We start from the raw sequence: 68,141 nt of genomic DNA on the forward strand, positions 1-68,141 counted from the left end.
AAATATTATAGTAATCTTATAGGAATACTATAGTAATTTGGGACATACTACATAAGTACGATAAGACTACTATAGCAGCTTAAAAATATTATAGAGAGGCTATACAGAACATCACAGAAGTATGTTATGTTCTGTAATACCTCTATAATATCCTAGAGCCGCTATAGTATTTCTATAGTAGTCTTATAGTACTTCTATAGTAATATTTTGTCCCAAAATACTATTTTCCTAACCAACACATATACGTATATTTTCTGTCATTTAACGTCATTTAACGTCGGTCATCCTCATTAATGTATTTTAAATTGTTTTCATATTTAGATATGACGGCCAGAAAAAATTAAGCTATGTTAAGTTTTTGTTATTTTAAGTTTTTCAGTGCCATTGACTCCCTTTATTTTTCGGCGTTTTCCTTCAGTTTTCAGTCCATAATGGCGGCCGCGCCGTCAAGTCATGGGGGCAACTGTTGCTATGGGGCGTTCTATTGAGTTTCGCCTCTTGGGCTTCTATACTCTTTGATGCGGATAAACCGCGGATCGGGCGGATGACGTGACGAAAAATAATATTTTAATTAAATTCAGGCGGGTGGCGGTTGAACCAATCAAATGAAAAAAGTTTGGCACTAAGCAAACCTGCAAGTTATGAGCTGGTTATTTTGTTTCGATATTTGCTATATTTTAAAACAGCCAGTCATTGGAGCCTAACGTTACCACTCGTGGAATAGGCAAAGAAAGAAAGGTAAGAAAAAAGTCGGAAACCTTTGCCCATTAATTAGATGTGCAAGGCAAGCAGGCTAGTTTTCGGGGTGTTAAGGACAATCAAAAATGTGAATATTCACGTTGCACTAGCGGTGGACTTTCAGCGAGTTTATTTAAACATTTATTTTTTAAAGAGCCGTTTGTGAGTCAAAAGAGCCGGCTCTTTTCAGTGAGCTGAGTGAAACGAGCCGGCTCACGAAAAAGACCCGAAATGCCCATAGTTATTAAGTGGCCAGTGTTTCACTTTCCCTCCAATAATATTTTGTTTTAATATCGCGGAGACGTATGTGTGATTACTGGGAACATAATAAAGACTCCTGGACTCGGTCGAGACCAAAAGCCATATTTGGCAAGACCAGTGGCCGAGACCGAGACAAGTCCGAGTCCGAATACCAGCGAGTCCGAGACAAGTCCGAGACCATAGAAAAACGGTCTCGAGTCCGGACTCGAGTCCAAGACCGGACTCGAGTACTACAGCCCTAGCGTCAGAACATATTCATCTGCTAATATAGCAGCAGCAGACACCTTAGTCACTTTTTGTTCATTCAAGTATGTTGCAATTTTGTCCGGTAGACAATTTTTAAATTCCTCCATAAGAACCAAATCGCGAAGCTGATCAAAATTGTTCACGTCTTGTGCAGAACACCAACGATCAAAAAGTGCAATTTTCTCTCGACCAAACTCAACATAACTCTGGCCCTCAATTTTCTTATAGCTACGGAATTTCTGCCTATAAGCCTCAGGAACCAGCTCATAAGACCTTAAACCTGCACCTTTCACCTGATCATAATTTAAACTTACTTCAGGTGAAAGAGAAGCATACGCCTCCTGGGCTTTACCCGTAAACACACACTGCAGCAGGAGAGGCCAAATTTCTTTTGTCCACTTTAAGGTCGTCGCTACTCTCTCAAATAACACAAAGTATTTATCAACATCTCTCTCAGAAAAGGGCGGAATTAAACGAATGCATTTATTAACATCATAATCCATCTCCGCCATGCCAACTTCACCGCCCACCGGTCTAGCTCCTCTGAGACGGACCGACTCACGTCTTCCTGTCTCCTCTATTTCCAATTTACGCAGCTCAAAATCATGCTTAAGCTCTTTTTCCCTGAGCTCTAAACGCCGAATTTCTACATGTAGCTCTAATTTACGCAGCTCAGGATCTGGATGCGCAACCGCACGGGAAAAGACAGAGTTCACGGGAGGGAGCAGATCTTTTTCAGCTAATTCAGTGTGCACTTGAGATTTGATATTTTGTTTCTTTTCTTGTTTTGAGATAGGTATTTTAAAATGAGTAGCAATAGAGAGCAAATTATTCTTAGTACATTGTTCAAATTTTGAGTAAATCAAAATCCATAATGAGACCGAAAAACACGCAGTCGAAACAAAAAAAAAAAAAAAAAAAAAAAAAAACGCGTCAAGCCTCAAGCCGCCAACAACAAAATACAAAGTAATCGCAAAAATGCAAATGCACTGTAGAGTGAAGTGATTACTCAAAATAGACCGTGTACAATATAAACCAAGAATCAGCCCTTGCTTCTCCCTAGCTATTCTCTCACCTCTCTAACTTAACCCTTACTCTTCACACAGTTCTGCAGCGGGATTTTATGCACCATAAACCAGTAAGTTTGTGAGGCAATCTGCAATAGACAACATCAAGTATTTTATAAATCTTACTTTATGATTATTAAAGAATGATACAATAATAAATATTGACCATTGACGTACTAGCTTGAGACATGGGGAATAAGCCTCTCTCGGACTGTGATGGCCTTCGAACTCCACGCTGAGGTGTGAGAGAACACCTAGATCCTGAAGAAAAATAACAAAAAAAAACAGCGTTGAAGCTCATTGAAATAGTTGTTAATTCTCCTACCTCACTTATTGACATTATTGCAGGAGCAGCTGTCTTTAAAAACTATGAAGAATGCAACTGATCATGGACTCACTGGATGAGGATGCCCGACCTTTTCTGCTCTCGGACTGTGATGGCCTTCGAACTCCACGCTGAGGTGTGCGGGAACGCCTAGATCCTGAAAAAAAAATAACAGCGTTGAAGCTCATTGAAATCATTTTTCAAGACCGCTGCTCCTGCAATAATGTCAATAATTGAGGTTGGAGAATTGACAACTATGGAGAATGCAACTGATCATGGACATGAAAAAATGTACTAGCCAATGGCGATTCTATTGCCAAGGTGTATGTAGAGGGTTGTAAAAAAATGTTTACTGACTTACTGGCTGACTCTGGACTGAATGCTTCTGATGATTCAGAGCTTGTGGGTGAACGGTGAAGCGTTGGACGAGAACATCCAGAAACTGAAAAAGGAACAGGAAGGTTGAAAGACTTTGTTTTGAGCCCAGACTTAAAAATACTTTATATTCCATTTGCATTGTGAGCAAGTAAAGTAGAATAAATAAAAACATGAAATTACTGTCTGAAGATGCAGGACTCTCTGGTTGTCTAATGGCGGTGTTAGCCAGTTCTGGGGGTGCAGGTAACTGGAGCAGCATTGCATTTTGTCCTGTGGTTGTTAAAAGAAATTCCAAAACCAGAAGCATCAGCAACTTAAATGACAGAAAAACTCATATTGCCAACCATTCCCTGAAGTTTGATGACTGAATTATACCACTGGACCAGCCCAGCCATTTTACTCACCCCTATGTGAGAGCTTAATCTTTGGCGGAGGAACCGGAAGCAACACTGTATCCTCTTGACAAGAACATGCACAAGATAACGATGAATACTAATGAACACAAATTTGAAAATCTCAATACAAATAATCCAGAATTGAAGACAAAAGATTATAATCCTCCTCTGCCTGTTAAACGTCTTCACACCTAAAACTGATCGAGTGAATCTCCTCAACTTCTCCAATCTAGTGAAGATCACGATGAAACCATTGATGTTGTAACATCTGCTCTAAGCTGGGGCGTTTAGTTGGATCCCGGGCTAGACACTGTCTAATCAGATCCATGCAGTCTGTACACATTTTAATAAGGAGAGAGCTGGTTAGTCATGACCATGTGACCTGGCATTTTCACTATACGTTGCTGAGCTATATATAAAAATTCTGACACACTTCAACCTTTAAACTTTCTGTACAAATCGTTTGCTTTATGTGTGTGTTTATCAATGCTACCATAATTATTCACTCACATTTGGATAAGTTGCGGTTCTGAAATATAACTTTGGCTTGTGTGATTTCCGTTCTATTAAGAAAAGGGAGACATGCGTTCGACAACTCGTACAGCAACACTCCTAGAGACCAGACATTTGCTGGGACGGCGTGGAATCGAGGTTCTGTAAAGACTTCAGGTGGGCAGTAATCCGGAACTCCTGTAAGAAAGACATTTGCACATTGTTGAGCTTTTTTTTTTTTAAAGCATCATCAAATAATTAGTAAGTCACTACCTTCAGGTTTCCACACTCCCAAAATGCTCACCCCTGTATATGTTGCTCTCGTAGCCTTCACTACTAAACAGCTGACCGCAGCCAAAGTCTATCAGCTTGAGGTCTGTCGTGTCTTTCTTCAACAGGAAATTCTGCGCATGAATGTCATTATGGAAAACACCACGATGGATGCAGTGTTGCACTGCCCGCACAGCCTGTATCATGACGACCCGTGAGAACAAGTCACTCCAAGGTTGACGAATGATTGAGTCCAGCAAGCTCTCGCAGGGTTCGGGATACTCCATAACCAGAGTGAATCCTCTAGGATCTTCAAACCACTCGTACAGTTGTATGACGAAGGGGCTTATGGATTCTCGCCTCATCAGCAGCAGCAGCGCTACTTCTGTAACGAGAGGTTCGGGATGCCCAGGCTAGAGAGAAGATGCAGACAGAAGGTTTGCTGGGTAAAAATCTGAAGAAAACATCATTTTGAAATGTGGATCTTGGATCTTTTTAGATGCGTTCAAAAGAGCCTTTTCAGCTCAAAGTTATTTGTTGATCACATTTATACCTAATGCTTCCTACGGGTGTATTAACTACAGTAATCTGCACTTAAACAACTCCATACACATTCAGGTTTTGGCCAACTTACAATATTAAGATAGCGATCGTTGTTAATCTTGCGCATCCGCTTGATGGCAACCTGCACACAAAAAAACCCAGTTTCAATGACAGTAACAGTATTCAAGCACCTGACCTTGTAGTAAGTATTAAACCATCTGTAAATTGTTTTAAATGTGTTTTTTTACGCATGCAAGAGCAAAATGTTTGTACAATTCAGTAAGATTTACCTTTTTGCCATCAAATTTGCGTGTTCCCAGGAACACTTTGCCAAATCCTCCGGATCCAATCATCTTTTCCACGTCATAGAGAGACTCAAAGGACTCTGAAAAACAAACAGAAAAATATGAGACAATTATTAGCTTGCTAGATCCATTGTTTTATTTAAAAAATATCAGTGCTGGTGGAAATCGGACATGTTAAAAACTTGACTCAGTTATGCATGAAATAGCAAAATCTCTCTCTGTAGACTTTACACTGCCCAGCCTTATTTCAGTCTCACCTGTTGAGCTCTTGTTCACTGGAGAAGCCTCCACGGCACCCTGAGCAGTTCGGCCAGTTGATGTCTCTGTTGGCTCGACAGGAACTTGACCCGGCAGCGGAGGACACAGAATCCTTTCGAGGCTGTCGGACCCCTGTGGGTTTGGGCTCTCCGATCCATCGCCACTCCAGCTCCACTCAGCGCAGTACGAGCCTCGGCTGCTCAGACTCAACGGCTCTCTACATATCCTCTCGACATGGGCCTCAGGGCTAGACCAAGGTGAGGATGACGCGATGCCCGGAGAAGAATCTCTGGAAGCAGTTCTCCAGGATCTGGAGCGGCCTGAGGATGGAACATTTCAGACATCAAAAACTGTTTTTGTTTTATTTATTTTTTTATAATATTAATTATCACTGTCACATCAAATTGTTACTTTGGTTTCACTTTATTTTGGTCCCTTTAAGACATTCTATAAGTAACATTGCACCTACATGTCCACTAACTCTCATTAGTAGACTCTACTAGAGTATTAGTAGACAGTAGACTTTCCCCCATTATAATAAATAATATTATAATGAGGGAAATAATTTTAATATTCTGTAAAAACAAGCCTTATTTTGAGTGGAAAACAAGGTAATACTGTATAAAATAATGTTGGAGAAATAATGATTTACCATTAATTGGCTTGACGCCGGAGTGATCTGGAGCAGGTGATGATGGTTCAGGAATAAAAGGCTCCACAACATTCACAGCACTACTGGAACAGCAGCAGAAAACAGCCTTCAAAGCCTTACAGATCCTGAGGAAACAACCAGGTATCTTCCTACGTTCTGGAGATATTTCTGAAATGAAGAAGAAACAAATGAAAACAACTATTAGACCCATCTGTAGTTGAAAAGGTACTTATAGTCGACAGAATGTTCAAAAGGAACCATCAAAATAAAGTGTTACCGTTACTTTAGTTGACAAATCAGCCATTGAAAATAGAAATAGAAACTAAGCCATTACTTCTTTATTAAAAGCCTATTCTGACCTCTGTGAGAGTGTTTAGACGAAGTGGACGGACGTCCATCATCTGGGTTCTGCTTCGCCCTCGTCCCGTGAGCCTGACCTGTGGACACAGAAACAGAAAACTCAGAAGACAGACAGAGATGTTAAATATCCAGGACGATCCTGGCTCTGGGTCTGGGTCGGGTCTGGCAGCGGCAGAGGTGGACAGTAACAAAGTACATTTATTTGAGCAGGGACGGACTGACAATCTGTGCGTTCTGGAAAAGTCCAGAACGGCCGTCCAACCGAGGGCCGTCGGCACAACAAAAAAGTCTAATAAAGCAATATGAACAGCCAACAGCAGGGACACTAATACGATCACTTATATGCTACGTGTAAAAAAAAGATTCGGCCTACTAGCCACTGACTTAATAGTTTTATAAGGCTTACCTAGCTATTGCACTTTTAAATTTGCTTACATTATTATTTGAATAGTTATAAGTTATAGTAGGCTATATAGCAGTTGCGTCTGATAAACATCAAATGGGAAACGCTCAAAAAGCGGAACGAAACTTGTTTGATCTGTGCGCGGCCAAAGCAAGCAGGGCTGATCTCGATAACGCCAACATTATTACACAGAGCTGCGCGATCCACTGAGAAGCATTTCAATTCAGCGCAGAATTCTCTTATAAACCCACAGATGACTATGTGATTTAAGTAAGTTAAAGACAGATGAAACAGCCCAAAAAACAGGCGAAACATTGTTCCAAGAACAAACCAGTTAGAAAACATTTCACTCCACAACTTTACTGTAGTAAAACTGTAGTAAAACAAACTTTTTTTGGCAGAAATGTGCCTGTATATATTCATATTAAAAATGCTTTTATATATAGTCATGTTATTAAAGTTATTAAGTTGTTATTAAACGTATTGTTATTAAATGTAATGCAGTAATGTTTTTGTTTAGAAGTTATGGCAGTTTATTTATTTTGCATTTATATTAATACTAAATATTTGTTTTTGATAACACATATATAGGTTTATAGAGAAAAAGAAAATCAATTTATATTGTCATAATTTTTCAGGAATTGTTTAAAACTGTCTGAACCAGAACCAGATCTCAAGATATTTTATTATTTCGCATATTATGGTGAAAAGTAAAAAACAAAGTTAAAGGTAAAGTTAAAAAGCACCATGTTATATGTATAATAAATATTTTTGAGTATAACAAACAAGTAGCCCTTCTAGATTATTGTATCCCTTGAGGTAGCCCACAAATAGGTTGGAGACCACTGGTAAATAGTAACTATATGTTTTATAATTACAAGTTTGTGTAATTTGGGGTTTCTGTGGTCAGTGACATTTCATTATTTGTATTTTATTTTCAGTGCAGATGTAATGGCATTGTACACATTTTTTGTTTTTATTTGAAGGCTGAGGCTTCATTAATAAACACAAGCCCAATTATCATGATTGGTTTTGAGATGTTACTTGCTTGTCTGATAGGCTACAGTATGTGGCACAGTATCAGGACATCCTGGCTAGTGTCTGTAGCGCACGGCAAGGGGCGAATGGCCGGATGATGGGCCTATTTGGGAGAAAGTCCAGGGCTGTTTTTTAGCCCCAGTCTGTCCCTGTATTTGAGTACTGTACTTAAGTACACTTTTTGAGCATCTGTACTTTACCTGAGTATTATTTTTTCTGGAAACATTTTACTTTAACTTCACTAACGTACATTTGAAAGACAAGCATCGTACTTTTTACTCCACCACATTTCTGTCAAGGTCCTTGAGTAGAAAGTAGTTGGATTCTGACATCAATCTGATTTTCATTTTCAACGTTGGGTTTGGTCTTCTTAATGCACATTTTGTCATTGTTTTGGAGCACACTAGCTTATAACAGTGGCTGACATAGTCATATACTAAAAGCCCCAAAACTTTAAATAGGGCACTATTTGAGGGAACAGGGTGTCCGAAACTATTGTGGACGTTATTGAGAGCACTTATTCAATCTCACATTCAATCCCACTACAGGAACTGTGTTTTAGAAATACATTTCATATTGATATGAGGGTAGGCAGGCATAGATTCAGAGGCATAAGGTACTGTAAGTATCACAAACAACAATAATAAAACATTAATTTACTTTTGATACTTAAGTACTTTTAAAAACAAGTACTTCTGTACTTTTACTTAAGAAAAAATCAGTCTTTTCAACTTTTACTTGTAACTGAGTAGCCTCATATTTGACCAGTAGTATCTGTAACTTACTTTCATTCAAGTAAGGAAATTGTGTAACTTACTTTGTCCATCTCTGGGCAGCGGATCCTGATCACGGTCATCACCGGGTCTCCAAACCTCCTGACCAGCCGTCTGAGAGAAATAAGCAGCTCTCCTGCAGTGATCTTAGGATGGAATATTTCACATATCACATCGTTAGTAATATTATAATAATCAATAATCAATGTCTATGGTCAATTACAAATTTTTACTTAAATGTTACTCAAATTCAAAACTTTATTTCGCATGCAAGGAATCAAATAAATGTGATCTGGGTTCTTCAAATTAATGTAATCAGGCCCCGTCCACACTACTGCGTTTTCGTTTAGAAACGGAGAATTAAACCGAATACGATCTCCGTCCACACCAGCGTTTTAGCTGCGTATTAGAATTGATCTCCGTCCACATTAAAACGACTGAAAACGCGGATCACGTGACAATTCACCAACACTGGCCATGCGCGAGCCGGTGTAAACACAACTTCATTGATAAAATTATCCCACCATGCGCTGGTTCTTCCCGGGTTAACCCAAAACCGACGCTCCATGTACACGGTGAGCCTCTACTACGTCATCGTTTCTAAAGTCCTCCGTTTTGACCCGTCCGGCGTCCACACTAAAACGCCCTCCGGAGATTCAAAACGAAAAACGGGTCGGCAGCCTTTCTAAACTTCTCCGTTTTTGGACGGGAGGTGCAAAGGAAGCAAAAGGTCTAACGAAAACGCAGTAGTGTGGACGGGGCCTCAGTCATTGTACAACATCATTACCATAAACCATAAAAGAAAAATGAAAGCACTCACCTCCTCTTTCGCCCATCATAAGATTGTGAGCCGACACCCTCCTCCAAACTACAATAAAATCAATACAACACAACACAACACAACACAACACAATACAATACAATACAATAGAAATCTCCTCAGAAATACTCCCCTGAAAAAATCAAACAAACAAATAAAAGTAACAAGATATTCTCAGAAATTATATGACGCTTTAAAAATGTAAAGGATATATTCTCCGATGTCTTTGTAGAATAAAAGTATAAAGAGCTTCAAAGTCTCAAATTTCGAAAAAGCCTCAGCAAAAGTCTGTTAATTCGCCTCGTCTCTCAACCAACAGACAGCGGTCGAGCGTGAAGTGTGCATACATGCAGATTTCAGAATTCAAAAAACGCGTCGCTATAGCAACTAAAATTCGAATCACTGCATGCACGCCCAGATTCAAGTGTAAATATAGGCAGAATTCATAACACGCGTTATCGGTTCGAGTGTAAATATAAATGCAGTCAGAATTCATAACCTTCATAGCAACTAAAATTCGATTTCACGCATGCACGCGCACATCGACTCTGATTTATTAAATAGTTACACATTTAATGTTGACGTTTTCTTTAATATGATATTCACTCTTTCAGACCAGTTTTATTATTAAAACCCGTGGAAAATGCGCGCATAAAGGCACTAGGGAGAATAAATCGGACATCATATAAATTAATTAAATTGGCCCTTTTCCGCATATATAACCATCAAGGCCAATCAGCTTTCAGTATCACTAGTGCGTCATCCAACCGGTTAGTAGTAGTGGTGAAGAAATCTAAATTATTGTTGAATTTTCTATTAAAATTGTTCACAATTGCTACCCAGTTAACTATAAACTTGCTAAATTTGCCCCCATTAAATATCAAACTAAAACGACAGATTGCATTGTGGGTTTAACCTGATGCAGCAAAAGATTTGTTGATTACAGTGAAACTTTTTTTTCTTTGCTTACAAAAAATAGTTATTTTTATTAAATAATAATAGTAATAATTATTAAAGCATTGCAGTATTTCTTGACCAAAGTGCTTCTGCAATATTTAGTGTATCTATAGTGTATTCCTGGAAATGGACCCTTCAACCTTTCCATTATGATCTCACCAGTTGAACTATAATGAATCAGTGGTGGTCAAAATTGATGGCACCCCTGATAAATATGATAAAAAATGGCTGTAAAAAATTAATCTGCATTGTTTATCCTTTTGATCTTTCATTCAAAAAATTCACAAAAATCTAACCTTTCATTGAAGTAAAAGAATTGAAAGTGGGGGGTAAATCACATTATAAAATAAATGTTTTTCTCCAAAACACGCTGGCCATAATTGTTGGCACCCTGTTATTAAATACTTTTTGCAACCTCCTTTTGCCAAGATAACTGCTCTGAGTTTTCTTCTATAATGCCTGATGAGTTTGGAGAACACCTGACAAGAGATCAGAGATCATTCCTCCATACAGAATCTCTCCAGATCCTTCAGATTCACAAGTTCATGTTGGTGCTTCTTCTCTTCAGTTCACTCCACTCATCAGGTCAGGGAACTGGGACGGTCATGGCAGAAGCTTCATTTTGTGCTCAGTTACCCATTTTTGTGTTGATTTTGATGTTTGTTTTGGACCGTTGTCCTGATGGAAGATCCAACCACGGCCCATTATAAGATTTCTAGCAGAGGCCGTCAGGTTTTGATTTTTTATCTGTTTGTATTTGCTAGAATCCATAATACCATGTATCTGAACAAGATGTCCAGGACCTCCAGCAAATAAATAGGCCAAAAATGTATTAAATTTAGGGTTTGCTGCCAAAAAGCCCTTTTTTTTGTTTCATCTGACCATAGAATCCGGTCCGTTTTGAAGATCCAGTCGTGTCTGACAACTGAATATGCTGGAGTTTATTTTTGGAGGAGCGAGGAGGATTTTTCTTGAAACCCACCCAAACAACATGTGGGGATGTAGGGGTTGTTTGATTTTGTTGTCTGACCCCCAAGACTCAACTAATCTCTGCAATTCTCCATCTGTGATCCTTGAAGAGTCTTTGGCCACTCAAACTTTCCTCCTCACCATCCATTAAGACAATATAGACACACGTCCTCTTCCAGGCAGATTCGTAACATCTTTAGTTGATTATAACTTCTTAATTATTGCCCTGATGGTCAAAATGGGGATTTTCAATTCTTTAGATATTTTCTTACAGCCACTTTCTATTTTGTGAAGCTCAACAATCTTTTGCTGCACATCAGAACTATATTCTTTGGTTTTACTCATTGTGATGGATGATTCAGGGAATTTGGCCTTTGTGTTTCCTCATATTTAAACTCCTGTGAAACAAGAAGTCATAGCTGGACAATTTCATGTTCCTAGTCCCCCTGGTGTGCTAAAAAAGGTCAATATTAATGGGAATATACTTCAGAGATATTTTTCTCATAAAAAATTCTAGGGGTGCCAACAATTATGGCCAGCGTGTTTTGGAGAAAAACATTTATTTCATAATGTGATTTACCCCCAATTTCAATTATTTTACTTCAATGAAAGGTGAGATTTTTGCAAATTTTTTGAAGGAAAGATCAAAAGGATAAACAATGCAGATTTATTTATTATTTATCAGGGGTGCCATCAATTTTGACCACCACTGTATACAGTACCAGTCAAAAGTTTGGAAACATTACTATTTTTAATGCTTTTGAAAGAAGTCTCTTATGCTCATCAAGCCTGCAGTTAAAAACAAAAAAAACTAAACAAAAAAACAGTAATATTATGAAATATTATTACAATTTAAAATAATGGTTCTCTTTTTTAATATACTTTAAAATGTAATTTATTTTTGTGATGCAAAGCTGAATTTTCATCAGCAAGTACTCCAGTCTTTGGTGTCTTATGATCCTTCAGAAATCATTCTAATATGCTGATTTATGATCAATGTTGGAAACAGTTGTGCTGCTTAATATTTTTTTATAACCTGAGATACTTTTTTCAGGATTATTTGATGAATAAAAAGTTTAAAAGAACTGTATTTATTTAGAATAGAAATCTTTTGTAACAATATACACCACCGATCAAAAGTTTGGGAACAATAATTTTTTTTTTTAAAGAAATTAGTACTTTAATTCAACAAGAATGTGTTAAATTGATAAAAGGTGATGGTAACGATTTATATTGTTAGAAATGTTTTTATTTTGAATAAATGCTGTTTTTATGAATAATTGCTGTTAACGTTTTACTCATCAATGAATCCTGAAAAAAGTATTCCAAAAAAATATATTAAACAGCACAACTGTTTCCATCATTGATAATAACTGAGTATCAAATTATCATATTAGAATGATTTAGGATCATAAGACACCAAAGACTGGAGTACTTGCTGATGAAAATTCAGCTTTGCATCACAAAAATAAATTACATTTTAAAGTATATTAAAAAAGAGAACCATTATTTTAAATTGTAATAATATTTCATAATATTACTGTTTTTTTTTTTTTACTGCAGGCTTGATGAGCATAAGAGACTTCTTTCAAAAACATTAAAAATAGTAGTGTTTCCAAACTTTTGACTGGTACTGTACATATATATATAAAATGAACATATATGAAAACTATAATAACATACAATGTTATAAGACTGCAAATAATATTTTTACAAAACAGTTATTTCCTCCCACAAATTTCTCTCATCTTAACTATACATTATAACTTTTTGTCACCCAACTGAATTTGATCAGAAGGGATGTGTAAGCACTATTATTTGAAAACCTTCTCTGTTTTGAATTATTAAAAGCATTGTTTGACTATACAAGGGTAAATTCTACTATGATAATTCTACTATGGTATTTACCAAATGTTCTTATGCATTAATGCAGCAGTGGTACTTCACTTTCTCTAGACTCAACTCACTGGGCCCATTTGGAGCAATCTGTGTCTATGTGCTAATATAACATACCTTGTACATCTAGCCTCTAGAGAGAATATGGTTGTTCATATCCATATATTTACTGAATAGACAAGTATATATTATACTGTACACATACAATGGGCTTACATTCAAAAATGACTATGAGCAAGACTACAAATGACTTCATATTTCCTGATTGATAGTTTCCCCAGTGTTGCTGTGGGTTTCACCAGTGTCCTCCACACATGCAGGTATAGTTAATCAGGAACTAGAGGCTATATTGTGTGTGTCATCTCTGTGACAGACTGGTCACCTGTTCAGGGTGATCTACCTTTGGCCTGTGGTAGCTGGGATTAGCTCCAGCTCCTGGATATTTCAGGCATAAAAATGTGGTGTTTTTTTAAAGGTCAAAAGATGTAAATGGACATAGTGAAAACACAAACCTTTATTTGTCCACTATAACAGAAACTGTGGTTCAAAAACAAACAAACAAACAAAAAAAAACTGTCTTCATGTACCGGTAATGTACTTAACATTGAGTGAGAGTAATTTGAACATGATCTTCAGGCTGCCCGGTGTGTGGCCATGTCTTCTTACTGGAAAAAGTAAAAACAACAATCAATAAATGAGAAATGTACAGAGGTGAATTAAGTTGCCATGTAGGTTTACTTATTCTTACCAGGATGGACAAGGCACCCAATGCACCAACACCTCTTTACATCCCTGTGAATTAGGTAAAAATAAAGAGCCAATTACAAAACAAATCATCATTATATTTCAATCTTTACATATCATTACATCACTTACTACATTTTTAAAGCATTTAAAGTAACTCATCAAAAACTTTTAACAAAGCACCACGGAAAGCCACCATCCTCATGTGCCATTACTGTGGTACAGCAACACCACCAGCACAGAGACAGAGACAGGGGTAGCTGCAGGTCGAGGGATGTACGTAACGAAAGGTGGTGTGCTGAAAGGTGAATGCTACTACAACAGAAACTAAGCCCTAATCTTAACAGACAGCTTTCACGACCACTAAAGACCTTTCTCCACAAGCAAAGCTCCAACATACCCACACTACAGCAGGTTTTGTCATCAAAGCATGAAATCTGAAATCTGAATTCCAATTCATTATTTAGGATTCTTATCATCTTACCAAATCTGACCCATAAATGCCACTCAGACTGAAGAGCAACTTCAACAACTGCTGTTAACATTCAGAAGCAATGGAAATATACACCTGAACTTTACATGTTATAGTTAGATTATATGTTATATTCATACTACACTGTAGAAGCCAACACTGTAGTACTGTACAGAATATTTGATATTTGTGTATTGGTTCTGTGATCTTCTAACCGTATGCTCTTTCGCACTGCATGTACTCCTACTGTAATCAGTAAGCAAATATGAATTCCATTCCAGATGTTTATTTTTTTGCAATAAAGTCCCCTATACATTAGCATACACTGAATGTGGAGTTCTTAACATTACAACAGAGCTAAATATTTTGGGATACTGTAAGAATTGAGTAATTAGAAAATGCCGGACAGTCTGGTTGAAGACAGGACCTTGCTGGAAATTACCATTTTAACTCACTTCAGAATACATCTCTTTCCCTCTTCCCCCCACCCTCTCTCTCTTATGCTAACATCACCTGAGATTTACACACAAACTATATGGTTTAAATGTTAACAATTATCATCCAGTTTTATAAATGTTTGGTATCATTTGAAATGTCTCAGTGCGACTGGTACAAAGGTCTCATTTCCAAATAGGTAAATCAAAAGGTAATAAGGTTTTTAAGAGTTTAGGGATAGCTGGCACACAAAGGAAGATGGTCTCTAGACAAATGGTCTCATACCCCCAAAAGGTGTCAACTCTGAATGTAAATTCCCATTGTTAGCAGATGTTTCCTTGTGAAAGAACTTTCTGTCTATATAAGGAAATGCAACGAGAAGATCGGGGCCTTTCTGTATTTCAGATTAGCCCGTGAGGCTGAGAGTAAGAAATCTCACTCTCCTCCAAGTACGCTTACACCATTGAATAAAAGCCTGTACGGATGGCACGGAAGTCTCAGACTCCTGGGATGTAAAAGTGGAGGTTGGTAACCGAGGCAGCTTTCAAATGGGGATAACCCAGTGGCGGACGAGGGTAGTGAATTATGGGCGTATTCGGCCCAGGATAACTGGTCCCCCCAAGATGCTGGGCTCTGTGAAGTCAAGCTGCGCAACATGCGTCCGAGAATCTGATTGGTCCGTTCGGCTTGCCCATTGGTCTGAGGATGGATTCCTGACGACAGACTGGGGGATGCCCCAATCAGTCGGCAGAATTCCCTCCAGAACTGAGAAGCGAATTGGGGCCCTCTGTCTGACACAATGTCCGAAGGAAGACCATGAATTTTAAATACGTGATCTACCATTATCTGGGCGGTCTCTCGGGCGGACGGTAGTTTAGGAAGCGGAATAAAATGAGCTGCTTTAGAAAAACGGTCGACCACACTAAGAATAACCGTGTTCCCGGCGGATGACAGAAGACCGGTAACGAAATCTAAAGCAATGTGCAACCACGGGCGTGACGGAATAGGAAGTGGTCTGAGAAGACCCGCAGGCGGGGTATTGCTTGACTTGGGCGCAGACAGGACAAGATGCTACGAACAGACGTATGTCACGTTCTCTAGTGGGCCACCAAAATCTCTGGCGAATAGCGGCCAAGGTACCCCTAACTCCGGGATGAGCGACTAACTTAGAGGCGTGACCCCACTGGAGAACAGATGAGCGAGCGGTCTCGGGAACAAACAACGTTCCTTTCGGGGCACGAGGAGGTCTGACAACGAGTGAAAGAGCTCTTTTTACGGTCTGTTCAACTCCCCAGACGGCAGCTCCGACCACGCAGTGCTGGGGTACAATAACCTCCTTAGTCGAAGCCTCCTCTGTGGAACCGAACTGCCGCGAGAGATCATCAGGCTTAAGGTTCTTGGAACCTGGCCTAAATGAGATCGAAAAGTCAAAACGACCAAAAAATAATGCCCAGCGGGCCTGTCGAGTGTTAAGTCTCTTAGAGGTGCGGATGTATTCAAGGTTCCGGTGATCAGTCCAAACAATAAATGGGACACTGGCTCCCTCCAACCAGTGCCGCCACTCCCCAGAGCTAACGAATCGCCAAAAGCTCCCGATTACCAACATCATAATTGCGCTCAGCCAGTGAAAGACGATGGGAAAAGGCGGCGCACGGATGAACCTTGTCATCTAGAGAAGAACGTTGCGACAAAATAGCCCCAACCCCTATGTCGGAAGCATCGACCTCGACTATAAATTGCCTCTCAGGATCCGGGGTGACTAAAATGGGCACGGAGATGAACAACCTCTGAGTCGATCGAATGCATCTTGCGCCATCTCTGACCAAACGAATTGAGACTTGGTCGAGGTGAGGGCAAACAGAGGAGCGGCAACCTGGCTAAAATTACGAATTAATCATCTGTAAAAGTTAGCGAAACCTAAAAACCGCTGGAGAGCAACTCGGAACTCCGGAACGGGCCAATCGAGGACCGCCCGCACCTTCTCGGGATCCATGCTGATACCCTCAGCAGAGACCACCGAACCAAGGAACGTAACCGATCGAGAATGAAATACACATTTAACGAAAAGGCGGCTCTCGAGTAACCGTTGTAAGACCCGGCGAACGTGTTGGACATGTACTTCGAGTGAGGGTGAGAAAATGAGGATGTCGTCCAGATAAATGAATACAAAGACATTTAACATGTCACGCAAGACATCATTGACCAACGTCTGGAATACTACGGGGGTGTTGACCAGCCCAAAAGGAAGAACGCGATATTCAAAATGACCGATAGGGGTGTTAAACGCAGTCTTCCATTCGTCCCCCTGCTTAATACGAACGAGATGGTATGCGTTACGCAAGTCCAACTTTGTGAAGACCTTTGCGCCCTGCAAGATTTCGAAAGCCGACGACATAAGGGGCCTGGGGTAGCGATTCTTGACCGTTATGTCGTTCAACCCTCGATAATCGATAATCGATGCAGGGATGCAACGAGCCATCCTTCTTCTTCACAAAGAAGAACCCCGCACCAGCAGGAGAGGAGGACGGGACAATAATCCCAGCATCAAGAGGCTCGGAGAGGTATTTCTCTAAAGCCTCCCGTTTGGGCGCAGAGAGAGAATATAATCTACCGCGGGGTGGCGTGGTGCCAGGATGGAGATCAATGCAACAATCGTAGGGACGGTGAGGCGGTAGAGAAACGGCCCGGGAACGACTGAAAACCGCCCGCAAATCGTGGTACTCCTCCGGGACTCCGGACAGATCTCCAGGCTCCTCCTGAAAAACAGAAACAGAAGAGACCACAGGAATCGCAGAAACGAAACAATTAACATGACACGAAAGACTCCAAGACAATATGGTACTCTTGACCAAGTCAATATGAGGGTTATGTTGGATTAGCCAGGGATGTCCTAACACAATGGGGGTATAGGGAGACTGCAAAATGAGAAAAGAAATAGTCTCTTGATGGTTCCCTGAGATAGTGAGACTCACCTGACTGGTAACACGGTGAACCTTAGACAGCATTCTACCATCCAGAGCAAAGACGGTGGTGCTACCATTCAAGTCCACCAGGGGGATGTTATGTTCCCGAGCCCATCTCTCATCAATGAAGTTCCCTTCAGCCCCCGAGTCGATTAGTGCAGGACATGAAACGGTAGAACCAGCCCAACGAAGAACCGTGGGCAGAGTGGTGCGGGATTTGGATGGAGAGGACGTCACAGCAGCGCTCGCCAGTACTCCTCTGTCTACTGGCGAGCTCTGGCTTTTAACGGACATGAAGCGGCAAAGTGGCCAGCCGCGCCGCAATAAAGACACAGTCTGTTGGAGATGCGACGTTGTCTCTCATCCGGCTGGAGGCGAATGCTACCCAACTGCATGGGGTCAGGATCTGGTCTAGAAGTAGCAGAAGAAGAAGGCTCGCAAAGTGTAGCGGTAGCTGCACGAGCACGTCGCCGTTGCTCAAAGTATCTGTCAAGACGAATCGCTAGCTCTATCAGTTGGTCGAGCTGGGCCGGTGAACCACAAGCATAAATCTCCTCCTTCAAATCCACATTCAGACCCTCCAGGAAACGAGCGACCAAGGCAGGCTCATTCCATTCGCATGTGGTGGAAAGGGTGCGAAATTCAGTGGCGAAATCGGCTACTGTTCTCTTCCCCTGACGAATCGTGGTCAGAAGACGCGAAGCCTCGCGTCCAAAAACCGACTGGTCGAAAACTTTAATCATCTCCTCCTTAAAGAGATCAAAATGGCTGCAGCAGGGAGTCCCTGCCTCCCAAGCAGAGGTTCCCCACTCACGAGCACGCCCAGTCAGTAACGAAATCACATAGGCGATGCGGGCGCGATCCGCCGCATAAGTCTGTGGTTGCAGGGAAAAAGCCATCTCACACTGAGTCAAAAAGGCTCTACACTCAGTCGGCTCACCTGCATAGCATGGGGGATTGTTCACACGAGGTTCTGGAAGAGAAGGATGACTCTGAACTACTGGTGACTCTTGGTGTGCACGAAGAAGGCGAGCAGATAGATCATTCACCTGTGCAGCCAAACTCTCCACCGCATGTCTGGCAGCAGATAATTCCTCTTCGTGTCGACCCAGCATGACTCCTTGAATCGCTACAGCAGAAAAAAACGATTCCTCCTTCGCTGGATCCATAGTGTTCGGATTATTCTGTCAGAGTGCAACAGAAAGATCCAAAAGCAAAGGTAACTCAATTCAAAGTCTTTAATGTTCAACAAAAATGCGGCTTGTAGTAAATAGCTCAGAACTGGAACTCAAAAGAAGCTCTCCAGGAAGACAGCTACACAGTGGATACTTTGTCAGGAGAGATAACGTTGAACAGAAAAATTCTCTCTCCCAGTAGGAACTTGTCCTTGTGGAAAGCAGCTCGAGCAGAGTAAACTTAGTTGAGACTCACCACAGCAGGTGACTGGAAACAGGGCATACTAAGACGAATGCTGCTACACAAGACAAGGTAAGAGTTTGCTGACAAGATGAGAGAGCGTAACTCACACAATAATCCAACACAGAACAGAGAGAACAAACACCAGAAGTAGACCGAGTAATCAGACAAGACAAGAAACAGGTGTCACCACAAAGCAGCACGAGCGCTGATTGTGATGATCAACAGGTGATGACAGAGTGCAAACATGAAAGTGTGTGTGTGCGCTGATGTGTGAGTGAGATGAGTGTGTCAATGAGTGTGTGTGGTAGTGTGAGAGTGAGAGAGAACAGAGAAGCAACCCAGATCCTGACAGAGAACTTTCCACATGGATGACTCAATGTGTAATAGACTAGCAATGCAAAGAGCTAACTGTATTGTATAACATTTTATACCTGTGTCTTTCTCTTTGCTGCCATGTTGACAGCTGACTTGCTGTGAAGTAAAACAAAACATTTTTTTTGCCTTAATTCAAGTTCACATTGTTCCTTGCTCATTGTACTGGCTTTAGCCAAAGTCATTTCACTCAGCGGCCATCTTTGAAATGCCTCTTGGGCATCCAAGTGCAGCTCCTATCTCTCTGAATGGGGAAACGTCAAAATTCTCCAAAACTGTTAAATTATTACATTTAAGATTAAATTTCAGATTTGAAATCACCAATAAAATCTGACAACAACAGTCTCATATACTGTATATATATATATATATATTTTTTTTTTTTTTTTCCTATGTTCCTAAAGTATTAAGAAAAACAAAAAACTTTTCAGACTGGAGCAGCCAATGGGCATGAGCAGTCATACACGCGAATCTCAGAATACTGTCTATTTCTAGAGCAACCGGAGCTTCTAACGGCAGTTGGGATGACGTGTTAACTTTTCTAATCAACACTTTGCTCTTTTATTTAGAAGGTTGGATTCATTTGCCATGTTGGCCATTATTAATGAGTAATAGGAGTGTAACGTTTTCATATATCTAGAGTCTTTGCTTCAGTCCATCTTCTTCTACTCACCATTCTGGTTTTAATACGACCAATCTCTCTTCTCTCTTCCATTTCATTCATCTTAAGTGCACTGATCATTCTTTTCTTTACCTGTTTCTTCATCTCCTCTGCCTGTTTAGTCTTTTCTTTCACCTTTATGTCTCCTTCCTCAACAGGTCTCTCTGGTTCTCCCCCTCCACTTTCTGTCAACTTCAATTTGCTGTTTATCCTCCGATCTTTCCTTCATCCTCACTTCTACATTTTTCTCTGATATAATGTCCTCTTCATCTTCTACAGCCTCTTTTAAGTCCTGACTCAAAGCGATTTGAGTACCTAGAAAAGCGCTATATAAATGTAATGAATTATTATTATTATTATTATTATCCTCTTGTTCTTTTTCTGGACTTTTGAATCTCTGTTCCTCAACAGGTCTCTCTGGTTCTTCCTCGCCACTTTCTATCTGTTGTTCTTCGATCTGCTCTTCATCCTCCAGTCTTTCCATTTCTACATTGTTTTCCAGTATAATGTCCTCTTCATCTTCTACAGTCTCTTTCAAGTCCTGCCTTTCTGCTTCATTACCTTCTGTGACCTCTTGTTCTTCTTCTGGACTCAAATCTTTTTAAAAAAAGTACCATTAAAGTCATATATAATTTTTTTTTAAATAAAGTGTAGTTTAACATAGAAACTTGTATAGCTACAGTATTTAGGTTTCAGTGCTTGCAAATACAATTTACCCTGTAAAATATGCTCAAAGAGGATGAGCATTTTGTCCATCACCATATGTCCCTCAGGTGGGAACTCAAAGGGACACTGGACCTCCGTTGTCCACTTATGGGCCTTCGAACATTTCCCTAGTAGAAGAAGAGGAACATATTCCAGAGCTTTCAGCTTCTCCATCTAAAATATAAGAACGTCAAACAGTACAGCTTTTAAAAATGGTTCATAATAATTCTGAAAGAAACTCAAAAATATGCTTAGCATCATGTGACTCCAAGCCAACATGTGTTTTTTCTTGCTTGAACACAAAAACAGGTTTTTTTTTTTGTTGTTGTTTTTTTATGTCCAGGCTTATTATTTATATTATACCATACAAAAAATTCTGAAAGGCTATTCAGACTGTTTAATTAAAAAAAAATCAAGGCTTCTGCTAAAGTTGAGTATGACAATAAATAATTACAAAAGCACAGACTACATTTTAACTGGTAAGATGAATCTGAGCTTAGTAATTGGCTATATTATCATAAAAATACATTTGTAGGTTTAAAATTCTAAATAAGGCACATCTAATGTCCAAATATTTTAGCATATATATATATATATATATATATTATGTACTTTATTATGTCTTTCAATTCAAACACATTTAACACAATTATATAATATTAATGTAGGCTAATATGTATTCCTTTATTTTATGGAATATTCTTTAATTTTAGAGTTGCACATATCTTTTCAAAATGTATACTTTTGCTCTTAATTTCACGTTATCCTCTCCATAATGTAAACTAAATCTAACCAAACATTCTTGCTTTCTCCAAAAAAACAAAACAAATGTTGCTTTAAAAGCTGTAATTCTCAGCATTCTAAATAAGCATAAGTCATCTTTCTTAAGTAGCTTAGGTCCTAAACCCAAAACTATATTTTGTATCTTTATTATATTTGGTTTCTTAAAAAATTATTCCCTGAATAAGTATAAAATATATGAGTGTAATGAGCTATAAGTTCACTGCAACTTATCCAACATCCTAAAGATAAATTATTATAATTAGAAGATATTTCTGGTGTTATAAAATATCGCATAGCCTATTAATTTTCCAAGCAAAATGTATATATTGGTCAGAATTATTGCGCTCCTATTTGGCGCGCATGCGCGCAGCAGTTTAGCAGCAAAATGGAAATATTTGCACGACTTTCTAAGATTTACAGATGGAGAATATTCCTGTGAAATGTAAGTTTTGCAAACACCATGTCTCAAACGCATAAAACAGCACAAAATATACGCTGTTTGATGGTGGATCGATTTGATCTATGATCGACCTCTAGGGCTGCTTAAGAAACACACACACACACACACACACACACACACACACTAAACTTACCCTAGCCCTAAACCAGAGCCCGTCTACGGAGAGCCTTGGCACTTCCTATTAGCCCCATTGTATCGATCTTGGTTGCAGTTCCATTAGAATTCCACTGGAGGTGATCGCGGGCGAGCGCAGACTGAATGGGAGTCTATGGGGCTAGACGGCTAAATGTATCTCTTTCACCCGATTGCCGTTGAGAAATCTCAGATTTGATTGTAGGTTTTGCAAGTTCAACATGGGTTATAGGTCGAAAGTTGAATGAACGAGTACTTATGTCCTTTCGATTTCTTACAGGTTGAGTTGTTGTTGCCCATAACACGCTAGCATTCTGCTAATGAACGCTGATTGGTCAGTGAAGGACTGATTACGACTAGAGATACCGCTTGATGGCATCGCGGCCATAGACATAATAAATATGTATTTATTATGTCTATGATCGCGGCATCCGAAGCGGGACCGGAAACAAACAAAACAAAAACTCTTCTAGCACGTGTATTTACCTGTGTCAGCTGTGTTGTCGATGCCTCGAGAGAAAAGAAAGTGCAGAGCGCGAAAGCACCAAAGTGACTGAAGGATTGCCGTAAATCAGTATATCTGGTCGTACGATGTGTATGACGTCATTGACACTTTAAAATACTTTTTAAAGCAAATAAGTGACTCTAAAAAATCTAACACCCAGCAATGTGTAATTTCTTTGCATCTCTTTTCGAATACAGCATTCAAATTACTAGACAAAACTTTATATCCTGAGAAAAGTGTATTTTGATGGGTATACTGCCATAGACCTCCATTCATTCTGCACTCGTCCTGTGAGCGCCCTCATATGGAATCAGAGAGGAACTGCAACCAGTTCAGAAGCCGGAAGTTTACTGAGAGTGGAAGTTCTCCCCTTATTAGACATTCTCTGCTATGCCTAAACCTACATATCATACACACACACACACACACACACACACACACACACACACACACACACACACACACACACACACACACACACACACACACACACACACACACACACACACACACACAGCAGCTCATTTGCATTTAAAGGGACACATAAAAACGGCGCGTTTTTGCCATAGACTGTAAAAAATAGTTTTTGCTCACCCTCAAAAGTGACAACTTTAACCTGCTATATAAAAATATCTGTGGGGTATTTTGAGCTAAAACGTCACATACACACTCTGGGGACATCAGATACTTATTTTACATCTTGTGAAAAGGCCATTATACCACTCTTTTAAGCTGTTTTCCTCATGGGGACCAAAAAATGGTTCTAGAGGGAAAAGGATTTCCGATACTGTCATCTTTGTAGGGACATTTTGTTGAAACTAAATATAAAAAAGTGTATAAAATATAAAAGTGAAACTCCTCCAATGCCAGTGTGTGGGCACGAGTAGCCAGTTGTGTAACTCTTATTTTTATTAATATGATTCTTGCGGTACCATGACTTCAATAACTGCACTAATGACTTGAAAGATAATAGTTAATTATGTGATATAATAGTGTTGTCCAGTTATGTCCTCTTCAGTGTCTGTTTAGCACCAAAAACACTCATATTTCAGAGTCCTTTCCTGATTTCTTCTCCTCTCTGTTCCATCATTACACCAGTAGATGGCGATGAGTGAGTGAGTGAGTGAGGATGGACAAATAAACCATCATAAATAGCGTTTAACAAATGTCACAATATACATAAATGTCAGACATGTAAACAGTGTGAAAGATGTGCCATTTTTCTGCCTGTGATATTGTTTTCATTTAATTTGTATCTATTTTGTCTATTATTGTTTGTTACTGTTTTGTATTTGTTATTGTTGCATAATAATAAATCCATATAAATAATAAAAAAATACATCCACATTAATAAAGGATCCCAAAACAAGTCCAAACGAAAAAGCCCATTTACGATTTTCTTTAACGTTTATTACAAATATACATGATGCAACGTATTCAATTCAAGAGATACAAATGTTAAATAAAATATAAACACTTAAACAAAATAAACACGTTCTTGCTCAGACGTGGACAGGCTCTGAGTTTCTGTCAGGTTGGTGTTGGACTTCTGGCTTCGGGTCAAGTCTCGAGCTCGGAGCTCTCAGCAAGTATGTTATTTCCTATCCAAAACAAAGAGTATATGAACAAGTCAACTCATGAATGTTTTTTTTATTAGAGCTAGAACAGAATTGAATTCTGTTTGGTTTACTGATTCTGTTATTTTCCTGTTTACTACAGCTTTAAAACAATCTGTATAGTATCAAGCGCTATATAAATGAAGGTGATTTGACTATAACAAGAACATTCCCAGCTAGCAAAAAGTCGTCTATTAGACGTAAATCTTCAACGTCTAATTACGATCCACTGAAGGTTGAAAATGAAAATTGAAAAGACGTCAAATTTGTCGTAAAATAGACGTAAATCTTCAACGTTTACTCGATGCCTATTGACAATTGTCAATTCTCAAGCCCCAACACATTAACATGCCAAATAACATTTTAGATTAACATTTGGATGAAACAAAGCTTTAAAGAGAGAATAGCTTTATTATACTTAAAACAGCACATTTTACATAAAATATAGTGCAATAAAACACAGATTTCACATTCCAAGAGTCAACACAAAACACAACTCAGAAAATGTACAGTACAAATGTTCACACTTTGCGACCTCCACCTCCAGCTCTCCCGGGAGCATGTTTAAGTGTCTCAGCCATAGCAGCCCTGATTTCAACTTCTGTGGCAGTTTTACTCCACTTCATTACTGCAGCTGCAAAAGAAAATATATTAGATGGTGCATGAATAAACCACGTCTTACATCATTAAGGCTCCCACTACACATTGTATTTACATTTAATCAATTAACAATTGCATGGATTTGCATACCTTCCCAAAAGAAATACAACTGGTAAGCTAAATTATATATATATATATATATATATATATATAAACATGAAAAATGCAGTTACCTTTTACCACAGAGTAAGAAATGGTATCCTGGAAGGCTTTTTTCTCACTGCTACCCCGGCCCTTCATGCTGAAAGAAGCCATTAGGCTGTTGGTGAAAAGCCTGAGAATACATGCACAAAATCATAGGGTGAGGTCCACGCCTACATTCTACAAATATTCCTTTATGCTTGCATTATTCCTAATGAATCATCTCTTTCCGCATTTTTGATTTTCTATGTGCTAAGAGGAGGGCAAACAGAGCAGGCAATGAGTAAAAATGTAACTGCATAATTACATTCTATATTCTGAGCATGTGACAGTTGTTTAATACCTGTCCATCACTTTATGGACGCAGTCTTTATCGTTCCTCCCTCCCACCTTTGAGAGCTGGGACACCTGTACATAACACATGAAAAGCCACTCAATACATTATGAATAAACCCATGGGGTCGGTAATATACTGATTGTTGCCAGATTGAGCTTAAATGGGAACTGGTCATGTTGACTCATCCATACATGTTGAGTCCATGCAAAATATTATGGGACAGTAGTACACCTCTAATACAAAGGCATGAAAATACGCCTTCAAAAAATCCGAGCACTGTGTGTCCCTCAATTACACATTCTATAAAGCTGTGCATGTTAACAGATGCACTAGAAAATAATATTTTTGTACAATATAGATGATTTAGACTTTTTGGAGACTTGGGGGGTCTAGTCTAATTGACATAGTTTAGTCCAATTTCTGTATAAATCTGACCCTTTGTTCCCAGAGGTTGCGGTCCTTGAGATGCGCCTCTTGTTGAGCAAACTCTTCTAAGGTTTCTAGCCTAGCAACATGGACGGCAGAATTCAGGGGCTCATAGTGCCTCCCGACCACTGATCTATATAATGACTGGATAGCTCATGACGTTCTAAACTGCCACTAGGCAGTGAAGCCACCGGAAGTGTTCGAGCGGCCATCTTACGATTCCCTACCAGCAGAGGGATCCAACGCCCGTTATACAGAGATTGGTAGCTCCGACGGCACTTTTAAGATGATCCGATGTGCAGCATACAAGTGTAAGACGACGTTCACAAAGGGATGTATAACAAGTGCCCACAGGTTGTAATTCAAGCCCTATAAGTAGTAATTTATATGCAATATTGTCGCTATGCCCGTGTTGTTTTCTCCGAGGCAAGAGCTGCTGCATCTTCAAAAATCAACGATAAAACAGTCAACAGTATCCTATAAGAAACCTCAGAGCAGCAATAATCACAATTAAGTGTCCAATAGCGACACCATTTGACAGCTTCAAAAGAGCTTCGTGCAGAGTCCGTTTACCGTTACATTAACCCATACAATTTGTATTAAGCATTTCCTGAACATGTAACTTGCTAATCAAACACTTTATATGAACAAACTACTAATCTATAAAACACAATCGGTCTTCCGACCTTTTAATATTGTGTGAATTGATGTTGATATGCGCGAGGGAGAGAGAGCAATACAGCGCTTGTGTTGTTTGAAGGCGCTGAGAGTGCGCGCGCGCGGCCGGGGCTCTTTCTGCTTGTATGCGCTCTGTCCACTGATCTAAATAATTCGTTGTTACGACGACTTGTTCCCTCGTTTTAATAAATCGTGGACACGTTTAACTAATTCCCTCACTCATTTTGATTTAACGAATTACAACGTGGCCACAATATAATAAAACGAGGGAACAAATTAGTATTGTGCTGAGGTATTATTAATTCGGACGTGGCTACGAAACAATATTCACATGAATATTCACCAATTCAAAAAAATATAGGTCTTTAGCATTCACTATTTAATTAATAGTATCAAACTGTTTTTCTTACCTGTGAAGATAGCTTTTCAGTGAAGGCCGACTAGTGTTCTCGTACAGCTTTTAATTCCTTTTGCAAAGAAATTGCCGTTTTTTAATAAGCTGGAAAAATATTCGACTTTAAACAAATACCCATTTAAATGCTAAGGGTGTTTGCGTTGTAAAAAATGTGCAGGGAGACTTTAGATTTTAAAACGGTGTCTCCTTAGGCAATGTTTTTTCAGTCAAATCATAAAATTTCCTATTGATTCAATAGAACGCATGAGCTCACTAGGGAATACCAATATGGCGGCGCGGTGGCTTCACTGTTCATGACGTCATGAGCTATCCAGTCATTCTATATAGATCAGTGCTCCCGACTCTTTTTATCTCATCTAGAATTTCCACTAGCTTTCCAAGCACTGACTTCTGGTATTCTGTGGAAGAAAATACATTCATTTATTTTTGTCAAGTGTTACGGTCCCACAAAATATGAGTCTAGGATTCAGGGACACATAACATAAGAGATCGACAACGAAGTACGTAATCCAAAAATATATATTTATTATAACTCAAACAACTCACAAATTAACCAAAAAATGAGAGACGGGGAGCTCAGCAACAAAGGGAAAGGAAATACAACCCACAGCTGAAACTCCCCGCTCCTAACTCAAGTTCAAAACGGTAACCAATGGCGAAACGGCGTTGAACAGCTTCCTCTCCCAAGGCCACCTCCTTCCGTTTTATCTCCGGTCCTTCCCCAGCACCACCAATCAAAACTAAGGAAAACGGAAACAAGACAACATTAACATAATTAACATAAACCTTAATAAGAGGACTCCAGGCCAGGCGTTCGCGATACACTCGTAACACCCCCACCCCCAGATGGTGAATGGTGGGAAAAAAACAAAACAACCCACCAATCACCATATAACAATAGTCTGCCAACACATTATTCTTCCCGACTACATGTTTTATCTCCAAATTAAATGACTGGACAAACAAAGCCCACCTCATTAAACGCTGATTTGAGTTGCGCATTTGATTAATAAACACGAGAGGGTTGTGATCCGTGTAAACCGTAACCGGACATGAAGAAGAGCCGATATAAACCTCAAAATTATTAAGGGCCAGAATTAAGGCAAGCGCTTCTTTTTCAATTGTTGAATATGACTTTTGATGTTGTAATGAATATTTTTGATTTTCATTGATTGCAGTATGAATCTCCATTTGCAGTAAGACTTTGAAATAATATTATAGCTGACTTGTGTTTCTGAACTAATGTGAACACTGTGAGACAAAGGGGGAGACAGCTGAAAAGGGAACCTCTGACCCCTTGGGATCAGAGGTGGTCCCATTTGGGACTTCTGAGTTTGTAGGAATAAACTCAGAAGAATTAGATCACTAGAAAACCTGTCCTTCTATAGATAAGAGCCGGCCTGTAAGAGACCTTGGAAAAGATATAAAGGCTCTGAGAACAGGTGTATTTTTGGACTCAGCAAGTCAGTAAGTGGGGCAGCTACAGCAGAAAAGTTTTGACAAAAACTGCGGTAATACCCCGCCATTCCTAAAAACCGTTGTAGTTCACGACGAGTAGAAGGAACTGGAAATAATGTAATGGCCTCAATTTTGGCATTTACCGGTTTTACCTTGCCACCACCCACAATTTTCCCTAGATAGGTTACGGTTGCTTTCGCAAATTCACATTTAGCCAAATTAACCGTTAAGTTTGCCTCAGCCAACCTGTGAAACACTTGTTGTAGCTGATTGATGTGCTCATCCCATGTCGCAGAGTGAATTACTATATCATCCAAGTATGCCTCGCAACCCGGCACCCCCCCCCCAAAACGCAGTTAACCAATCGTTGAAAGGTAGCGGGCGCATTGCGTACCCCAAAAGGCATTACAGAATACTGTAAAAATGCATCAGGAGTAACAAACGCACTAACTTCCCTGGCACGCGGAGTTAATGGCACCTGCCAATAGCCTTTAAGGAGGTCTAATTTTGTCACGAAAGTTGCAGACCCCACGCGGTCAACACAATCCTCCATACGAGGAAGAGGATGACAATCAGGCTTCGTGATATTGTTAACCTTCCTAAAGTCTGTACAAAAACGGTCAGATCCATCAGACTTAATAGCGAGAATGCAGGGTGAACTCCATGAGCTGGCACTACGTTCTGCAATGCCATGCAACAGCATATAGTCAACCTGATTTTGTAAACGCCGACGTTTCTCAGGATTGACACGATACGGGTGCTGTTTAATCGGCATGTTGTCACCCACATCGATGTCATGCTGTAATATGTGTGTTTGGGACGGCACATCTGAAAAGAGTAAAACATAACGATTAATTAGATTTACAACATCTGTACGCTGTGAACAGGGTAGATGCAAAAAACAGGAATCAAGGTTAGCAAGCATTTCAGAGTTGTTTAACCGGCCCTGACCTGTAGCCAGAAAAGGGCTCTCAATACCACAATCAACTTCAGAACCGGACAGCAACTCCCAGGCCTCAGGGACAGTTTCAGCTCCAGATGTTACCTCAGAGAAATCAGGTACCTGAAAAGCACTACAGACAGGAGAACACACAGTTTGAGGCTGTTCAGCATTGAACAAAGCCAGAACCGACTTTACCCTCCCCCAAATTGGATTTGTCCAACTGCTCGCGATCATAATAAGGTTTGATCATATTGACATGGCACAGTCTGCTTCGACGGGCACGGTCAGGAGTAGCTACAATATAGTCCCTGTCACTAACCTTCTTCTCTATGACATAAGGGCCACTATAGCGTGCTTGAAGACTAGAACCAAGGATAGGTAAAAATACCAACATTTTATCCCCAGCCTTAAATTGTCTAATCTTGGCTTTTTTTGTCAAACCGACCTTTCATTTTGGACTGAGTAGCAATCAGATTTTTGCTAGCCAACTCACAAGCCCTGTGTAACTTGTAACGAAAAGAGCTGACATAATCAAGCAAATTTTCTTGTTTGAACTCACTCAACCAATTCTCCTGCAGTAACTTTAAAGGGCCACGCACATTATGAGCAAACACTAAATCTGCTGGACTAAAACCCGTAGACTCTTGCACAACTTCTCGAACGGCAAACATCAAGAGATGTACCCCATCATCCCACTCCTTTTCAAATTCAAGACAATAAGCACGGAGCATTGATTTAAGGGTTTGATGAAACCTCTCCAGTGCACCTTGACTCTCCGGATGGAAAGCACTTGAGAAGCGGTTGGGTGATGTTCAGCTGATCGGCCACCTGTGCAAAAACACGAGACATAAAGTTTGTCCCCTGGTCAGTTTGAATTACCCTAGGGAGTCCAAACAATGAAAAGAACTTAATTAGTGCCTTTACAACAGCGGGCGCAGTGATTTTACGCATAGGTATAGCTTCAGGAAGCACACATAATGGTCAGTAAAAATTGGTTACCGGATTTAGTACGGGGCAATGGACCCACACAATCGACGACAACATGATCAAATGGCGCATCTACAGCTGGGATAGGATATAAAGGATATGGCGGTATGGGCGGATTTGACTTCCCAGAGATTTGACAAGTATGACATGTTTTACAGTGTAGCTTCACATCCCGTTTTAACCCTGGCCAAAAAAACTGTCTCAAGATACGGTCATACGTTTTATTAACCCCTAGATGACCAGCTAAGGGATTATCATGTGCCAAGCTAAGTATTTCACCACGAAACCGACTTGGTACAACAATCTGTGTGACAATGCTCCAATCATCCTGTGCAGAAGCGTACGATGGTGTCCATTTTCGCAACAGGACATCATTTCTAATAAAATAACCCGTAGCCATATCTGCCAGCTTTTCCTCAGAAACAACCAATTCAAACAAAGAATTTAGTGACTGATCACATTTTTGTTCAGAAATCAGATGCTTTCGAGACATATGCTCACCCCCAACTCCCCCCAATGGCTTCTGCAGCTCCAGTGAACTGTGCACACTTCCTTCATCTGACGCTGTGGAATCGACATCAATAAGTGTAGAACGTGCGATAGTGGTAGAGCTACTGTCAAATGACAACTCAGACTCTCTATCTAGATCTAACATAATGCCATCCTCTACATTTAAGACATCACACTCCTTAGTTTTAGCCATAGCACGTGTCACAGCACACACCGGAAACACGGTAGGGTATTTCTTCTGTAACTCATCCGGGCCTTCAGCAACCAGAGGAACAGCAGTGACCTCAGGGTTTACCAGAATTTTTACGCCAGCCAAATCATTTCCTAAAAGGAAATCTACTCCCTTAATGGGAAAGGTGTCGCACGCAGCCACCGCGACTAGACCGGACACCAAATCCGACTCGAGCTTAACCGAGTGCATGGGCAAATGAACAAACTTCATTCCAAAGCCCTGCACTAACTCACTACAGTTTAATGAAGTTTCATTTGAAAGAGGCAACACACTTTGAAGAATAATAGACCTAGAAGCCGCTGTATCACGTAAAATAGTTACTGGAACTTTTACGCCGCTATTAGTCAATGAAACGACACCCTTCATAATAAAAGGAGATTAAATGTCCAAATCTGCACATTCGGACTGAAAAGGCCGTGACCCTGAAGGGGTTTCGATCAACATGACAGGTTTGGGTTTCCTTTTATTCAGCAAAAAACAATTGTTGATCAAATGCCCGCACTTTTCACAATAAGCGCACACAGGCGTCTCACCTTAGCTGCAGTATCTTTAAAATTGACCTGCTCGCTAGAGTACACTTGCGTGACAGGACCACGCTGTGATGGAGAGAAAAAAGATTTCTCAAAACTTTCTCTGTGCGTCAGAACATATTCATCTGCTAATATAGCAGCAGCAGACACCTTAGTCACTTTTTGTTCATTCAAGTATGTTGCAATTTTGTCCGGTAGACCATTTTTAAATTCCTCCATAAGAACCAAATTGCGAAGCTGATCAAAATTGTTCACGTCTTGTGCAGAACACCAACGATCAAAAAGTGCAATTTTCTCTCGACCAAACTCAACATAACTCTGGCCCTCAATTTTCTTATAGCTACGGAATTTCTGCCTATAAGCCTCAGGAACCAGCTCATAAGACCTTAAAACTGCAACTTTCACCTGATCATAATTTAAACTTACTTCAGGTGAAAGAGAAGCATACGCCTCCTGGGCTTTACCCGTAAACACACACTGCAGCAGGAGAGGCCAAATTTCTTTTGGCCACTTTAAGGTCGTCGCTACTCTCTCAAATAACACAAAGTATTTATCAACATCTCTCTCAGAAAAGGGCGGAATTAAACGAATGCATTTATTAACATCATAATCCATCTCCGCCATGCCAACTTCACCGCCCACCGGTCTAGCTCCTCTGAGACGGACCGACTCACGTCTTCCTGTCTCCTCTATTTCCAATTTACGCAGCTCAAAATCATGCTTAAGCTCTTTTTCCCTGAGCTCTAAACGCCGCATTTCTACATGTAGCTCTAATTTACGCAGCTCAGGATCTGGATGCGCAACCGCACGGGAAAAGACAGAGCTTACGGGAGGGAGCAGATCTTTTTCAGCTAATTCAGTGTGCACTTGAGATTTGATATTTTGTTTCTTTTCTTGTTTTGAGATAGGTATTTTAAAATGAGTAGCAATAGAGAGCAAATTATTCTTAGTACATTGTTCAAATTTTGAGTAAATCAAAATCCATAATGAGACCGAAAAACACGCAGTCGAAACGAGAAAAAAAAAAAAAAAACACGTCAAGCCTCAAGCCGCCTCTCTCGGACTGTGATGGCCTTCGAACTCCACGCTGAGGTGTGAGAGAACACCTAGATCCTGAAGAAAAATAACAAAGAAAACAGCGTTGAAGCTCATTGAAATAGTTGTTAATTCTCCTACCTCACTTATTGACATTATTGCAGGAGCAGCTGTCTTTAAAAACTATGAAGAATGCAACTGATCATGGACTCACTGGATGAGGATGCCCGACCTTTTCTGCTCCCGGACTGTGATGGCCTTCGAACTCCACGCTGAGGTGTGCGAGAACGCCTAGATCCTGAAAAAAAAAAAAAAGCGTTGAAGCTCATTGAAATCATTTTTGAAGACCGCTGCTCCTGCAATAATGTCAATAATTGAGGTTGGAGAATTGACAACTATGGAGAATGCAACTGATCATGGACATGAAAAAATGTACTAGCCAATGGCGATTCTATTGCCAAGGTGTATGTAGAGGGTTGTAAAAAAATGTTTACTGACTTACTGGCTGACTCTGGACTGAATGCTTCTGATGATTCAGAGCTTGTGGGTGAACGGTGAAGCGTTGGACGAGAACATCCAGAAACTGAAAAAGGAACAGGAAGGTTGAAAGACTTTGTTTTGAGCCCAGAAATACTTTATATTCCATTTGCATTGTGAGCAAGTAAAGTAGAATAAATAAAAACATGAAATTACTGTCTGAAGATGCAGGACTCTCTGGTTGTCTAATTGCGGTGTTAGCCAGTTCTGGGGGTGCAGGTAACTGGAGCAGCATTGCATTTTGTCCTGTGGTTGTTAAAAGAAATTCCAAAACCAGAAGCATCAGCAACTTAAATGACAGAAAAACTCATATTGCCAACCATTCCCTGAAGTTTGATGACTGAATTATACCACTGGACCAGCCCAGCCATTTTACTCACCCCTATGTGAGAGCTTAATCTTTGGCGGAGGGACCGGAAGCAACACTGTATCCTCTTGACAAGAACATGCACAAGATAACGATGAATACTAATGAACACAAATTTGAAAATCTCAATACAAATAATCCAGAATTTAAGACAAAAGATTATAATCCTCCTCTGCCTGTTAAACGTCCTCACACCTGAAACTGATCGAGTGAATCTCCTCAACTTCTCCAATCTAGTGAAGATCACGATGAAACCATTGATGTTGTAACATCTGCTCTAAGCTGGGGCGTTTAGTTGGATCCCGGGCTAGACACTGTCTAATCAGATCCATGCAGTCTGTACACATTTTAATAAGGAGAGAGCTGGTTAGTCATGACCATGTGACCTGGCATTTTCGCTATACGTTGCTGAGCTATATATAAAAATTCTGACACACTTCAACCTTTAAACTTTCTGTACAAATCGTTTGCTTTATGTGTGTGTTTATCAATGCTACCATAATTATTCACTCACATTTGGATAAGTTGCGGTTCTGAAATATAACTTTGGCTTGTGTGATTTCCGTTCTATTAAGAAAAGGGAGACATGCGTTCGACAACTCGTACAGCAACACTCCTAGAGCCCAGACATTTGCTGGGACGGCGTGGAATCGAGGTTCTGTAAAGACTTCAGGTGGGCAGTAATCCGGAACTCCTGTAAGAAAGACATTTGCACATTGTTGAGCTTTTTTTTTTTAAAGCATCATCAAATAATTAGTAAGTCACTACCTTCAGGTTTCCACACTCCCAAAATGCTCACCCCTGTATATGTTGCTCTCGTAGCCTTCACTACTAAACAGCTGACCGCAGCCAAAGTCTATCAGCTTGAGGTCTGTCGTGTCTTTCTTCAACAGGAAATTCTGCGCATGAATGTCATTATGGAAAACACCACGATGGATGCAGTGTTGCACTGCCCGCACAGCCTGTATCATGACGACCCGTGAGAACCAGTCACTCCAAGGTTGACGAATGATTGAGTCCAGCAAGCTCTCGCAGGGTTCGGGATACTCCATAACCAGAGTGAATCCTCTAGGATCTTCAAACCACTCGTACAGTTGTATGACGAAGGGGCTTATGGATTCTCGCCTCATCAGCAGCAGCAGCGCCACTTCTGTAACGAGAGGTTCGGGATGCCCAGGCTAGAGAGAAGATGCAGACAGAAGGTTTGCTGGGTAAAAATCTGAAGAAAACATCATTTTGAAATGTACTATTCTTGGATCTTTTTAGATGCGTTCAAAAGAGCCTTTTCAGCTCAAAGTTATTTGTTGATCACATTTATACCTAATGCTTCCTACGGGTGTATGAACTACAGTAATCTGCACTTAAACAACTCCATACACATTCAGGTTTTGGCCAACTTACAATATTAAGATAGCGATCGTTGTTAATCTTGCGCATCCGCTTGATGGCAACCTGCACACAAAAAAACCCAGTTTCAATGACAGTAACAGTATTCAAGCACCTGACCTTGTAGTAAGTATTAAACCATCTGTAAATTGTTTTAAATGTGTTTTTTTACGCATGCAAGAGCAAAATGTTTGTACAATTCAGTAAGATTTACCTTTTTGCCATCAAATTTGCGTGTTCCCAGGAACACTTTGCCAAATCCTCCGGATCCAATCATCTTTTCCACGTCATAGAGAGACTCAAAGGACTCTGAAAAACAAACAGAAAAATATGAAACAATTATTAGCTTGCTAGATCCATTGTTTTATTTAAAAAATATCAGTGCTGGTGGAAATCGGACATGTTAAAAACTTGACTCAGTTATGCATGAAATAGCAAAATCTCTCTCTGTAGACTTTACACTGCCCAGCCTTATTTCAGTCTCACCTGTTGAGCTCTTGTTCACTGGAGAAGCCTCCACGGCACCCTGAGCAGTTCTGCCAGTTGATGTCTCTGTTGGCTCGACAGGAACTTGACCCGGCAGCGGAGGACACAGAATCCTTTCGAGGCTGTCGGACCCCTGTGGGTTTGGGCTCTCCGATCCATCGCCACTCCACCTCCACTCGGCGCAGTACGAGCCTCGGCTGCTCAGACTCAACGGCTCTCTACATATCCTCTCGACATGGGCCTCAGGGCTAGACCAAGGTGAGGATGACGCGATGCCCGGAGAAGAATCTCTGGAAGCAGTTCTCCAGGATCTGGAGCGGCCTGAGGATGGAACATTTCACACATCAAAAACTGTTTTTGTTTTATTTATTTTTTTATAATATTAATTATCAATGTCACATCAAATTGTTACTTTGGTTTCACTTTATTTTGGTCCCTTTAAGACATTCTATAAGTAACATTGCACCTACATGTCCACTAACTCTCATTAGTAGAGTATTAGTAGACTACTAGAGTATTAGTAGACAGTAGACTTTCCCCCATAATAATAAATAATATTATAATGGGGGAAATAATTGTAATATTCTGTAAAAACAAGCCTTATTTTGAGTGGAAAACAAGGTAATACTGTATAAAATAATGTTGGAGAAATAATGATTTACCATTAATTGGCTTGACGCCGGAGTGATCTGGAGCAGGTGATGATGGTTCAGGAATAAAAGGCTCCACAACATTCACAGCACTACTGGAACAGCAGCAGAAAACAGCCTTCAAAGCCTTACAGATCCTGAGGAAACAACCAGGTATCTTCCTACGTTCTGGAGATATTTCTGAAATGAAGAAGAAACAAATGAAAACAACTATTAGACCCATCTGTAGTTGAAAAGGTACTTATAGTCGACAGAATGTTCAAAAGGGACCATCAAAATAAAGTGTTACCGTTACTTTAGTTGACAAATCAGCCATTGAAAATAGAAATAGAAACTAAGCCATTACTTCTTTATTAAAAGCCTATTCTGACCTCTGCGAGAGTGTTTAGACGAAGTGGACGGACGTCCATCATCTGGGTTCTGCTTCGCCCTCGTCCCGTGAGCCTGACCTGTGGACACAGAAACAGAAAACTCAGAAGACAGACAGAGATGTTAAATATCCAGGACGATCCTGGCTCTGGGTCTGGGTCGGGTCTGGCAGCGGCAGAGGTGGACAGTAACAAAGTACATTTATTTGAGCAGGGACGGACTGACAATCTGTGCGTTCTGGAAAAGTCCAGAACGGCCGTCCAACCGAGGGCCGTCGGCACAACAAAAAAGTCTAATAAAGCAATATGAACAGCCAACAGCAGGGACACTAATACGATCACTTATATGCTACGTGTAAAAAAAAGATTCGGCCTACTAGCCACTGACTTAATAGTTTTATAAGGCTTACCTAGCTATTGCACTTTTAAATTTGCTTACATTATTATTTGAATAGTTATAAGTTATAGTAGGCTATATAGCAGTTGCGTCTGATAAACATCAAATGGGAAACGCTCAAAAAGCGGAACGAAACTTGTTTGATCTGTGCGCGGCCAAAGCAAGCAGGGCTGATCTCGATAACGCCAACATTATTACACAGAGCTGCGCGATCCACTGAGAAGCATTTCAATTCAGCGCAGAATTCTCTATCTCTATTATAAACCCACAGATGACTATGTGATTTAAGTTAGTTAAAAGACAGATGAACAGGCGAAACATTGTTCCAAGAACAAACCAGTTAGAAAACATTTCACTCCACAACTTTACTGTAGTAAAACTGTAGTAAAACAAACTTTTTTTGGCAGAAATGTGCCTGTATATATTCATATTAAAAATGCTTTTATATATAGTCATGTTATTAAAGTTATTAAGTTGTTATTAAACGTAATGTTATTAAATGTAATGCAGTAATGTTTTTGTTTAGAAGTTATGGCAGTTTATTTATTTTGCATTTATATTAATACTAAATATTTGTTTTTGATAACACATATATAGGTTTATAGAGAAAAAGAAAATAAATATATATTATCATAATTTTTCAGGAATTTAAAACTGTCTGAACCAGAACCAGATCTCAAGATATTTTATTATTTCACATATTATGGTGAAAAGTAAACAAAAAAAGTTAAAGGTAAAGGTAAAGTTAAAAAGCACCATGTTATATGTATAATAAATATTTTTGAGTATAACAAACAAGTAGCCCTTCTAGATTATTGTATCCCTTGAGGTAGCCCACAAAAAGGTTGGAGACCACTGGTAAATAGTAACTATATGTTTTATAATTACAAGTTTGTGTAATTTGGGGTTTCTGTGGTCAGTGACATTTCATTATTTGTATTTTATTTTCAGTGCAGATGTAATGGCATTGTACACATTTTTTGTTTTTATTTGAAGGCTGAGGCTTCATTAATAAACACAAGCCCAATTATCATGATTGGTTTTGAGATGTTACTTGCTTGTCTGATAGGCTACAGTATGTGGCATAGTATCAGGACATCCTGGCTAGTGTCTGTAGCGCACGGCAAGGGGCGAATGGCCGGATGATGGGCCTATTTGGGAGAAAGTCCAGGGCTGTTTTTTAGCCCCAGTCTGTCCCTGTATTTGAGTACTGTACTTAAGTACACTTTTTGAGCATCTGTACTTTACCTGAGTATTATTTTTTCTGGAAACATTTTACTTTAACTTCACTAACGTACATTTGAAAGACAAGCATCGTACTTTTTACTCCACCACATTTCTGTCAAGGTCCTTGTGTAGAAAGTAGTTGGATTCTGACATCAATCTGATTTTCATTTTCAACGTTGGGTTTGGTCTTCTTAATGCACATTTTGTCATTGTTTTGGAGCACACTAGCTTATAACAGTGGCTGACATAGTCATACTAAAAGCCCAAAAACTTTAAATAGGGCACTATTTGAGGGAACAGGGTGTCCGAAACTATTGTGGACGTTATTGAGAGCACTTATTCAATCTCACATTCAATCCCACTACAGGAACTGTGTTTTAGAAATACATTTCATATTGATATGAGGGTAGGCAGGCATAGATTCAGAGGCATAAGGTACTGTAAGTATCACAAACAACAATAATAAAACAATGCATTGACATTAATTTACTTTTGATACTTAAGTACTTTTAAAAACAAGTACTTCTGTACTTTTACTTAAGAAAAAATCAGTCTTTTCAACTTTTACTTGTAACTGAGTAGCCTAATATTTGACCAGTAGTATCTGTAACTTACTTTCATTCAAGTAAGGAAATTGTGTAACTTACTTTGTCCATCTCTGGGCAGCGGATCCTGATCACGGTCATCACCGGGTCTCCAAACCTCCTGACCAGCCGTCTGAGAGAAATAAGCAGCTCTCCTGCAGTGATCTTAGGATGGAATATTTCACATATCACATCGTATGTAATATTATAATAATCAATAATCAATGTCTATGGTCAATTACAAATTTTTACTTAAATGTTACTCAAATTCAAAACTTTATTTCGCATGCAAGGAATCAAATAAATGTGATCTGGGTTCTTCAAATTAATGTAGTCAGGCCCCGTCCACACTACTGCGTTTTCGTTTAGAAACGGAGAATTAAACCGAATACGATCTCCGTCCACACCAGCGTTTTAGCTGCGTATTAGAATTGATCTCCGTCCACATTAAAACGACTGAAAACGCGGATCACGTGACCATTCACCAACACTGGGCATGCGCGAGCCGGTGTAAACACAACTTCATTGATAAAATTATCCCACCATGCGCTGGTTCTTCCCGGGTTAACCCAAAACCGACGCTCCATGTACACGGTCGATACCGGGAATTGTCAAACGTAAACTATTTTATCGGGAATTGTCAGTTGCACACGGGAATTGTCACATTGTCACTGTTTTACCGGGAATTGTCACAGATCGCTCGAATAATAGCTTGCCTCCGGCGCATGTAGGCAGTTAGCATTGTAAAATGCAGAATTTACTTGCACAACAGCTGCTAGAAAAGATATAGCCTACGCCATGACTGATGACACCCAATCATAGATCCGAGCGTGAGTCCTCCGTTTTGACCCGTCCACACTAAAACGCCCTCCGGAGATTCAAAACGAAAAACAGGTCGGCAGCGTTTCTAAACTTCTCCGTTTTGGGTCTCCGTTTTTGCCGTTTTAGTGTGGACGGGAGGTGCAAACGTAGCAAAAGGTCTAACGAAAACGCAGTAGTGTGGACGGGGCCTCAGTCATTGTACAACACCATTACCATATAAACCATAAAAGAAAAATTAAAGCACTCACCTCCTCTTTCGCCCATCATAAGATTGTGAGCCGACACCCTCCTCCAAACTACAATAAAATCAATACAACACAACACAATACAATACAATACAATAGAAATCTCCTCAGAAATACTCCCCTGAAAAAATCAAACAAACAAATAAAAGTAACAAGTTATTCTCAGAAATTATATGACGCTTTAAAAATGTAAAGGATATATTCTCCGATGTCTTTGTAGAATAAAAGTATAAAGAGCTTCAAAGTCTCAAATTTCGAAAAAGTCTCAGCAAAAGTCTGTTAATTCGCCTCGTCTCTCAACCAACAGACAGCGGTCGAGCGTGAAGTGTGCATACATGCAGATTTCAGAATTCAAAAAACGCGTCGCTATAGCAACTAAAATTCGAATCACTGCATGCACGCCCAGATTCAAGTGTAAATATAGGCAGAATTCATAACACGCGTTATCGGTTCGAGTGTAAATATAAATGCAGTCAGAATTCATAACCTTCATAGCAACTAAAATTCGATTTCACGCATGCACGCGCACATCGACTCTGATTTATTAAATAGTTACACATTTAATGTTGACGTTTTCTTTAATATGATATTCATTCTTTCAGACCAGTTTTATTATTAAAACCCGTGGAAAATGCGCGCAAAAAGGCACTAGGGAGAATAAATCGGACATCATATAAATTAATTAAATTGGCCCTTTTCCGCATATATAACCATCAAGGCCAATCAGCTTTCAGTATCACTAGTGCGTCATCCAACCGGTTAGTAGTAGTGGTGAAGAAATCTAAATTATTGTTGAATTTTCTATTAAAATTGTTCACAATTGCTACCCAGTTAACTATAAACTTGCTAAATTTACCCCCATTAAATATCAAACTAAAACGACAGATTGCATTGTGGGTTTAACCTGATGCAGCAAAAGATTTGTTGATTACAGTGAAACTTTTTTTTTTCTTTGCTTACAAAAAATAGTTATTTTTATTAAATAATAATAGTAATAATTATTAAAGCATTGCAGTATTTCTTGACCAAAGTGCTTCTGCAATATTTAGTGTATCTATAGTGTATTCCTGGAAATGGACCCTTCAACCTTTCCATTATTATCTCACCAGTTGAACTATAATGAACATATATATACAGTGGTAGTCAAAATTGATTGCACCCCTGATAAATATGATAAAAAATGGCTGTAAAAAATTAATCTGCATTGTTTATCCTTTTGATCTTTCATTCAAAAAATTCACAAAAATCTAACCTTTCATTGAAGTAAAAGAATTGAAAGTGGGGGGTAAATCACATTATAAAATAAATGGTTTTCTCCAAAACACACTGGCCATAATTGTTGGCACCCTGTTATTAAATACTTTTTGCAACCTCCTTTTGCCAAGATAACTGCTCTGAGTTTTCTTCTATAATGCCTGATGAGTTTGGAGAACACCTGACAAGAGATCAGAGATCATTCCTCCATACAGAATCTCTCCAGATCCTTCAGATTCACAAGTTCATGTTGGTGCTTCTTCTCTTCAGTTCACTCCACTCATCAGGTCAGGGAACTGGGACGGTCATGGCAGAAGCTTCATTTTGTGCTCAGTTACCCATTTTTGTGTTGATTTTGATGTTTGTTTTGGACCGTTGTCCTGATGGAAGATCCAACCACGGCCCATTATAAGATTTCTAGCAGAGGCCGTCAGGTTTTGATTTTTTATCTGTTTGTATTTGCTAGAATCCATAATACCATGTATCTGAACAAGATGTCCAGGACCTCCAGCAAATAAATAGGCCAAAAATGTATTGAATTTAGGGTTTGCTGCCAAAAAGCCCTTTTTTTTTGTTTCATCTGACCATAGAATCCGGTCCCTTTTGAAGATCCAGTCGTGTCTGACAACTGAATATGCTGGAGTTTATTTTTGGAGGAGTGAGGAGGATTTTTCTTGAAACCCACCCAAACAACATGTGGGGATGTAGGGGTTGTTTGATTTTTTTTTTTTAGGCATTCTGACCCCCAAGACTCAACTAATCTCTGCAATTCTCCATCTGTGATCCTTGAAGAGTCTTTGGCCACTCAAACTCTCCTCCTCACCGTCCATTAAGACAATATAGACACACGTCCTCTTCCTGGCAGATTCGTAACATCTTTAGTTGATTATAACTTCTTAATTATTGCCCTGATGGTCAAAATGGGGATTTTCAATTCTTTAGATATTTTCTTACAGCCACTTTCTATTTTGTGAAGCTCAACAATCTTTTGCTGCACATCAGAACTATATTCTTTGGTTTTACTCATTGTGATGGATGATTCAGGGAATTTGGCCTTTGTGTTTCCTCATATTTAAACTACTGTGAAACAAGAAGTCATAGCTGGACAATTTCATGTTCCTAGTCACCCTGGTGTGCTAAAAAAAGGTAAATATTAATGGGAATATACTTCAGAGATATTTTTCTCATAAAAAATTCTAGGGGTGCCAACAATTATGGCCAGCGTGTTTTGGAGAAAAACATTTATTTCATAATGTGATTTACCCCCCAATTTCAATTCTTTTACTTCAATGAAAGGTGAGATTTTTGCACATTTTTTGAAGGAAAGATCAAAAGGATAAACAATGCAGATTTATTTTTTATCATATTTATCAGGGGTGCCATCAATTTTGACCACCACTATATAAATATATATATAAAATGAACATATATGAAAACTATAATAACATACAATGTTATAAGACTGCAAATAATATTTTTACAAACCTTTTATTTCCTCCCACAAATTTCTCTCATCTTAACTATACATTATAACTTTTTGTCACCCAACTGAATTTGATCAGAAGGGATGTGTAAGCACTATTATTTGAAAACCTTTTCTGTTTTGAATTATTAAAAGCATTGTTTGACTATACAAGGGTAAATTCTACTATGATAATTCTACTATGGTATTTACCAAATGTTCTTATGCATTAATGCAGCAGTGGTACTTCACTTTCTCTAGACTCAACTCACTGGGCCCATTTGGAGCAATCTGTGTCTATGTGCTAATATAACATACCTTGTACATCTAGCCTCTAGAGAGAATATGGTTGTTCATATCCATATATTTACTGAATAGACAAGTATATATTATACTGTACACATACAATGGGCTTACATTCAAAAATGACTATGAGCAAGACTACAAATGACTTCATATTTCCTGATTGATAGTTTCCCCAGTGTTGCTGTGGGTTTCACCAGTGTCCTCCGCACATGCAGGTATAGTTAATCAGGAACTAGAGGCTATATTGTGTGTGTCATCTCTGTGACAGACTGGTCACCTGTTCAGGGTGATCTACCTTTGGCCTGTGGTAGCTGGGATTAGCTCCAGCTCCTGGATATTCCAGGCATAAAAATGTGGTGTTTTTTTAAAGGTCAAAAGATGTAAATGGACATAGTGAAAACACAAACCTTTATTTGTCCACTATAACAGAAACTGTGGTTCAAAAAAAAAAAAAAAAAAAAAAAAAAAAACTGTCTTCATGTACCGGTAATGTACTTAACATTGAGTGAGAGTAATTTGAACATGATCTTCAGGCTGCCCGGTGTGTGGCCATGTCTTCTTACTGGAAAAAGTAAAAACAACAATCAATAAATGAGAAATGTACAGAGGTGAATTAAGTTGCCATGTAGGTTTACTTATTCTTACCAGGATGGACAAGGCAACCAATGCACCAACACCTCTTTACGTCCCTGTGATTTAGGTAAAAATAAAGAGCCAATTACAAAACAAATCATCATTATATTTCAATCTTTACATATCATTACATCACTTACTACATTTCTAAAGCATTTAACGTAACTCATCAAAAACTTTTAACAAAGCACCACGGAAAGCCACCATCCTCATGTGCCATTACTGTGGTACAGCAACACCACCAGCACAGAGACAGAGACAGGGGTAGCTGCAGGTCGAGGGATGTACGTAACGAAAGGTGGCGTGCTGAAAGGTGAATGCTACTACAACAGAAACTAACCCCTAACCTTAACAGACAGCTTTCACGACCACTAAAGACCTTTCTCCACAAGCAAAGCTCCAACATACCCACACTACAGCAGGTTTTGTCATCAAAGCATGAAATCTGAAATTTGAATTCCAATTCATTATTTAGGATTCTTATCATCTTACCAAAACTGACCCATAAATGCCACTCAGACTGAAGAGCAACTTCAACAACTGCTGTTAACATTCAGAAGCAATGGAAATATACACCTGAACTTTACATGTTATAGTTAGATTATATGTTATATTCATACTACACTGTAGAAGCCAACACTGTAGTACTGTACAGAATATTTGATATTTGTGTATTGGTTCTGTGATCTTCTAACCGTATGCTCTTTTGCACTGCATGTACTCCTACTGTAATCAGTAAGCAAATATGAATTCCATTCCAGATGTTTATTTTTTGCAATAAAGTACCCTACACATTAGCATACACTGAATGTGGAGTTCTTAACATTACAACAGAGCTAAATATTTTGGGATACTGTAAGAATTGAGAAATTAGAAAATGCCGGACAGTCTGGTTGAAGACAGGACCTTGCTGGAAATTACCATTTTAACTCACTTCAGAATACATCTCTTTCCCTCTTCCCCCCACCCTCTCTCTCTTATGCTAACATCACCTGAGATTTACACACAAACTATATGGTTTAAATGTTAACAATTATCATCCAGTTTTATAAATGTTTGGTATCATTTGAAATGTCTCAGTGCGACTGGTACAAAGGTCTCATTTCCAAATAGGTAAATCAAAAGGTAATAAGGTTTTTAAGAGTTTAGGGATAGCTTGCACACAAAGGAAGATGGTCTCTAGACAAATGGTCTCATACCCCCAAAAAGTGTCAACTCTGAATGTAAATTCCCATTGTTAGCAGATGTTTCCTTGTGAAAGAACTTTCTGTCTATAAAAGGAAATGCAACGAGAAGATCGGGGCCTTTCTGTATTTCAGATTAGCCCGTGAGGCTGAGAGTAAGAAATCTCACTCTCCTCCAAGTACGCTTACACCGTTGAATAAAAGCCTGTACGGATGGCACGGAAGTCTCAGACTCCTGGGATGTAAAAGTGGAGGTTGGTAACCGAGGCAGCTTTCAAATGGGGATAACCCAGTGGCGGACGAGGGTAGTGAATTATGGGCGTATTCGGCCCAGGATAACTGGTCGCCCCAAGATGCTGGGCTCTGTGAAGTCAAGCTGCGCAACATGCATCCGAGAATCTGATTGGTCCGTTCGGCTTGCCCATTGGTCTGAGGATGGATTCGTGACGACAGACTGGGGGATGCCCCAATCAGTCGGCAGAATTCCCTCCAGAACTGAGAAGCGAATTGGGGCCCTCTGTCTGACACAATGTCCGAAGGAAGACCATGAATTTTAAATACGTGATCTACCATTATCTGGGCAGTCTCTCGGGCGGACGGTAGTTTAGGAAGCGGAATAAAATGAGCTGCTTTAGAAAAACGGTCGACCACACTAAGAATAACCGTGTTCCCGGCGGATGACAGAAGACCGGTAACGAAATCTAAAGCAATGTGCAACCACGGGCGTGACGGAATAGGAAGTGGTCTGAGAAGACCCGCAGGCGGGGTATTGCTTGACTTGGGCGCAGACAGGACAAGATGCTACGAACAGACGTATGTCACGTTCTCTAGTGGGCCACCAAAATCTCTGGCGAATAGCAGCCAAGGTACCCCTAACTCCGGGATGAGCGACTAACTTAGAGGCGTGACCCCACTGGAGAACGGATGAGCAAGCGGTCTCGGGAACAAACAATGTTCCTTTCGGGGCACGAGGAGGTCTGACAACGAGTGAAAGAGCTCTTTTTACGGTCTGTTCAACTCCCCAGACGGCAGCTCCGACCACGCAGTGCTGGGGTACAATAACCTCCTTGGTCGAAGCCTCCTCTGTGGAACTGAACTGCCACGAGAGATCATCAGAGGCTTAAGGTTCTTGGAACCTGGCCTAAATGAGATTGAAAAGTCAAAACAACCAAAAAATAATGCCCAGCGGGCCTGTCGAGCGTTAAGTCTCTTAGAGGTGCGGATGTATTCAAGGTTCCGGTGATCAGTCCAAACAATAAATGGGACACTGGCTCCCTCCAACCAGTGCCGCCACTCCCCAGAGCTAACGAATCGCCAAAAGCTCCCGATTACCAACATCATAATTGCGCTCAGCCGGTGAAAGACGATGGGAAAAGGCGGCGCACGGATGAACCTTGTCATCTAGAGAAGAACGTTGCGACAAAATAGCCCCAACCCCTATGTCGGAAGCATCGACCTCGACTATAAATTGCCTCTCAGGATCCGGGGTGACTAAAATGGGCGCGGAGATGAACAACCTCTGAGTCGATCGAATGCATCTTGCGCCATCTCTGACCAAACGAATTGAAACTTGGTCGAGGTGAGGGCAAACAGAGGAGTGGCAACCTGGCTAAAATTACGAATGAATCATCTGTAAAAGTTAGCGAAACCTAAAAACCGCTGGAGAGCAACTCGGAACTCCGGAACGGGCCAATCGAGGACCGCCCGCACCTTCTCAGGATCCATGCTGATACCCTCAGCAGAGACCACCGAACCAAGGAACGTAACCGATCGAGAATGAAATACACATTTAACGAAAAGGCGGTTCTCGAGTAACCGTTGTAAGACCCGGCGAACGTGTTGGACATGTACTTCGAGTGAGGGTGAGAAAATGAGGATGTCGTCCAGATAAATGAATACAAAGACATTTAACATGTCACGCAAGACATCATTGACCAATGTCTGGAATACTATGGGGGCGTTGACCAGCCTGAAAGGAAGAACGCGATATTCAAAATGACCGATAGGGGTGTTAAACGCAGTCTTCCATTCGTCCCCCTGCTTAATACGAACGAGATGGTATGCGTTACGCAAGTCCAACTTTGTCAAGACCTTTGCGCCCTGCAAGATTTCGAAAGCCGACGACATAAGGGGCCTGGGGTAGCGATTCTTGACCGTTATGTCGTTCAACCCTCGATAATCGATAATCGATGCAGGGATGCAACGAGTCATCCTTCTTCTTCACAAAGAAGAACCCCGCACCAGCAGGAGAGGAAGACGGGACAATAATCCCAGCATCAAGAGGCTCGGAGAGGTATTTCTCTAAAGCCTCCCGTTTGGGCGCAAAGTGTAGCGGTAGCTGCATGAGCACGTCGCCGTTGCTCAAAGTATCTGTCAAGACGAATCGCTAGCTCTATCAGTTGGTCGAGCTGGGTCGGTGAACCACGAGCATAAATCTCCTCCTTCAAATCCACATTCAGACCCTCCAGGAAACGAGTGACCAAGGCAGGCTCATTCCATTCGCATGTGGTGGAAAGGGTGCGAAATTCAATGGCGAAATCGGCTACTGTTCTCTTCCCCTGACGAATCGTGGTCCCTGCCTCCCAAGCAGAGGTTCCCCACTCACGAGCACGCCCAGTCAGTGGGGATTTCTTTAAGACTGCAAGGGAAGCTTGGCTTCCCCTATAATGTCAAAAAATCTATGTCAAATATGTACTATTGTGTAAACATTTTATTGACTAAAAATGTGTTAGAAAACATTCATCTCAAAGATGAGTTCGAAATCACATAGGCGATGCGGGCGCGATCCGCCGCATAAGTCTGTGGTTGCAGGGAAAAAGCCACCTCACACTGAGTCAAAAAGGCTCTACACTCAGTCGGCTCACCTGCATAGCATGGGGGATTGTTCACACGAGGTTCTGGAAGAGAAGGATGACTCTGAACTACTGGTGACTCTTGGTGTGCACGAAGAAGGCGAGCAGATAGATCATTCACCTGTGCAGCCAAACTCTCCACCGCATGTCTGGCAGCAGATAATTCCTCTTCGTGTCGACCCAGCATGACTCCTTGAATCGCTACAGCAGAAAAAAACGATTCCTCCTTCGCTGGATCCATAGTGTTCGGATTATTCTGTCAGAGTGCAACAAAAAGATCCAAAAGCAAAGGTAACTCAATTCAAAGTCTTTAATGTTCAACAAAAATGCGGCTTGTAGTAGATAGCTCAGAACTGGAACTCAAAAGAAGCTCTCCAGGAAGACAGCTACACAGTGGATACTTTGTCAGGAGAGATAACGTTGAACAGAAAAATTCTCTCTCTCAGTAGGAACTTGTCCTTGTGGAAAGCAGCTCGAGCAGAGTAAACTTAGTTGAGACTCACCACAGCAGGTGACTGGAAACAGGGCACACTAAGGCGAATGCTGCTACACAAGACAAGGTAAGAGTTTGCTGACAAGATGAGAGAGCGTAACTCACACAATAATCCAACACAGAACAGAGAGAACAAACACCAGAAGTAGACCAAGTAATCAGACAAGACAAGAAACAGGTGTCACCACAAAGCAGCGCGAGAGTGAGTGCAAACATGAAAGTGTGTGTGTGCGCTGATGTGTGAGTGAGATGAGTGTGTCAATGAGTGTGTGTGGTAGTGTGAGAGTGAGAGAGAACAGAGAAGCAACCCAGATCCTGACAGAGAACTTTCCAAATGGATGACTCAATGTGTAATAGACTAGCAATGCAAAGAGCTAACTGTATTGTATAACATTTTATACCTGTGTCTTTCTCTTTGCTGCCATGTTGAAAGCTGACTTGCTGTGAAGTAAAACAAAACATTTTTTTAGCCTTAATTCAATTTCACATTGTTCCTTGCTCATTGTACTGGCTTTAGCCAAAGTCATTTCACTCAGCGGCCATCTTTGAAATGCCTCTTGGGCATCCAAGTGCAGCTCCTATCTCTCTGAATGGGGAAACATCAAATTCTCCAAAACTGTTAAATTATTACATTTAAGATTAAATTTCAGATTTGAAATCACCAATTAAATCTGACAACAACAGTCTCATCATTTTTTTTCCCTAAAGTATAAAGAAAAACAAAAAACTTTTCAGACTGGAGCAGCCAATGGGCATGAGCAGTCATACACGCGAATCTCAGAATACTGTCTATTTCTAGAGCAACCGGAGCTTCTAACGGCAGATGGGATGACGTGTTAACTTTTCTAATCAACACTTTGCTCTTTTATTTAGAAGGTTGGATTCATTTGCCATGTTGGCCATTATTAATGAGTAATAGGAGTGTAACGTTTTCATATATCTAGAGTCTTTGCTTCAGCCCATCTTCTTCTACTCACCATTCTGGTTTTAATACGATCAATCTCTCTTCTCTCTTCCATTTCATTCATCTTAAGTGCACTGATCATTCTTTTCTTTACCTGTTTCTTCATCTCCTCTGCCTGTTTAGTCTTTTCTTTCACCTTTATGTCTCCTTCCTCAACAGGTCTCTCTGGTTCTTCCTCCCCACTTTCTATCTGTTGTTCTTCGATCTGCTCTTCATCCTCCGGTCTTTCCATTTCTACATTGTTTTCCAGTATAATGTCCCCTTCATCTTCTACAGTCTCTTTCAAGTCCTGCCTTTCTGCTTCATTACCTTCTGTGACCTCTTGTTCTTCTTCTGGACTCAAATCTTTAAAAAAAAGTACCATTAAAGTCATATATAATTTTTTTTTAAATAAAGTGTAGTTTAACACAGAAACTTGTATAGCTACAGTATTTAGGTTTCAGTGCTTGCAAATACAATTTACCCTGTAAAATATGCTCAAAGAGGATGAGCATTTTGTCCATCACCATATGTCCCTCAGGTGGGAACTCAAAGGGACACTGGACCTCCGTTGTCCACTTATGGGCCTTCGAACATTTCCCTAGTAGAAGAAGAGGAACATATTCCAGAGCTTTCAGCTTCTCCATCTAAAATATAAGAACGTCAAACAGTACATCTTTTAAAAATGGTTCATAATAATTCTGAAAGAAACTAAAAAATATGCTTAGTATCATGTGACTCCAAGCCAACATGTGTTTTTTCTTGCTTGAACACAAAAGAGTTTTTTTTAATTTATTTTTATGTCCAGGCTTATTATTTATATTATACCATACAAAAAATTCTGAAAGGCTATTCAGACTGTTTAATTAAAAAAAATCAAGGCTTCTGCTAAAGTTGAGTATGACAAGCTTTCTGCTTTCAATGAACATCAGTTCACTTGGTAGCCATAGTTGCAAAGCCTCCAGGCAACTTTTTTTATGTTATGCAAGGCTAACTGCTATTTACTTGAGTGGGGAACTCCTGAAATCTCAAAACATATTGTAAAATTAGCAATAAAATCTGACACGAACTGTATCATAAGATCAAATAAGAGTTAAAACTGTAAATTTTGTTTAGATTTAGTCATTGTGCATGTGCAGTAGTTCTCCTTTTTCTGGGAACCAGAGCTTCTAATGGCAGCTGCAGTGATGTGTGACTTTACCAACTGCCTATTAGCTCTTTTATTTACAAGAGTTCTGCCCATTAGTGGCACATCAGTGGAAATAATATTAATTACTTTTTATTTGAACTGTCAGTTTACAGGAATTACAATTTATTCATGATCATGTAATGTATTATGTTTATGTACTTGTATGTAAAACATCTTTATATTGTAGAGCCTCCTATATAAATGTTTAGTTTTAGTTTAGAACAAAGTGTGAGGTAATGAAATTTGAATGTTGAACTTTGCTTACCATGATGGTTAATTGTCAAGGACTTTGGATTGATTGCGTGACGCAGCTGTTGTTTTAGCCCACTGCTGGGCTTTGGCACGAAACTTTGCCAACCGCGCTGATTGCTTAAATTTAAAATCAAGCAATTTTCCACACTACGAAAAGAGAAACAAATACATTGAGTATTAAAATAAATGCAATGCCACATAAAGAAACAGTGTTAGTTATGCACAATCACCTTAAAACAGGACCGGTGTCGGCAGTTCATCTTACTCTGGCAGTGGGGACACTGGCGTACGGTTGAACCTGGCGTACGGTTGGACTATACAAAAAGAAAACAAAATGACTAAATTTGACATAGCATAAAAGACAAAACTTCAATTACAGATTCATTTATCTTTGATAAGTATATCGTTTTTTCACACACACACACACACACACACACACACACACACACACACACACACACACACACACACATATATACATGACCAGCTGTGGACGCACCGGCCGATGAGGGACCAGCTGTGGACGCACCGGCCGATGAGGGACCAGCTGTGGACGCACCGGCAGATGAGGGACCAGCTGTGGACGCACCGGCCGATGAGGGACCAGCTGTGGACGCACCGGCAGATGAGGGACCAGCTGTGGACGCACCGGCAGATGAGGGACCAGCTGTGGACGCACCGGCAGATGAGGGACCAGCTGTGGACGCACCGGCCGATGAGGGACCAGCTGTGGACGCACCGGCAGATGAGGGACCAGCTGTGGACGCACCGGCCGATGAGGGACCAGCTGTGGACGCACCGGCAGATGAGGGACCAGCTGTGGACGCACCGGCAGATGAGGGACCAGCTGTGGACGCACCGGCAGATGAGGGACCAGCTGTGGACGCACCGGCCGATGAGGGACCAGCTGTGGACGCACCGGCAGATGAGGGACCAGCTGTAGACGCACAGGCCGATGAGGGACCAGCTGTGGACGCACCGGCAGATGAGGGACCAGCTGTGGACGCACCGGCAGATGAGGGACCAGTTTCCTCATCTCTGGAATCCTGCACTTTTCTCAGGAAGCTCACAGAGGCTGGTGTGCGAGGAATGTTTTGCCTTCTTTTCATAAAGGGCTACACCAGCGCTTCCCCCCGCTCCTCCAGAAACAGCCTCCTTCGGTAGCTTTTCGCCTGTCCCCAGGTGGGATTGATCTCCCTCCACAGACCGAAAGAATTGTAGGCCGAGACATCAGTAATGTTGAAGAAGATAGCCATGGGCCAGTCTTCCGTCCACGTGTGTGTGTTGCAACAATCTGTAATATTACACGAACATGCACAACATTTTAGTAAATGTTTGGTCATCTATTTGATAATGCAATTTATTTTTTTCCCAATACATTTAAAGTTCAATTTACCATTTAGCTTAGAATATAAGTTATTATTGTACAATTATTTTTAGCAGTGAACAAATACAAAGTACCACATACCTTGTCTAGATTGTCCACTCCACCTTTAGTGGCGTTGTAGTCCAAAATCATCTCCGGTTTTCTGTCCTCACGTTCACTGACTGCTGCATCCTTGTGTGTGGTGCTCATAAGAATCACGTTCTTCTTCTTTTTTGGGCAGTAGGACACGATGGTGTGTGTCTCAGTGAACGCGAACAGAGATGAAAAAGGAGCCCTGAGGGTTGTTCCATAAAACAAGATTAGAATACAAGCCAGGCTTATTTTGGTTAGTCAGACTTATTGTCGGCTGATTCTGTTTCATAAAGCAAACTTAAAATAGTTCAAACTCAGTTACTCTGGCAACTTATGCTGGGAAACTAGCCTGGTCCAGGGCAGGCTAACTGTCAGGCTAAGCCTCAGCTGTTACACAGATCCTCTAACACTGACCAATAGGAACACAATGACTGACACTCTCTCATACCATTATTTGACTTTATTAACCATTATCAGTCCAAAAATAAATATACAGTAAAGAAAATCAGCTTAAATAAGGCTACAATGATAAATGAGACAATATAGACCTACAAACGTGTTAAATTGTATATTAAATGTTTGTTAACGTTGATATATATATATTTTTTTACATAAACAATTGATAGTATACAATATAACTTAACACGTTTGTAGGTCTATAGTGTCTCATTTATCATTGTAGCCTATATATATATATATATATATATATATATATATATATATATATATATATATATATATATATATTATCCAGGTTTTATTTTTGTTTTGTGCCCAAGATTTAATTAGATAGTTTTAATGTTTATGGTTATTAGAAGAACATTACAATCTAAAATAAAATAAAAAAAGCTTATTAAAGCAGAAGTTAAAAATCACAAAATTTAAAATAAATAATTACAAAAGCACAGACTACATTTTAACTGGTAAGATGAATCTGAGCTTAGTAATTGGCTATATTATCATAAAAATACATTTGTAGGTTTAAAATTCTAAATAAGGCACATCTAATGTCCAACAACAAATATTTTAGCATATATATATATATATATATATATATATATATATATATATATTATGTACTTTATTATGTCTTTCAATTCAAACACATTTAACACAATTATACAAGTTATTTAGTTAATGTAGGCTAATATGTATTCCTTTATTTTATGGAATATTCTTTAATTTTAGAGTTGCACATATCTTTTCAAAATGTATACTTTTGCTCTTAATTTCACGTTATCCTCTCCATAATGTAAACTAAATCTAACCAAACATTCTTGCTTTCTCCAAAAAAACAAAACAAATGTTGCTTTAAAAGCTGTAATTCTCAGCATTCTAAATAAGCATAAGTCATCTTTCTTAAGTAGCTTAGGTCCTAAACCGAAAACTATATTTTGTATCTTTATTATATTTGGTTTCTTAAAAAATTCTTCCCTGAATAAGTATAAAATATATGAGTGTAATGAGCTATAAGTTCACTGCAACTTATCCAACATCCTAAAGATAAATTATTATAATTAGAAGATATTTCTGGTGTTATAAAATATCGCATAGCCTATTAATTTTCCAAGCAAAATGTATATATTGGTCAGAATTATTGCGCTCCTATTTGGCGCGCATGCGCGCAGCAGCGCTCGTTCAATGTGAAGTTTAGCAGCAAAATGGAAATATTTGCACGACTTTCTAAGATTTACAGATGGAGAATATTCCTGTGAAATGTAAGTTTTGCAAACACCATGTCTTAAACGCATAAAACAGCACAAAATATACGCTGTTTGATGGTGGATCGATTTGATCTATGATCGACCTCTAGGGCTGCTTAAGAAACACACACACACACACACACACACACACACACACACACACACACAAACACCCTACCCCTAAACCAGAGCCCGTCTACGGAGAGCCTTGGCACTTCCTATTAGCCCCATTGTATCGATCTTGGTTGCAGTTCCAATAGAATTCCACTGGAGGTGATCGCGGGCGAGCGCAGACTGAATGGGAGTCTATGGGGCTAGACGGCTAAATGTATCTCTTTCATCCGATTGCCGTTGAGAAATCTCAGATTTGATTGTAGGTTTTGCAAGTTCAACATGGGTTATAGGTCGAAAGTTGAATGAACGAGTACTTATGTCCTTTCGATTTCTTACAGGTTGAGTTGTTGTTGCCCATAACACGCTAGCATTCTGCTAATGAACGCTGATTGGTCAGTGAAGGACTGATTACGACCAGAGATACCGCTTGATGGCATCGTGGCATCCGAAGCGGGACCAGAAACAAACAAAACATAAACTCGTCTAGCACGTGTATTTACCTGTGTCAGCTGTGTTGTCGATGCCTCGAGAGAAAAGAAAGTGCAGAGCGCGAACGCACCAAAGTGACTGAGGATTGCCGTAAAGCAGTATCTCTGGTCGTACGATGTGTATGACGTCATTGACACTTTAAAATACTTTTTAAAGCAAATAAGTGACTCTAAAAAATCTAACACCCAGCAATGTGTAATTGCTTTGCATCTCCTTTCGAATACAACATTCAAATTGCTAGACAAAAAATTACATCCTGAGAAAAGTGGATTCTGGGGGTGAAACCCCATAGACTCCCATTCATTCTGCACTCGCCTGCGAGCGCCCCCGCATGGACAGAGACGTGTTACTGCAGCCAGTCCAGAAACCGGAAGTAACCAGAGAGTGCCAATTCTCTGCCTAAACCAAGCGTGCCGCACAAGCCCTGAAAAGTGAAGCCAAAACGTCTCGATCGCCCCCCGGTGACTGGTCCTAGTATAGGTCATAAGCCCCGCCTCCCCATGTTATTCAACGGGACGAGAGACCAACTAAACAATTAAATTACACTTCAAATATCTTTTTTCCAAAGGTGGTTTCTTTCATTTGCTGTCGTTTTTATCACGCTGATGTAAGTTCAAGTGTCTGTTTCAAAAATAAGTTGGTTTTTAGTTAGTTACGCGATGCGGTGGTTGTAACGTCATGATTGACAGCTGTGATTGACAGGTTCTCGAGCGAAGTAGTCACTGAAGCACCAACGGACATTTTTTTCGGGATCTTCGGAGGACTGAGGAGATTGTATTTACTTTATTTTAACAAGCCTCTTGTCGTACTGCAATCAATTTCTTAAAAAGTGTGCAGAATCCACTCTCCCTGAGTGCATTCTGCGAGAGTGAGGGCGGAGCGTTGATTTCGCGGCTTTACTTCCTGCTCACTACTGCGCAGGTCTGGTCCCGAGATCGCTACTGCGCAGACTCAAGTTCCAATGTCAGCGCCATATCGGGACTCTGGCAGCTTCAGTTCTCATCAATGGAAGAGAGCGAAGGGGCGTCGTCCATCTTTTTTTACAGTCTATGGCCTAAACCTACATATCATCCACACACACACACACACACACACACACACACACACAGCAGCAGCTCACATAAAAAACGGCGCGTTTTTGCTCACCCTCAAAAGTGACAACTTTAACCTGCTATATAAAAATATCTGTGGGGTATTTTGAGCTAAAACGTCACATACACACTCTGGGGACATCAGAGACTTATTTTACATCTTGTGAAAAGGCCATACCACTCCTTTAAGCTGTTTTCCTCATGGGGACCAAAAAATGGTTCTAGAGGGAAAAGGATTTCCGATACTGTCATCTTTGTAGGGACACTTTGTTGAAACTAAATATAAAAAAGTGTATAAAATATAAAAGTGAAACTCCTCCAATGCCAATCTGTGTGTGGGCACGAGTAGCCAGTTGTGTAACTCTTATTTTTATTAATATGATTCTTATTCTTGCGGTACCATGACTTGAATAACTGCACTAATGACTTGAAAGATAATAGTTAATTATGTGATATAATAGTGTTGTCCAGTTATGTCCTTGTATAAAAGGCTCTGACATTTCTGGGTGCCTGCCGCTTTAAGACTCTTCTTCGGTGGTTATAGTGCGTTCGGAAACGTGTTCAAGTTCAGCAGCATAGTTCAGCCTACGTACCTGTGTTGTGTAGTTTCTTTAGTCTCTTCTGAATGATCCAGCTTCCAATATTCATGTGTTGAGTTCATGACGAAAAGTAAGTGACTCACTTCGTTGTGTTTGTTTCTATATTGTAGAATTACCATGCATTATCATGTGCCCAGCGTGATGAGTGAGATTTATAGCGATAGAACAATGTTTATGCTGTAAAACACTGTAGGAAATAATAATTTAACTGATGTGAGCATTCTGATGTCTAAGTTATGTAGTAACGTTTATAACATTGAGTTAGGAAAATTAATATCGTGCTCAGGAGACCATGTGCGGACGCTGTTTGTGTAGTAGCTTAGTCTAGCCAGAGGATGTCGCCATTTCTCCTTCTGTAAACCCGTTTAATACAGTTTCATGTAAACTGGTCAGTGGGAGCAACATCTTCATACTACTCAGTGGGAGTGGGATAGGTGAAGCTCCTTATATTTCTCCAAAGAGTAATATCCTCATTTATGTAATTGTAGATTGTTTAAAGGGACATAGCAATGTTTATTGATATATTTATGTTTGATGATCCAGATTTGTATTATTTGTGTGGATTTATTATTTACGTTGCATAGTAATTTAAGTACAACTGTTTAAATGACAGTACCTAATGGTGATTTATTTGTCTTTATCAGACTATAATGACAATACTGGATATTGGAATGTTCTGATGAGTACTGCTGGATCTCAATACAGTTAATAGAAGAAATTACGTCTCCTCGTTTTTTATTCCTGTGTCCTGACCGATACACCATCCTGTTTACTGGCTAAAAAACCTTGATGAACTAGCCCTGCTAGAATACCTCATTAACAGTCCTCTTCAGTGTCTGTTTAGCACCAAAAACACTCATATTTCAGAGTCCTTTCCTGATTTCTTCTCCTCTGTTCCATCATTACACCAGTAGATGGCGATGAGTGAGTGAGTGAGTGAGGATGGACAAATAAACCATCAGAAATAGCGTTTAACAAATGTCACAATATACATAAATGTCAGACATGTAAACAGTGTGAAAGATGTCCCATTTTTTTCAGATATTGTTTTCATTTAATTTGTATCTATTTTGTCTATTATTGTTTGTTACTGTTTTGTATTTGTTATTGTTGCATAATAATAAATCCATATTAATAATAAAAAAATACATCCACATTAATAAAGGATCCCAAAACAAGTCCTAACGAAAAAGCCCATTTACGATTTTCTTTAACGTTTATTACAGATATACATGCAACATTTCAATTCAAGAGATACAAATGTTAAATAAAATATAAACACGTTAAACAAAATAAACACGTTCTTGCTCAGACGTGGACAGGCTCTGAGTTTCTGTCAGGTTGGTGTTGGACTTCTGGCTTCGGGTCAAGTCTCGAGCTCGGAGCTCTCAGCAAGTATGTTATTTCCTATCCAAAACAAAGAGTATATGAACAAGTCAACTCATGAATGTTTTTTTTAGAGCTAGAACAGAATTGAATTCTGTTTGGTTTACTGATTCTGTTATTTTCCTGTTTACTACAGCTTTAAAACAATCTGTATAGTATCAAGCGCTATATAAATGAAGGTGATTTGACAATAACAAGAACATTCCCAGCTAGCAAAAAGTCGTCTATTAGACGTTGAATAGACGTAAATCTTCAACGTCTAATTACGGTCCACTGAAGGTTGAAAATGAAAATTGAAAAGACGTCAAATTTGTCGTAAAATAGACGTAAATCTTCAACGTTTACTCGATGCCTATTGACAATTGTCAATTCTCAAGTCCCAACACATTTAATCAATTAACATTTGCATGGATTTGCATGCCTTCCCAAAAGAAATACAACTGGTAAGCTAAATTATATATATATATATATATATAAACATGAAAAATGCAGTTACCTTTTACCACAGAGTAAGAAATGGTATCCTGGAAGGCTTTTTTCTCACTGCTACCCCGGCCCTTCATGCTGAAAGAAGCCATTAGGCTGTTGGTGAAAAGCCTGAGAATACATGCACAAAATCATAGGTCAATGAGGTCCACGCCTACATTCTACAAATATTCCTTTATGCTTGCATTATTCCTAATGAATCATCTCTTTCCGCATTTTTGATTTTCTATGTGCTAAGAGGAGGGCAAACAGAGCAGGCAATGAGTAAAAATGTAACTGCATAATTACATTCTATATTCTGAGCATGTGACAGTTGTTTAATACCTGTCCATCACTTTATGGACGCAGTCTTTATCGTTCCTCCCTCCCACCTTTGAGAGCTGGGACACCTGTACATAACACATGAAAAGCCACTCAATACATTATGAATAAACCCATGGTGTCGGTAATATACTGATTGTTGCCAGATTGAGCTTAAATGGGAACTGGTCATGTTGACTCATCCATACATGTTGAGTCCATGCAAAATATTATGGGACAGTAGTACACCTCTAATACAAAGGCATGAAAATACGCCTTCAAAAAATTCGTCAGTAAGTGGGGCAGCTACAGCAGAAAAGTTTTTACAAAAACTGCGGTAATACCCCGGCATTCCTAAAAACCGTTGTAGTTCACGACGAGTAGAAGGAACTGGAAATAATGTAATGGCCTCAGTTTTGGCATTTACCGGTTTTACCTTGCCACCACCCACAGTTTTCCCTAGATAGGTTACGGTTGCTTTCGCAAATTCACATTTAGCCAAATTAACCGTTAAGTTTGCCTCAGCCAACCTGTGAAACACTTGTTGTAGCTGATTGATGTGCTCATCCCATGTCGCAGAGTGAATTACTATATCATCCAAGTATGCCTCGCAACCCGGCACCCCCCCCAAAACGCAGTTAACCAATCGTTGAAAGGTAGCGGGCGCATTGCGTACCCCAAAAGGCATTACAGAATACTGTAAAAATGCATCAGGAGTAACAAACGCACTAACTTCCCTGGCACGCGGAGTTAATGGCACCTGCCAATAGCCTTTAAGGAGGTCTAATTTTGTCACGAAAGTTGCAGACCCCACGCGGTCAACACAATCCTCCATACGAGGAAGAGGATGACAATCAGGCTTCGTGATATTGTTAACCTTCCTAAAGTCTGTACAAAAACGGTCAGATCCATCAGACTTAATAGCGAGAATGCAGGGTGAACTCCATGAGCTGGCACTACGTTCTGCAATGCCATGCAACAGCATATAGTCAACCTGATTTTGTAAACGCCGACGTTTCTCAGGATTGACACGATACGGGTGCTGTTTAATCGGCATGTTGTCACCCACATCGATGTCATGCTGTAATATGTGTGTTTGGGACGGCACATCTGAAAAGAGTAAAACATAACGATTAATTAGATTTACAACATCTGTACGCTGTGAACAGGGTAGATGCAAAAAACAGGAATCAAGGTTAGCAAGCATTTCAGAGTTGTTTAACCGGCCCTGAACTGTAGCCAGAAAAGGGCTCTCAATACCACAATCAACTTCAGAACCGGACAGCAACTCCCAGGCCTCAGGGACAGTTTCAGCTCCAGATGTTACCTCAGAGAAATCAGGCACCTGAAAAGCACTACAGACAGGAGAACACACAGTTTGAGGCTGTTCAGCATTGAACAAAGCCAGAACCGACTTTACCTCCCCCATTTTTATTTCGTTTTGACTTTTTGTTTTCAAATTCAGTTTAGTTTTAATTAGTTTTTAAAGTGGGTTTGCTAGTTTAGTTTATTTTTTATTTTTTGAAAATGCTTAGTTTTAGTTTAGTTTTTATTAGTTTTAGTGTTTTTTTGTAATTTGGGTTATTTGTCAGGGGCAAGATTCAAAAAGTACTTTTTCTGACCTTTTTGAATCTTGCCCCTGACAAATGTATCTAAAATTTTAGATTTAGAATTTTAGAAAATATTTATTCAACAATAACAACACCAGTACATAAAATGTACATATGGGCACAAATATATATGTAAACACTAAACAGTCTCAAGACTCCGCAGTAAAGTGCAAAATGTGTAAGTGACTGTGCCAAGAAAAAAACGAAATAACGTTAGCAAACAGACTAAAGAAGACATACATGAACCGCATGTATTCAACCCATTTTTGAGCCACACAAGACATTTCTGTCAGATTGTGACGACAACCACAACCAAAAACTGCATTTTACCTCAAACTTGCGACTATTTAACTTTCTAAAGAAGGCGCAATCGCTTCTCGGGTCGACATTAACACACTGACAAAATTATATTCAGAATTTAAAATATTTTTATACCACTATTTAATGTGTGATTGTGTAAAGGTGTTCACGAGATAGACATACCAACCTTTCGCGAACTTGCTTTCAACGTCGAACGAACACTCGTTCTCATGGAGACGTGGTGTGCACGGAGGGGAGGGGCTGTGTGTGTGTGTGTGTGTGTGTGCGTGCGTGAGCATGTGAGAGACGCATGAGTGACAGAGAGACGGAGAGAGAGCAGGGAAAGGAAATGCAGCTGAACGAATATGCTGCGTGTTTTAAATAGCGTTAAAAAAATGAAAGACCTTGACAAAGACGTAAACTAAGGACATTTACTCTATAATTTTATTTTATTTTAGTTAGTTTGGCCAAACACACATTACAGTTTTAGTTAGTTATCGTTTTTTGGTAATGCCTCGTTTTTTTATTTTTATTTCAGTTAACGACAATGTTTTTTCCCACCTAGTTTTCGTTTTTTCGTTCGTTTTCGTTAACGATTATAACCTTGGTCAGGAGTAGCTACAATATAGTCCCTGTCACTAACCTTCTTCTCTATGACATAAGGGCCACTATAGCGTGCTTGAAGACTAGAACCAAGGATAGGTAAAAATACCAACATTTTATCCCCAGCCTTAAATTGTCTAATCTTGGCTTTTTTGTCAAACCGACCTTTCATTTTGGACTGAGTAGCAATCAGATTTTTGCTAGCCAACTCACAAGCCCTGTGTAACTTGTAACGAAAAGAGCTGACATAATCAAGCAAATTTTCTTGTTTGAACTCACTCAACCAATTCTCCTGCAGTAACTTTAAAGGGCCACGCACATTATGAGCAAACACTAAATCTGCTGGACTAAAACCCGTAGACTCTTGCACAACTTCTCGAACGGCAAACATCAAGAGATGTACCCCATCATCCCACTCCTTTTCAAATTCAAGACAATAAGCACGGAGCATTGATTTAAGGGTTTGATGAAACCTCTCCAGTGCACCTTGACTCTCCGGATGGAAAGCACTTGAGAAGCGGTTGGGTGATGTTCAGCTGATCGGCCACCTGTGCAAAAACACGAGACATAAAGTTTGTCCCCTGGTCAGTTTGAATTACCCAAGGGAGTCCAAACAATGAAAAGAACTTAATTAGTGCCTTTACAACAGCGGGCGCAGTGATTTTACGCATAGGTATAGCTTCAGGAAAACGCGTTGAGGCACACATAATGGTCAGTAAAAATTGCTTACCGGATTTAGTACGGGGCAATGGACCCACACAATCGACGACAACATGATCAAATGGCGCATCTACAGCTGGGATAGGATATAAAGGATATGGCGGTATGGGCGGATTTGACTTCCCAGAGATTTGACAAGTATGACATGTTTTACAGTGTAGCTTCACATCCCGTTTTAACCCTGGCCAAAAAAACTGTCTCAAGATACGGTCATACGTTTTATTAACCCCTAGATGACCAGCTAAGGGATTATCATGTGCCAAGCTAAGTATTTCACCACGAAACCGACTTGGTACAACAATCTGTGTGACAATGCTCCAATCATCCTGTGCAGAAGCGTACGATGGTGTCCATTTTCGCAACAGGACATCATTTCTAATAAAATAACCCGTAGCCATATCTGCCAGCTTTTCCTCAGAAACAACCAATTCGAACAAAGAATTTAGTGACTGATCACATTTTTGTTCAGAAATCAGATGCTTTCGAGACATATGCTCACCCCCAACTCCCCCCAATGGCTTCTGCAGCTCTAGTGAACTGTGCACACTTCCTTCATCTGACGCTGTGGAATCGACATCAATAAGTGTAGAACGTGCGATAGTGGTAGAGCTACTGTCAAATGACAACTCAGACTCTCTATCTAGATCTAACATAATGCCATCCTCTACATTTAAGACATCACACTCCTTAGTTTTAGCCATAGCACGTGTCACAGCACACACCGGAAACACGGTAGGGTATTTCTTCTGTAACTCATCCGGGCCTTCAGCAACCAGAGGAACAGCAGTGACCTCAGGGTTTACCAGAATTTTTCCGCCAGCCAAATCATTTCCTAAAAGGAAATCTACTCCCTTAATGGGAAAGGTGTCGCACGCAGCCACCGCGACTAGACCGGACACCAAATCCGACTCGAGCTTAACCGAGTGCATGGGCAAATGAACAAACTTCATTCCAAAGCCCTGCACTAACTCACTACAGTTTAATGAAGTTTCATTTGAAAGAGGCAACACACTTTGAAGAATAATAGACCTAGAAGCCGCTGTATCACGTAAAATAGTTACTGGAACTTTTACGCCGCTATTAGTCAATGAAACGACACCCTTCATAATAAAAGGAGAATAAATGTCCAAATCTGCACATTCGGACTGAAAAGGGCGTGACCCTGAAGGGGTTTCGATCAACATGACAGGTTTGGGTTTCCTTTTATTCAGCAAAAAACAATTGTTGATCAAATGCCCACGCTTTTCACAATAAGCGCACACAGGCGTCTCACCTTAGCTGCAGTATCTTTAAAATTGTCCTGCTCGCTAGAGTACACTTGCGTGACAGGACCACGCTGTGATGGAGAGAAAAAAGATTTCTCAAAACTTTCTCTGTGCGTCAGAACATATTCATCTGCTAATATAGCAGCAGCAGACACCTTAGTCACTTTTTGTTCATTCAAGTATGTTGCAATTTTGTCCGGTAGACAATTTTTTAATTCCTCCATAAGAACCAAATCGCGAAGCTGATCAAAATTTTTCACGTCTTGTGCAGAACACCAACGATCAAAAAGTGCAATTTTCTCACGACCAAACTCAACATAACTCTGGCCCTCAATTTTCTTACAGCTACGGAATTTCTGCCTATAAGCCTCAGGAACCAGCTCATAAGACCTTAAAACTGCAACTTTCACCTGATCATAATTTAAACTTACTTCAGGTGAAAGAGAAGCATACGCCTCCTGGGCTTTACCCGTAAACACACACTGCAGCAGGAGAGGCCAAATTTCTTTTGGCCACTTTAAGGTCGTCGCTACTCTCTCAAATAACACAAAGTATTTATCAACATCTCTCTCAGAAAAGGGCGTAATTAAACGAATGCATTTATTAACATCATAATCCATCTCCGCCATGCCAACTTCACCGCCCACCGGTCTAGCTCCTCTGAGACGGACCGACTCACGTCTTCCTGTCTCCTCTATTTCCAATTTACGCAGCTCAAAATCATGCTTAAGCTCTTTTTCCCTGAGCTCTAAACGCCGCATTTCTACATGTAGCTCTAATTTACGCAGCTCAGGATCTGGATGCGCAACCGCACGGGAAAATACAGAGCTCACGGGAGGGAGCAGTTCTTTTTCAGCTAATTCAGTGTGCACTTGAGATTTGATATTTTGTTTCTTTTCTTGTTTTGAGATAGGTATTTTAAAATGAGTAGCAATAGAGAGCAAATTATTCTTAGTACATTGTTCAAATTTTGAGTAAATCAAAATCCATAATGAGACCGAAAAACACGCAGTCGAAACGAGAAAAAAAAAAAAAAAAAACACGTCAAGCCTCAAGCCGCTCAAGCCGCCTCTCTCGGACTGTGATGGCCTTCGAACTCCACGCTGAGGTGTGAGAGAACGCCTAGATCCTGAAGAAAAATAACAAAAAAAACAGCGTTGAAGCTCATTGAAATAGTTGTTAATTCTCCTACCTCACTTATTGACATTATTGCAGGAGCAGCTGTCTTTAAAAACTATGAAGAATGCAACTGATCATGGACTCACTGGATGAGGATGCCCGACCTTTTCTGCTCCCGGACTGTGATGGCCTTCGAACTCCACGCTGAGGTGTGCGAGAACGCCTAGATCATGAAAAAAAAAAAAAAGCGTTGAAGCTCATTGAAATCATTTTTCAAGACCGCTGCTCCTGCAATAATGTCAATAATTGAGGTAAGAGAATTAACAACTATGGAGAATGCAACTGATCATGGACATGAAAAAATGTACTAGCCAATGGCGATTCTATTGCCAAGGTGTATGTAGAGGGTTGTAAAAAAATGGCTGACTCTGGACTGAATGCTTCTGATGATTCAGAGCTTGTGGGTGAACGGTGAAGCGTTGGACGAGAACATCCAGAAACTGAAAAAGGAACAGGAAGGTTGAAAGACTTTGTTTTGAGCCCAGACTTAAAAATACTTTATATTCCATTTGCATTGTGAGCAAGTAAAGTAGAATAAATAAAAACATGAAATTACTGTCTGAAGATGCAGGACTCTCTGGTTGTCTAATGGCGGTGTTAGCCAGTTCTGGGGGTGCAGGTAACTGGAGCAGCATTGCATTTTGTCCTGTGGTTGTTAAAAGAAATTCCAAAACCAGAAGCATCAGCAACTTAAATGACAGAAAAACTCATATTGCCAACCATTCCCTGAAGTTTGATGACTGAATTATACCACTGGACCAGCCCAGCCATTTTACTCACCCCTATGTGAGAGCTTAATCTTTGGCGGAGGAACCGGAAGCAACACTGTATCCTCTTGACAAGAACATGCACAAGATAACGATGAATACTAATGAACACAAATTTGAAAATCTCAATACAAATAATCCAGAATTGAAGACAAAAGATTATAATCCTCCTCTGCCTGTTAAACGTCCTCACACCTGAAACTGATCGAGTGAATCTCCTCAACTTCTCCAATCTAGTGAAGATCACGATGAAACCATTGATGTTGTAACATCTGCTCTAAGCTGGGGCGTTTAGTTGGATCCCGGGCTAGACACTGTCTAATCAGATCCATGCAGTCTGTACACATTTTAATAAGGAGAGAGCTGGTTAGTCATGACCATGTGACCTGGCATTTTCGCTATACGTTGCTGAGCTATATATAAAAATTCTGACACACTTCAACCTTTAAACTTTCTGTACAAATCGTTTGCTTTATGTGTGTGTTTATCAATGCTACCATAATTATTCACTCACATTTGGATAAGTTGCGGTTCTGAAATATAACTTTGGCTTGTGTGATTTCCGTTCTATTAAGAAAAGGGAGACATGCGTTCGACAACTCGTACAGCAACACTCCTAGAGACCAGACATTTGCTGGGACGGCGTGGAATCGAGGTTCTGTAAAGACTTCAGGTGGGCAGTAATCCGGAACTCCTGTAAGAAAGACATTTGCACATTGTTGAGCTTTTTTTTTTTAAAGCATCATCAAATAATTAGTAAGTCACTACCTTCAGGTTTCCACACTCCCAAAATGCTCACCCCTGTATATGTTGCTCTCGTAGCCTTCACTACTAAACAGCTGACCGCAGCCAAAGTCTATCAGCTTGAGGTCTGTCGTGTCTTTCTTCAACAGGAAATTCTGCGCATGAATGTCATTATGGAAAACACCACGATGGATGCAGTGTTGCACTGCCCGCACAGCCTGTATCATGACGACCCGTGAGAACCAGTCACTCCAAGGTTGACGAATGATTGAGTCCAGCAAGCTCTCGCAGGGTTCGGGATACTCCATAACCAGAGTGAATCCTCTAGGATCTTCAAACCACTCGTACAGTTGTATGACGAAGGGGCTTATGGATTCTCGCCTCATCAGCAGCAGCAGCGCCACTTCTGTAACGAGAGGTTCGGGATGCCCAGGCTAGAGAGAAGATGCAGACAGAAGGTTTGCTGGGTAAAAATCTGAAGAAAACATCATTTTGAAATGTACTATTCTTGGATCTTTTTAGATGCGTTCAAAAGAGCCTTTTCAGCTCAAAGTTATTTGTTGATCACATTTATACCCAATGCTTCCTACAGGTGTATTAACTACAGTAATCTGCACTTAAACAACTCCATACACATTCAGGTTTTGGCCAACTTACAATATTAAGATAGCGATCGTTGTTAATCTTGCGCATCCGCTTGATGGCAACCTGCACACAAAAAAACCCAGTTTCAATGACAGTAACAGTATTCAAGCACCTGACCTTGTAGTAAGTATTAAACCATCTGTAAATTGTTTTAAATGTGTTTTTTTACGCATGCAAGAGCAAAATGTTTGTACAATTCAGTAAGATTTACCTTTTTGCCATCAAATTTGCGTGTTCCCAGGAACACTTTGCCAAATCCTCCGGATCCAATCATCTTTTCCACGTCATAGAGAGACTCAAAGGACTCTGAAAAACAAACAGAAAAATATGAGACAATTATTAGCTTGCTAGATCCATTGTTTTATTTAAAAAATATCAGTTCTGGTGGAAATCGGACATGTTAAAAACTTGACTCAGTTATGCATGAAATAGCAAAATTTCTCTCTGTAGACTTTACACTGCCCAGCCTTATTTCAGTCTCACCTGTTGAGCTCTTGTTCACTGGAGAAGCCTCCACGGCACCCTGAGCAGTTCGGCCAGTTGATGTCTCTGTTGGCTCGACAGGAACTTGACCCGGCAGCGGAGGACACAGAATCCTTTCGAGGCTGTCGGACCCCTGTTGGTTTGGGCTCTCCGATCCATCGCCACTCCAGCTCCACTCAGCACAGTACGAGCCTCGGCTGCTCAGACTCAACGGCTCTCTACATCTCCTCTCGACATGGGCCTCAGGGCTAGACCAAGGTGAGGATGACGCGATGCCCGGAGAAGAATCTCTGGAAGCAGTTCTCCAGGATCTGGAGCGGCCTGAGGATGGAACATTTCAGACATCAAAAACTGTTTTTTTTTTATTTATTTTTTTTATAATATTAATTATCAATGTCACATCAAATTGTTACTTTGGTTTCACTTTATTTTGGTCCCTTTAAGACATTCTATAAGTAACATTGCACCTACATGTCCACTAACTCTCATTAGTAGAGTATTAGTAGACGCTACTAGAGTATTAGTAGACAGTAGACTTTCCCCCATTATAATAAATAATATTATAATGGGGGAAATAATTTTAATATTCTGTAAAAACAAGCCTTATTTTGAGTGGAAAACAAGGTAATACTGTATAAAATAATGTTGGAGAAATAATGATTTACCATTAATTGGCTTGACGCCGGAGTGATCTGGAGCAGGTGATGATGGTTCAGGAATAAAAGGCTCCACAACATTCACAGCACTACTGGAACAGCAGCAGAAAACAGCCTTCAAAGCCTTACAGATCCTGAGGAAACAACCAGGTATCTTCCTACGTTCTGGAGATATTTCTGAAATGAAGAAGAAACAAATGAAAACAACTATTAGACCCATCTGTAGTTGAAAAGGTACTTATAGTCGACAGAATGTTCAAAAGGGACCATCAAAATAAAGTGTTACCGTTACTTTAGTTGACAAATCAGCCATTGAAAATAGAAATAGAAACTAAGCTATTACTTCTTTATTAAAAACCTATTCTGACCTCTGCGAGAGTGTTTAGACGAAGTGGACGGACGTCCATCATCTGGGTTCTGCTTCGCCCTCGTCCCGTGAGCCTGACCTGTGGACACAGAAACAGAAAACTCAGAAGACAGACAGAGATGTTAAATATCCAGGACGATCCTGGCTCTGGGTCGGGTCTGGCAGCGGCAGAGGTGGACAGTAACAAAGTACATTTATTTGAGCAGGGACGGACTGACAATCTGTGCGTTCTGGAAAAGTCCAGAACGGCCGTCCAACCGAGGGCCGTCGGCACAACAAAAAAGTCTAATAAAGCGATATGAACAGCCAACAGCAGGGACACTAATACGATCACTTATATGCTACGTGTAAAAAAAAGATTCGGCCTACTAGCCACTGACTTAATAGTTTTATAAGGCTTACCTAGCTATTGCACTTTTAAATTTGCTTACATTATTATTTGAATAGTTATAAGTTATAGTAGGCTATATAGCAGTTGCGTCTGATAAACATCAAATGGGAAACGCTCAAAAAGCGGAACGAAACTTGTTTGATCTGTGCGCGGCCAAAGCAAGCAGGGCTGATCTCGATAACGCCAACATTATTACACAGAGCTGCGCGATCCACTGAGAAGCATTTCAATTCAGCGCAGAATTCTCTATCTCTATTATAAACCCACAGATGACTATGTGATTTAAGTTAGTTAAAAGACAGATGAACAGGCGAAACATTGTTCCAAGAACAAACCAGTTAGAAAACATTTCACTCCACAACTTTACTGTAGTAAAACAAAC

The 68,141-nt window shown here is 40.1% G+C and overlaps 3 protein-coding genes and 5 long non-coding RNA genes across 8 annotated transcripts in view; all 8 read right to left on the reverse strand.

The window, feature by feature from the left end:
• Positions 1-2,740: 2,740 nt before the first annotated feature.
• LOC311299088 lies at positions 2,741-3,509 on the reverse strand. The gene is made up of 4 exons (XR_014629057.1): positions 3,420-3,509; positions 3,196-3,285; positions 2,999-3,079; positions 2,741-2,794 (listed from the first exon to the last, which is right to left on the reverse strand). It is a non-coding gene; the product is annotated as an uncharacterized lncRNA (long non-coding RNA).
• Positions 3,510-3,604: 95 nt separating this feature from the next.
• Positions 3,605-4,368, reverse strand: LOC311298902. Its single transcript, XR_014629016.1, has 3 exons — positions 4,207-4,368; positions 3,921-4,100; positions 3,605-3,743 (listed from the first exon to the last, which is right to left on the reverse strand). It is a non-coding gene; the product is annotated as an uncharacterized lncRNA (long non-coding RNA).
• A 183-nt stretch (positions 4,369-4,551) lies between these two features.
• On the reverse strand, positions 4,552-6,141 carry LOC311298874 (uncharacterized protein; the record flags this gene model as incomplete). The annotated part of the gene is made up of 5 exons (XM_084422200.1): positions 4,552-4,626; positions 4,807-4,857; positions 5,006-5,100; positions 5,278-5,598; positions 5,931-6,141. The coding sequence occupies 5 exons, from the start codon at positions 6,139-6,141 to the stop codon at positions 4,552-4,554; spliced, it is 753 nt and encodes a 250-aa protein (XP_084278326.1).
• Positions 6,142-27,426: 21,285 nt separating this feature from the next.
• LOC311298233 lies at positions 27,427-29,660 on the reverse strand. The gene is made up of 3 exons (XR_014628926.1): positions 29,507-29,660; positions 29,241-29,356; positions 27,427-27,810 (listed from the first exon to the last, which is right to left on the reverse strand). It is a non-coding gene; the product is annotated as an uncharacterized lncRNA (long non-coding RNA).
• A 4,054-nt stretch (positions 29,661-33,714) lies between these two features.
• Positions 33,715-35,561, reverse strand: LOC311297776 (serine/threonine-protein kinase pim-2-like). The gene is made up of 7 exons (XM_084420213.1): positions 35,542-35,561; positions 35,270-35,364; positions 35,071-35,121; positions 34,469-34,847; positions 34,184-34,363; positions 33,865-34,006; positions 33,715-33,770 (listed from the first exon to the last, which is right to left on the reverse strand). Exons 2-6 carry the CDS (start codon positions 35,330-35,332, stop codon positions 33,903-33,905), a joined length of 777 nt encoding a protein of 258 aa, XP_084276339.1. The 5' UTR covers positions 35,333-35,364; positions 35,542-35,561; the 3' UTR covers positions 33,715-33,770; positions 33,865-33,902.
• Positions 35,562-35,589: 28 nt separating this feature from the next.
• LOC311297777 lies at positions 35,590-38,949 on the reverse strand. Its single transcript, XR_014628879.1, has 4 exons — positions 38,831-38,949; positions 36,563-36,640; positions 36,204-36,371; positions 35,590-35,862 (listed from the first exon to the last, which is right to left on the reverse strand). It is a non-coding gene; the product is annotated as an uncharacterized lncRNA (long non-coding RNA).
• A 25,116-nt stretch (positions 38,950-64,065) lies between these two features.
• Positions 64,066-66,504, reverse strand: LOC311298884 (serine/threonine-protein kinase pim-2-like; the record flags this gene model as incomplete). The annotated part of the gene is made up of 10 exons (XM_084422212.1): positions 64,066-64,146; positions 64,263-64,352; positions 64,487-64,574; positions 64,669-64,810; positions 64,988-65,167; positions 65,273-65,651; positions 65,875-65,925; positions 66,074-66,168; positions 66,346-66,429; positions 66,477-66,504. 7 exons carry the CDS (start codon positions 66,502-66,504, stop codon positions 64,707-64,709), a joined length of 921 nt encoding a protein of 306 aa, XP_084278338.1. The 3' UTR covers positions 64,066-64,146; positions 64,263-64,352; positions 64,487-64,574; positions 64,669-64,706.
• A 68-nt stretch (positions 66,505-66,572) lies between these two features.
• The window catches only part of LOC311297778, a 3,573-nt gene continuing 2,004 nt past the window's right edge, over positions 66,573-68,141 (reverse strand). The window contains exons 2-4 of the long non-coding RNA XR_014628880.1: positions 67,370-67,447; positions 67,011-67,178; positions 66,573-66,666 (exon numbers count right to left, since the gene is read on the reverse strand). This is a non-coding gene — a long non-coding RNA (uncharacterized lncRNA). The remainder of the gene's footprint in view (positions 66,667-67,010; positions 67,179-67,369; positions 67,448-68,141) is intronic.

Source organism: Rutilus rutilus (genome assembly GCF_951802725.1).
Source record: "Rutilus rutilus genome assembly, chromosome: 10".
Lineage (NCBI taxonomy): Eukaryota > Metazoa > Chordata > Actinopteri > Cypriniformes > Leuciscidae > Rutilus > Rutilus rutilus.

Coding starts and splice junctions, on each gene's coding strand:
- LOC311297776 (XM_084420213.1), bottom strand. CDS start 35,332: ATGATTGGATCCGGAGGATTTGGCAAAGTGTTCCTGGGAACACGCAAA. Junction 34,848..35,070: donor ACGATCGCTATCTTAATATT/GTAAGTTGGCCA, acceptor TCTTCTCTCTAG/CCTGGGCATCCCGAACCTCT. Junction 34,007..34,183: donor GAACCGCAACTTATCCAAAT/GTGAGTGAATAA, acceptor AAATGTGTACAG/ACTGCATGGATCTGATTAGA.